This window comes from Lissotriton helveticus, chromosome 2_2 (assembly GCF_964261635.1).
Source record: "Lissotriton helveticus chromosome 2_2, aLisHel1.1, whole genome shotgun sequence".
Lineage (NCBI taxonomy): Eukaryota > Metazoa > Chordata > Amphibia > Caudata > Salamandridae > Lissotriton > Lissotriton helveticus.
Genome location: NC_136060.1, coordinates 448,012,420 through 448,084,508, shown reverse-complemented (window position 1 = coordinate 448,084,508; position 72,089 = coordinate 448,012,420).

The window sequence follows — 72,089 nt, the reverse complement described above, 5'->3', positions numbered from 1 at the left end:
CAAACCTACCCCTGAACCCTAAAAATACCCCTATACCCCAAAACCCAAACCTAGCCCTGAACCCTAAAAATAACTCTCTACTCCAAAACCCATACCTATCCCTAAACCCTAAAACTACCCTTGTACCCCATAACCCAAAACTATATCTGAACCCTTAAAATACCCAAACACCCCAAAACATATACCTCAGTACCCCAAAACATATACCCCTATACCCATACTTACCTTATCCAAACATTTTAAAAAAACATGCTTTTACCATTCATGCATTTACAACGAATTTCGTTGTAAATGTATGCGTGGTAAAAGCATATAAAATGTAATGCCATGCATTATAATGGCATTGCGGAGTCATGGTACTTTCGTAATGAAAGTATGCGGAGTGATGGTATGCGGTAAGAAAGTTGTGGAATAATGGGTGTTTACCGGTAAGTACATTGGTGGCACGGCGGCCAACATCTCCAGCAACATACTCATATTTTTTCACCACCGATTTGAAAAATGCACAGGTAACTCTCATTGATGGCCAGTACCGACATACACTTTTAGACACACCTCCCGCCACAAGTTCTAGAATTGCGAACTTTAGAGCTGGGGAGCTACGTTCGAATCTCTGCATCAGCTCAACATCCTGTGATTCCAGGCAAATAGCTTTGTCTCCCCGTGCCTACCACAAATGAATGTGTTCTTCTGTAATGTAAATTGTGCTCATGCCATATTGTCGAGTTTGCACTATATAATATTGCAAGGAAAGATAAAGTAGGGAAACTCGAGGTCAAACACTACTGAACGCGCACTCTTAAGTGCATCAGCAGTGCACTGTGAATCGGAGCATTTTACAGGCCTGTCACAGATAAGAAATGCTATCAAAACGAAATCCTACAAAACAATATACTACTGGCCGGGAGCAATTCATACCCGGACAACGTCGGGACGGGCTGCTAGTTCTGTTATATGTGACTTACCCAGTTGAAACCCTCTCTAAACTTCGGCTCTTTGAAGATTGTGGTCGTCACGCGGGGTATAAGATTAACTGGAATAAATCCACCTTGTACCCACTGGCAGCGGTGGCGACACCTCAATCTTTTCTGAGCTGTCTGAAGGTGTCTCCCGATGGGTTCCAATACCTGGGATTGTATATTACTATTCTACGTATCCTTTCCAACTTTCAAGAAATTAAATGAAATTTTTTTATAAAACACGATGGCTACCCTGGGGCGTCTCAACGCTACAGAGGTTGGGCTAAAGCGGAGTAGCTGGATTTAGACGGAGTATTCAAGATGGTTACTTAAAGGAGGGTTTATTAAAAAGCCAGGTTTTAAGGAGTTTGCGGAAGGTAAGTAGTTTAGGCTCAGATCTAATTGAGAGGGGGCGAGTATTCCAGATCTTGGCTAGGTTGTGGGAGAGAGCGACCAGCCTCCACTTAAGAAGACGTTAAGAGGTGGAGGAGACTTCCTCTTACAATCATGGGACGGGCAGCAATGTACAAAATGACCACTCTCCCGCAATTGTTATATATTTTACAGAATATGTATTGCAAAATACCAGACACCATCTTTGCATCCCTTGATGAGGAACTCTGTACCCTCCTATGGGATGGGGCCCACCCGCGTATTGTGTTACAAACGCTGCAACGGAATCCATACAAAGGGGGGCCTGGCCCTACCAGATATTAGGGCCTACTATAGGGCAGCACATCTTATTATAATTAGAATCAACCGCAATGGATCGCACATCACTAACCCCTCCTCCGGATCGCCCCTAAGGATTCTGGTATGTATAGTTCATGAGTGGTTCACCTCAGTAGGTGCAAGTGAGTACTTGTTGTCGTGAAGATCTCTAGACCCGAGACATGGCCCGGGTTTCGGGATATCTTCCCTCATCAGTAGAGAACGTATTTGGGGTGGAAAAGAAGGCCGCCAAGCAACCGTCACAGGCCTATATGCCTAACCGGCACGCAGGTGCGTCATCCAGAAGCTCGTCAGCTTAAAGGCTCAAAGGAGCCCATTTGTAGAATCAACCGCAATGGATCGCACACCGCTAGCCCCTCCTCCGGATCGCCCCTAAGGATTCTGGTACGTATAGTTCATGAGTGGTTCACCTCAGTAGGTGCAAGTGAGTACTTGTTGTTGTGAAGATCTCTAGACCCGAGACATGGCCCGGGTTTCGGGATATCTTCCCTCATCAGTAGAGACCGTATTTGGGGTGGAAAAGAAGGCCGCCAAGCAACCGTCACAGGCCTTGATGCCTTACCGGCAACTGACGAGCTATAGGCGAAGCACCTCCGTGCCCGAGAGGCAATGAAGCCTGGATTGTTTGGCAGCTTCTTAGCCACCCCAAACTGATCTCTACTGATGAAGGATACTATCCAGAACCACGAGCCATGTCTCGTGTCTAGAGACACCTTTTACTAAGCACCTGCTTGCACCAACCTTGGTGTAATACTTACGAACCTTGTCCTGAATCATGTGAACTGCATGTACCAGAATGCGAAGGGGCGACCCGGCTGAGAGGTCAGGAGTGTGCTCCCTCCCTGTTTCCTGTTTGGGGCTCCGGTGAGCCTCTGTAGCTGACGAGCTATAGGCAAAGCACCTCCGCGCCCGAGAGGCAACGAAGCCTGGATTGTTTGGCAGCCTCTTAGCCACCCCAAACTGATCTCTACTGATGAAGGATACTATCCAGAAACACGAGCCATGTCTCGTGTCTAGAGACACCTTTTACTAAGCACCTGCTTGCACCAACCTTGGTGTAATACTTACGAACTTTGTCCTGAATCATGTGAACTGCATGTACCAGAATGCGAAGGGGCGACCCGGCTGAGAGGTCAGGAGTGTGCTCCCTCCCTGTTTCCTGTTTGGGGCTCCCGTGAGCCTCCGTAGCTGACGAGCTATAAGCAAAGCACCTCCGCGCCCGAGAGGCAACGAAGCCTGGATTGTTTGGCAGCCTCTTAGCCACCCCAAACTGATCTCTACTGATGAAGGATGCTATCCAGAAACACGAGCCATGTCTCGTGTCTAGAGACACCTTTTACTAAGCACCTGCTTGCACCAACCTTGGTGTAATACTTACGAACTTTGTCCTGAATCGTGTGAACTGCATGTACCAGAATGCGAAGGGGTGACCCGGCTGAGAGGTCAGGAGTGTGCTCCCTCCCTGTTTCCTGTTTGGGGCTCCCGTGAGCCTCCGTAGCTGACGAGCTATGGGTGAAGCACCTCCACGCCCGAGAGGCAACGAAACCTGGATTGTTTGGCAGCCTCTTAGCCACCCCAAACTGATCTCTACTGATGAAGGATACTATCCAGAAACACGAGCCATGTCTTGTGTCTAGAGACACCTCTTACTAAGCACCTGCTGGCACCAACCTTGGTGTAATACTTACGAACTTTGTCCTGAATCGTGTGAACTGCATGTACCAGAATGCGAAGGGGCAACCCGGCTGAGAGGTCAGGAGTGTGTTCCCTCCCTGTTTCCTGTTTGGGGCTCCCGTGAGCCTCCGTAGCTGATGAGCTATAGGCGAAGCACCTCCGCGCCCGAGAGGCAATGAAGCCTGGATTGTTTGCCAGCCTCTTAGCCACCCCAAACTGATCTCTACTGATGAAGGATACTATCCAGAAACACGAGCCGTGTCTCGTGTCTAGAGACACCTTTTACTAAGCACCTGTTTGCACCAACCTTGGTGTAATACTTACGAACTTTGTCCTGAATCCTGTGAACTGCATGTACCAGAATGCGAAGGGGCAACCCGGCTGAGAGGTCAGGAGTGTGCACCCTCCCTGTTTCCTGTTTGGGGCTCCCGTGAGCCTCCGTAGCTGATGAACTATAGGCGAAGCACCTCCGCGCCCGAGAGGCAACGAAGCCTGGATTGTTTGGCAGCCTCTTAGCCACCCCAAACTGATCTCTACTGATGAAGGATACTATCCAGAAACACGAGCCATGTCTCGTGTCTAGAGACACCTTTTACTAAGCACCTGCTTGCACCAACCTTGGTGTAATACTTACGAACTTTGTCCTGAATCATGTGAACTGCATGTACCAGAATGCGAAGGGGCGACCCGGCTGAGAGGTCAGGAGTGTGCTCCCTCCCTGTTTCCTGTTTGGGGCTCCCGTGAGCCTCCGTAGCTGACGAGCTATAGGCGAAGCACCTCCGTGCCCGAGAGGCAACGTAGCCTGGATTGTTTGGCAGCCTCTTAGCCACCCCAAACTGATGTCTACTGATGAAGGATACTATCCAGAAACACGAGCCATGTCTCGTGTCTTGAGACACCTTTTACTAAGCACCTGCTTGCACCAACCTTGGTGTAATACTTACGAACTTTGTCCTGAATTGTGTGAACTGCATGTACCAGAATGCGAAGAGGTCAGGAGTGTGCCCCCTCCCTATTTCTTATCTTATTATAATTAATGAATGGGGCCACGCTCTGGGTGATCATCCCGCTTACTAGTTGGAGCGGCTACAATTCCAAGAGCATACATATTTGCATTACCTATATGGTGGACCGGGAACTGCCCGCCACCTTACGGCCACACAACGGACGGTTGAGGCATGGAAACAAGTGGATAAACTGATGTAATGGGATAAGAAACCCACTAGGCAGACTCCATTATTGGAAGGAACCCGATTGAAGGAAATTGGGAAACTGAGAGGTTTTCATAGTTGGGACTTAATAGGAATCTCCAAAGTCGTGGTTGTCATGGACAAAGGCAAATGAGCGTCCTTTGCCACTTTGTAGGCCACTTACCAACTTCACCCAAACCAACACTATGCTTATCTTCGCTTTCACCATGCCTCGCCAGCCGAAGGGCTTGCGGAGATGACACTCCCGGAATATGCCCCTCTTGAAGAAAGACTCCTCCAAGAAGAGATTCCTTCCAAGGCTATCTCTTTAACCGATATGACACAAATGAATAATATTCCTGATAACTTAGGCCCACTCAGAGTTAGGTGGGAACGTACTACTGGCCGGCTAGAAGACCTGGACTGGGAGGCCGCCCTTATGCATTTGATATTTGATATTTTGATATTTATGGGATTTTGTAAAGCGCGACTATCGCTCCGGAAGGAGCATCTTGGCGCTGAGCGTGCAGAAAAAGAAACATAGTGATGAATGAATCAGATGGCTGCGAAAACTGAGGAGTCGGATTGCTGGAATACCCAGGTTTTCAAGAGTTTCCTGAAATGGCTCTCAGTAGCAGCTAGCCTAAGGTTAACGGGGAGGTTGTTCCAAGCTCTTGATGCTAGGAAGGAAAAGGTCTTCCCCCCTCGCGTTTTTAACTTAAATCTTGGGCTAACGACAAGGTGGGTTCCTGAGGATCTCAGGCAGCGCGTAGGATTGTAGTACATAAAGCGCTTGGTAAAGTACAAGGGACCAGTTTTTCTAGTGGCTTTAAATACAGTGAATAGGAGTTTAAACAAAATTCTTTTGTGAAGAGGTAACCAGTGGAGGGTGTTGAGGGCTGCTGAGGCTGAGGACCTTCTGGGGAGTTTAAGAACGAGTCTGGCAGCCGCATGTTGAACACTTTGCAGTTTCCTCAGGGTGGACTTCTTCACTCCTGCCATTAGTCCGTTGCAATAATCAAGTCGGGAGAGGACTAGAGCAACCATGACTGATTTTCTGGCTGAGATGGGGAGGAAGTCGAAGAATTTCTTCAGTGTTCTAATAAGACTAAAACAGCTCCCGGCAGTGATGCGAACATGGTCATCAAAGCTGAGGGATGCGTCGAATTGGATGCCAAGATTGCGTGCCAAGGAAACAGCACTCGGCGGGGCTTCTGAGTTTTTTGGCCACCAGTCTTTTGGGGAAAAGGACAAGTCTTTCCCTAGGGGTATGATCTCAGTCTTGGCACTGTTACATCTGAGGTGGTTACTATTCAACCATAGAAAGACCTCGGAGAGACAGTTCTTAAATCTAAAGACTGCATCCGTGCATTTTTTATCGATGGTGACGACAAGTTGAGTGTCATCAGCATACGATGTAACGAGGATTCCGTGGGATTCTATCAGTGCAAGGAGGGGGCTCATATAAATGTTAAAAAAAGGAGGGCTAAGTATGGACCCCTGGGGACTCCTGATGTAATTGGTCTTTCTCTGGAGAGGTAGGGACCTAGTGAAACCGTTTGGGATCTATTGGACAGGAACGATGTAATCCATGTCAGCACAGTATCTGTCACACCGATCTCGCACATTCTGTTGATAAGAATGACATGCGAGATGGTGTCAAACGCTGCTGTTAGGTCGAGCAGGATGAGTACAGCCTGTCTCCCCTCATCCTACAAGAACTTGATAGAATCAGATAATTCAATCAAGGCGGTTTCAGTGGAGTGGCCGGGACGGAATCCTGATTGTTGGGGGTGCAGAAGGTGATTGTTCTCTACAAAGGTTTTTAACTCGCCGTATACTAGCTGCTCCGTGATTTTGCCAAGCGCGGGTAGTAAAGAAATTGGGCGCATGTTAGTGAGGTCAGTGGGGGATTTGTTTTGCTTCTTCATTAAAGGCTTTACTATAGCCTTTTTCCAGTCATCGGGAACGATGCCTGATTCGAGGGATTCGTTGATAATAGCGTTAATCGTGGGATTTACAGCCTCGATGAGATGATGAAGAATGCTAGGGGGGCATGAGTCCGTGGGGGCTCCCGATTTGCAGGCCAAGATGCATCCCGTGAAGTGGCGATTAGGTTGCGACTGCACCTTGGACAGTACAAAATCCTTCACAGAGCTTATTTTGATAGGGCAAAGTTACACATGATTGGTTGGGTTAGGGAACACGGAGTGCCTTCATTGTCATGCAGAGCGGGGGACCTTCATACACACACTCTGGGAGTATACTAAGATACAAATGTATTGATCCACAGTGGTGAGGGAACTGAATAATGTATTGGGGTCTTACCTAAAGGTAGTACCTTGATCTATACTATTGGGAGTCAACACCGAAATGGATCTTCCATGATATCAGCTTCTCTTGGTCAATTTGGGATTGGTAGTTGCCAAAAGAGACATTGCTCGCTACTGGGGCGTTTCCCAAATCCATACAATACAGGAATGGAGGAACTGTTTACATTTGCATATGGTGGCGGAAAGAACAACGTATATAGCGAGGGGTTGTCCTTAAAAGTTCTGTAAAATATGGACTCCCTGGATACAGTATTATGGCTTGGAGATTGGATTGGGTATGGGGGGGATCGATTCAGATGGAGAACTGGGTACTGCGCCTTGACTGTTACACGGCCTGCATTGTCGACAGATATGTTGCCAGTTAATGAAGGATCTTCCAGCATATGCACCTGTGGAATTATACGTGGGGAAGCCCTGTCCTTCCTTGGAGAGGGTCACTCCACGATTGTCAATGTGTATTGATGCCTGGCTATTTCACACTCACGAGTTATGTATTTCTTGTTTAAATAAAAATAAAAATATTAATAAAAAAAAAAAATGTTTAACTGCACTGAAGAGATGAGCTCAGCACCTACTGTCCTGCACATTGCTCACCATGTCATGAACTTCCACATGAAAATTCCGGCCTATAAAGACAGCAAATCTGTGATGGGTCACCGGGCCGGATGAAAAACGTCTATACCCATCCCCCTTCTTAAACATTGCAAATTTTGCTATCCTATGGAATATGGGTTTCCTGTAATGTTCCTCCATCCAGGCTTCAAAAACAAACATTTTAGCCCATTAGTATTATTGAAGGAATCTTCAATATGTTCCTTTGAGTCCCTACCTCCCTCCTATTTCTACCCACAAACGTGAACACTAAAAGTACTTAAAGTGCTAAAATACACCATCAAGTGCATCAAATTGCTAAAGAGCGCCATGTGCTCTAGTAAAGTCTAAAACTCAAAAATCCCCATACCAACTTTGCTATTTCGTGTCCCCTTCCAAAAGTGCTTGAGCAAGCCTGGATGTTCTAGAAGGTGGCAGAAAGTGCTGTGGTGCCTCATGTACTTTACAAACAATCCCAGAACTTCCAAGAACCCCCCAAAGCCCTCAAATAATCTTCTACCTTAAAGTGCATAAAATTGCTCAAGTTGTTGTTGTATAAACTTTATTCGACAGAAAATGTCATAAAAGCTATAGATAAAAAATACATTTTTTACAAAGAGAAATACAAGCATACAACATTTTAAGCTTATATGAACAGACAATGCAACATGGTAATCAATTGGGCCCTTGGCATAATAATACATTCGTCATATTCAAGCGGTTAGAAAACAGTACAACAAAGACAAATACGCAATTAATATATCAAGTGCAAATCTACAGTAAAAACAGAATAAAAACAGTAAGCACTTCATCTCAATAACAAATTGTTAATATGCTGAATAGTTTTTAATTTTTCCTAACATGGCAGCAAAGGTTAACAGGTAAATTGCTTGTGCATGAAAATTGGTCTTGTATTTGTACAGATTTGGAATTGTGACAAGAATTTGTCACAACCTTGTTTAAATCAAAACTATGCCATTCTTGAAAGAGCTTTCCACCTAGTAAGCCACGCCTGTCCTAAAAACCTTGCTACGCAATATGCAAAAAGAGGCCTAGGATAAGACCTAAGGATACACAGTGCTGTGTGATGATCCTGTGTGCCCAGTTACTGGCAAATAAAAATCGTCTCGCGAACAGGGAGAGTTCCAAACCTAAAATGTATATATAACATCCTGTCCCTGTTGACCTGTATTATGTTGAGGGCTCAAGATATCTAGTTTGTTTATTAGAGTAAAATTCTGTTGTTGACTTGCCCACATTAGGTTTGCGGTTCTCTCTTTGGTCCACCCATTCCTAATATAATCATTTGAGCTTGTCTCTCCTTGGGGATTCCTGGCTATCCCATGAAGAGTGGAGTTCAATGGCTGTCAACGTTTTTTTTTACATTGGAAAGCCAACCTATTTTGCAGCCAGTGTCTAGGCAGATGATCTCAGTGAGAGCTTCAGCATAAGGAAGAAGCTCATGGGTCCGCGTAATGCGAGCCCAGAAAAGTAATGGGCGTAATCTAGCTACATCGCCGATTGACTGTCTGCTCAAGTCCAGCAATAGAGGGTTAAGGGGAACATATTTGGGTAACATTACCAGATCTCTTAAAAACTTATGTTTGGATAGACAGAGATCATCAAGCTTGTCAAATCCCCAGACCTCTGCTCCGTAGAGAGCAGAGCTGACTACTTTGGCGTCATACACTTGAAGGGCGGGGCTGCCGGCCTAGTATGTGAGAGGCCGTGTTCTTTTCCCATTGCTCCAGCCACTCGCTTGTGTCCCACAGCATATTTGCTAAGTGGGGCCTCCAAGACATTTTCTCCGAGAGTCTAACACCTAAGTAGTCAAAAGTATTTACCCTTTCCAGGAGTACCCCACCCAGCAGAGGGCTGTTCCTATATGACTTGTGGCAGTCGGAGGCCATAAATTTAGTTTTTGAGCTGTTTATGACCAATCCCTGATAGTCGCAAAGCAGTTGGAATCTGTCAAGGAGGCGATGCAACCCAGCTGGGGTCTTAGATATCAGCAGGGTATCGTCTGAAAACAACAAGGTTAGTACCTTGTTGCCCCCCAGGATAGCTGAGTCTACAGGGACCTTCTGAAGAAAACTAACCACCCCATTCACATACAGGGAAAACAGATGCGGGCCAGAACACAACCCTGACGAAATCCTCTGTTGACAGGGATGCGTTCTGTTATCTGCCCCTGCGCCCCCCGCCTGACCTCTGCGAAATTGCTCTTGTGGAGTCGGATCAGTAGTTTAAGGAAAAAGGAGGGGATGCCCATCTCGCCTAGCATCATCCACAGTTTGAATCTAGGGACCAGGTCAAAGGCAGTCTTCAAATCCATAAATGCGAGGTAAAGACTTCCCTTGCCTGACACCACTACCTTCCAATAAATAAGGTGGAGTCTAAACACCTGGTCCATTGTCCCAGTCCATGGTCTAAATCCGGCCTGGTACTGGGAAAGGATGACTTTATCCTCAGTCCATAACTGTATCCTGTGCAGATGCACTCGGCCGAAGACCTTCTGTATAGCATCAATCAGGCTGATTGGTCCATAATTAGAAGGATCATCTCTGGCACCCTTTTTGTAAATGGAGACCACTTCAGCACCCTCCATGACTCCGGAACCGGGGCTCCACTAGCTATTGTATTTACTAATAATAAGATGTAACATGCCTAGTTTGGGGGGTCGGATAAAAAAAGATCCTCTGGCAAGCCATCTGGACCCGTTGCTTTGGAACAGACATTTTTACTTATTGCAGCTTCAATCTCTGGTGGATTAAAACACTGAGCTTATGCAAGAGGTCCATTTAACCCATGTAGTTCCTCGGCTACAAGGGCCTCTGGTATTGAGTAAATCTTTTTTAAATGATCATGCCAAACCTGGCCAGTGATGTGATTTGGAGGTGAGCATGCACCTGATTTGCTCCCCCAGGTGACTAATTTCCTAAACAGATCAGTGGCATAGAATGAGCATGCTTCTTTAAGTTGCTGCTAGCAGAATTTATCCCATTCTATATTTGCCTCCAGCTGGGCTGCTTCATAGGATTTTCTAGCGGTTTTTATAAGCAGCTGGTTCTTCTCTTTGATACCTGCAGCCAATTGCTCAAGTGCATCATATACTTGAAGACAGTTACTCAAATAGCTGCATACAACACCACCTAAGACGCACCATCACAGCCTAGGTGGCTTCCCCTGTTAACAGGCCTATTCTGCTTTTTTGTACACAACATCCCCTCATGCCCTGAATGGAGCCCCTCCCTCTCTCCAACTCCTCTCATCCCTTTATTCCCTTGAAAAATATGGCACAGCATGTCGGAGTGCCAGACTCCCCCAACTCTTCCTCCAGCCCCCCCCTATCCACATGTGAAACCACAGCCAGAGCTTCCACATTACTGACATAATTTCTGAGAAGATTTGAAACACAGTTATCTGGAATCCTAAACAATTTCTCCTTAATTTCCCTGGCTAGTATCCCCCTCTTTAATTCTGTAGCCTGCAGAGGTCACCAATATAGTCAAGGACGCTAAGCTTGCCAGCAACCTCAACTGGGACTCTGTGAGCCTGCATGATTGTCAAGTCTTGATTACAATCTGGAAACATGAGAGTCTTAATTAAATTTTTTACCAAGGCTATACAACTGGAGGCATCTTCTTTGTGTTCTGAGACTCCAGTTATCTGTAGGTTGGTCCTCCTTGCACGGTTTTCCATGTGCTCCTGTTTATCCTTAAGCCATAATGCCTCAGTTTACAGATTTCCATTAGCTTCTTCAAGTCAGTAAATGTTATCCTCACATTCACACACTCTGTGCTCCATATCTTTTAGCCTGGTAGAGAGGTTCCCCAATTGTACACAAACCGAGCCTAGCCGCTCTTTTAATTCATCTGTCATTCTTGTCTGTATAGTTTTCATTTATATAAATAACAAGGGTATGCAGCTCCTAATTTCGGCGATAGGAAGAGGGGGTTGAGTTGCAGGTATCAAAGGAAGAAGGACAGATGGGGAGTTGCTCTTTTAGGAGCAAGGGCCATCACATGCTCCAAGGGGTGTCATGCTTCATCATCAGGCAGCTCCTCGTGGGGCCGGCACTGCAATGCCCAGCAGGCCCCGTGAGGGGGCTCTTTGCCATAAGTCTTTTCTTTTTGCCAATGTGAGAATAGATGGAGTGGATGGGTGTGTGCTTAGGAGTGGGATGAGTGGAGGTGATGAAAAAGGTGTGTGCAAGATAAAAATACCTACAGGAATCCCACAGAGTTCTTTATTGTCTGGGTTCCTTTGCTATAGTTAAAACAAAAGTCTAAAGAGTCGTAGCTAGAGAAGGATATTCTAGGCCTCTAAGCTCAAATTAGTGTGTGTGAAGTGAGAGGGGTCAACATGTTTCATGCCTTTTAAAGTACGAGGGATCCTGGCATTTCGTCTGACCAGGAGTTCCTTGTCTACTCAAATTAAATAAATAAATAAATGTAGGGAGGATGTAGGTGCATGTCTATGTGACACCGTAAACTAAGACATTGGACTTGTAGTGTTGTATAATTAATATAGACATACAGTGTACCTTCTGGATGAACTTGTAGGGGGAGACAAACAATGACACAATTAGGTAATCAAGGCATCTTGAATGTCAAGGCAGGGTGCATGATTATTTACTGGAGAATGTTGCAGATCACTATAAAAACTATAAATATTCATACGTGTGAAAAGAAAATGTACTAGAGGTTTGGAATCGATTTTTTTTTTAAAACAGGTATAAACCTACAGAAACAGGCATAAACCCACAAACAACCGGTCTGTTAATCACTCATGCAATTATTCTTATCAATATGGATAAGGTAATGACGGTGCCACTCAACGTGAGGCTCCAATACGAGGGCAGTGGTTGTGTACCTTTGCGGTTGTGGCCCAGTACATGCTCTCCTGAAATCATGCTGTATTGATTGCCAAAGAGTGGCTTGTGGACATAACAGTGATTTACCTAGAGGTGTGGGCTACCAGCCCCTGTTGTTATGGCTAGGATGCTTGCTTGACTGGGAGCCTGCAAGGTAAAGCACAATTATAGATGATAATCACAGATGGTCCTACATAATGACAATAGGCAAACCATGTGGAATCCATTAAAATGCCATTCTCATACCTATTGTCTGCAATAGCACTTGTATGGTGGCCAACAGAGTGGCCACGGAACCGGTAACTTTAAATTAAAGACCCGGTCTCGGTGCAGAAGTAGTAAGTCAAACGGGAGACACTGATGACGGCGGTGATCATGAAACCATGCAGTAATGGCCCTTGGGAGCTCAGGGAGAAAGGGAAGAGCTTGCCCACGTGTCAATGTGTAGTATCCTGCATATTATACTGTAAGGTGTTTTACCAGCCCTGCTCTGCCAGTGCCTGTTCTCTGACTCATTAGAATGTTGGAGTCTGATGATGCCTTGGAATGTTGGGACTGAGAGAGGCAGAGAGACAGTTGGTCATGGGCTGAGCAGCTGACACGCAGCTCCTGGTGGGGCTATAATCTACCACATATCTACATGATGTCCTGTACCTTACAGCCTGTTATCTTCATGTAATAAATCATCTTGAAATACTACCTTCCTGAGTGGACCTTCTTCACTACATAATATGGCGACGAGGATGGGATACGAACCCACGCGTGCAAAGCACAACAGGCCATTCACGGTTTTCACCCTCACAAAGGGCACAGTTACATACTGTCTTTACCCTCACACAGGGATGGGAATGGGTACTAGCCCCATTTGCCCACATATATGTGCCTGTTCACATTATTTTACCCTACACAGGGATGGGGATGGGTTTTAGCCCCATTTGACCATATAAATTTGCCTACATAGGTAACACACGACTTTTAGCCTTACAAGGGCACCGTAGATAGGGTCACAGTCCCATCTACTTTTTCACGAGTGTCCTCACATAGGGAACAGTGTTATGGGTTACAGTCCCATTTACATTATACATTTTTACCCTCACACAGGGCGTAGTATGGGTCACAGTCCCATTTACATTTTTCACCCTCACACAGAGTGTCTTATGGGTTACAGTCCCATTTACATTTTAACCCTCTCACTGGGTGTCTCATGGGTTACAGTCCCATTTACATATACATTTTTACCCTCACACAGGGCGTATTATGGGTCACAGTCCCATTTACATTTTTCACCCTCACACAGGGTATCTTATGGATTACATTCCAATTTACATTTACATGGTCACCCTACATAGGGCGTCACATGGGTTTCAGTCCCATTTACAGTGCTCCTCACACTCTTACATAGGAGTAGAGGACGGTCATGGGTTTTAGTTTTAGTTTTGAATAACGCAATGCTACATTTACATTGTATTTATTCTGTTATTGGAAACAGAGAGAAGTTGTAGTCATCCTGTATGTATCTACTTTGCCTCTTCTCTGTTTTCCTATTCATCCAGCTTTCCTCGTGGTGTCATTCTTTTTGTCATCCCTGGTTTCTGGATCTACATTTCTTGTTGTCTCTTCAGCCTTCTTTTATTCCTTCTTTGATTCTTTTCTTCCCTGTTCTGGAGGAAATCTGTTACCTCGCTTTCCTGTGTCTGTGTGGAGGCTGGTGTCCATTCTCCATTGTGCCTTGTTCTTTCTTCTCTTCTTGCCTGCCTGGCCAGTGGGTGCGTTGGGGGTCAGTCCTTGGTGCGTGTGAGTTCTTCTGCCCCATGATGTTTCCGTTTTCTGATTACTCTTCTCTGCCTCCTCCTCATATTCGTCCACCTGTCTCTTCTCGTTGCTTTGCTTGCACCTTTCCTTGTCGTTGTTTCTGTTCCTCTGCTATTCTTTCTTATTATCTCTTCCTTGGTTCTCTCTCGCTAGTTGTTATTCATGTAGTGGTTTAATGCTTCTGTTAGAACGAAAGGGGATATGTAGTATCCTGCATATTATACTGTAAGATGTTTTACCAGCCCTGCTCTGCCAGTGCTCTGACTCATTAGAATGTTGGAGTCTGATGATGCCTTGGAATGTTGGGACTGAGAGAGGCAGAGAGACAGTTGGTCATGGGCTGAGCAGCTGACACGCAGCTCCTGGTGGGGCTCTAATCTACCACATATCTACATGATGTCCTGTACCTTACCTTCATGTAATAAATCATCTTGAAATACTACCTTCCTGAGTGGACCTTCTTCACTACACAATGTCTGTCGGGGCTCGCTCGCCGGAATGGGAACGCTAACCTAGAGCTCCTGCGGGTTATTTGAAAAAAAGTAAGGCAATGTGGCGCTGCTTTTATCAAGCCATACCATATAGTCACAAATAAGTGTAACTTTATTTTAAAAATAATTACTTTATTTTGCAATAATTCTGCACAGAACATTTTGTCATTTTTAATGCAATACAAAAAATGTAAGTATTTAGTTTGAGTGATTTTTATTTTATTGAATTCGAAACAAATAATGTTATTTAATGTCAAACTTAAATTAATTAAATATGGAATTCAAAGCAAATTGAACGTAAACAATTACTATAAATATTGTATGTTAGATATTATTGTAAATTGGTTCATACATGTTTTTTAAATGTAGGACAACAAAACTAGTTCTACATCATTGTTGACCTGATATATCATGTATATTTAGAAAAGATTACATTAAAATAAAAAAAATTTTCTTAAGCATAAATAAAAAACTCCACATTCAAAGAAATATTTTATTATATGTTAAAAATTTGTAAAAGTCATGTATAAATTCAGTCTAAAGCAATTTCATTATATTTGAACAAAACACAATGTTACATTTTTTTATAAGTTAGAAAAGATTATTAAAGGATAACTAATAAATATGTTTTATTTCCAGATATTTTGTTAAACATGCATACAATTTATTTCTATGATATATTAATTTAATATATTTCCTAAGGGAATTTATTTAAAATTTCTACCTTCATTATTTTCCATGTATCTGTATTGCAGATTAGATATGTGTGGTGTTGGACTTACACCAGCTCTGATGTGGAGCACAATTACTACTGCTTTGGGTCCTTTTTAGGTCAAAACATCTTGTATATGTGTATGCACTTTGTTGGCTCTGGAGATCACCCTAGGACTTGTCTTCTTCTGCTTCGGAACTTTTTTTCTATTCAACTGCCTCTGTTTAACTTTCTTGATAGAAAACAACCAACAAAGGTCAGTAAAATTCCAGGATTGCTTTCTGCTGAGGGAATTTCTTTTTTTAAATGTTTCTGGCAACTGCCTCTATTTAACTTTCTTGATAGAAAACGACTAGCATAGGTCAGTAAATTACCAGAATCACTTTAGCATTCTCTAAATTCCAGTCCCAGAAATTGTCTTCAACGAGCACCCATAGACAATATTTTTTTCAAATCTTGTATTTTCAGTGATATGATCACCGAAGGCCCTGATTTTATATTAAAAACAGAGCTTTGGACTATACCATTTCCCACTGAAAGGCAATATTTCTCTCCATGCAGGCGAGCAAGACCACTGACTCATTGTCAGTGAAATTGCTCTCCCACCCTCGCAGCTCCACCATTAAGTGAGGTGCCCCTGCCCCTGCACTCTTGAGTGTTGGTGATCGAGGCCCTCCTCCACCCGAAGGTTTTCCTGCGCCTCATCCCTGGTGGTCCAGTGGACCTCTGTCTCCTTTCTTTCTTTCTGCTCCTTCACTCATTTTTTCCACTTTCTATCTTTCACCTTTCTGCACCTCTGCTCTTTTGCGCCTTATTTCTGCCCATTTCCCTTTCTCTCCCTCTGCTCCTTCACTCGTTTTCACTCGTTTTTTCCCCCTTTCTATCTTTCACCTTTCTGCACCTCTGCTCTTTTGTGCCTTATTTCTGCCCACTTTCCCTTTCTCTCCCTCTGCTCCTTCACTCGTTTTCACTCGTTTTTTTACCCTTTCTATCTTTCACCTTTCTGCTCTTTTCTGCATCTCTGCTCTTCTGTGCCTTCTTTCTGCTTATTTTCCCTTTTTTCTTTATCCCTTCTTTCCTCCCTTTACCGTTCCCCGCCGCTGCTGCCCCCGCGGCCCCTCCCCCCCCAGCACGACCGGCCCAATCCAGCTCCCCTCCCCGCTCCCGCCTCCCAGCTGTCCAGCCCTCCCCGACCCCTACTTAATGGCGGCCACTGCGGGGACAGGCGAGCAAGACCACTGACTCATTGTCAGTGAAATTGCTCTCCCACCCTCGCAGCTCCACCATTAAGTGAGGTGCCCCTGCCCCTGCACTCTTGAGTGTTGCGGGCGCGCCGCTGGTGCACCGAAGGCGCGTCAAAGGCAAGCACGTCTGCGCCCGTCTGCGACCCGTCCGCGACCAGCACCAGTAACCCTGGACCTCCGCCCCGCCAACGCTACGACCCAGCAGCACTCCACGCACTCAACCCAGGCTGCAACAACAACTGCAAGCTAGCATCACCAGCCGACACCCATGGACCCTTCAGCTGTCACCGCTGCCGGCACACCTGCAGCACCGCCAAGACCACGGATCCAGCACAACCCGCCCACAAGAACACAACCGAACCGAAGACCCTGTAATGCATCCTCCTCAACGTCCGATCCCTCCACGAACACGCCACAGAAATCTGGGACCTCCTCGACAGCACAACCCCAGACGTAGCATTCTTCACCGAAACCTGGACCAACACCACCTCGGGACCGGACATCGCCATCGCCATCCCCCAAGGATACAAGATCTCCAGGAAGGACCGCCCCATCCACCCAGGAGAAGGAATCGCCATCGTCCACAAATCCAGCCTCCGCCTGAGCACACTCCCTGACGAGTCCACAGAACTGATGGAACACCTTCACTTCAAGATACTGGCCAGCCCCACCGCAGCCCTCCGAGGAACCCTCATCTACCGACCCCCTGGACCCCGCGGACCCTTCGCCAACTCCATCACAGACATTATCTCCCCGCAGGCCATCGCATCCACCAACTACACCCTGCTGGGAGACCTCAACTTCCACCTCGACAATCAACTAGACCCCAACACCACATCCCTCCTGGACAACGTCCACAACATTGGACTCCGCCAGATCGTGACCGAACCCACGCACTCAGCAGAACACACCCTCGACCCCCTCTTCACTACAGGAAACTCCATCACCTTCAGCCACACCACCGAACTCCCATGGACCGACCATCGTTGCGTCCACTTCACCTTCAGAACACCCACCATCCACAGACACCAGCACCTGCTTCCACAAAGAAACTGGACCAAAATCACCGATGACCAGCTCACCTCCTCACTCAACAACTCCACCCCAACCATCGCGGAAAACGACGACCCCAACACCGCAGCCCGAACCCTACATAGATGGATCTTGGACAGCACCAACACCATAGCCCCCCTCAAGAAAAACAACAATACCCGTGCCAAGAAAGCCAGATGGTTTACCACCGAACTTCGAGAGTCCAGGCGCACATGCCGCCGCCTCGAAAAGGCCTGGAGAAACACCAAATCCACAGAAGCCCACAACAACTTCAGAGCCGCCACCAACGCCCACCATCAACTCATCAGAGAAACGAGGAAAAAAGCGATTGAAGACAGAATCTCCACCCACGCACACAACAGCAAGGAACTCTTCAGCATCATCAAGGAGTTCGCCCAACCCACCAGCGAGTCTACCGACATCCCTCCCTCACAAGACCTCTGCGACAAACTCAGCATCTTTTTCCACCACAAAATCAAGAGCATCTACGACAACTTCGACGAAGACAACCAACACACTGAACCCTCACCAACCACCCCCGACACCCGGAAACCAGCGATTGATGACTGGACAGCCCTCACCACCGAAGACACACTGAAGACAATGAAGTCAATCCACTCAGGGGCCCCCACGGACCCCTGCCCCCACCACATCTTCAACAGAGCCGCCAACACCATCGCACCCATGCTCCGCCAAACCATCAACCGCTCCCTGGCGACCGCCTCATTCCCCGACGACTGGAAACACGCCGAGGTCAACCCCCTCCTAAAGAAACCCTCAGCGGACCCCACCGACCTCAAAAACTACAGACCCATCTCCCTGCTCCCGTTCCCAGCGAAAGTCATCGAGAAAGCCATCAACAGCCAACTCGCCACATTCATTGAAGAACACAACATCCTCGACTCCTCCCAATCCGGCTTCAGAAAAAACCACAGTACGGAAACCGCCCTCCTCGCCGCAACAGACGACATCCGCACCTTACTGGACAAAGGAGAAACAGTAGCCCTCATCCTCCTCGACCTATCAGCGGCGTTCGACACAGTCTCCCACCGCACCCTAATACGCAGACTCTACGATGCAGGAATCCAGGACAAGGCCCTCGACTGGATCTGCTCCTTCCTCTCCAGCAGGACGCAGCGGGTCAGACTCCCCCCTTTCCTCTCGGACCCCACACCTATCACCTGCGGAGTCCCCCAGGGCTCCTCCCTCAGCCCGACGCTCTTCAACGTCTACATGGCTCCACTTGCCCCCATCGTCAGAACCTACGGACTCAACATCGTGTCATATGCAGACGACACTCAGCTCATCCTCTCCCTATCCAACGAGCCCAACACCGCCAGACGCAACTTTCGAGAAGGCATGGAAGCCGTCGCCAAATGGATGAAAAACAGCTGCCTACAACTAAACACCAACAAAACAGAAGTACTCATCATGGGCCCAAACCCTGACGCCTGGAGTGACACCTGGTGGCCCACCGCCCTCGGAAACCCGCCAACCCCCACAGACCACGCACGCAACCTGGGAATCATCCTGGACTCCGAGCTCAAAATGGACCGCCAGATCAACTCTGTCTCATCTTCCTGCTTCCACACCCTCCGCCTCCTTCGTAAGACCTTCAAATGGATCCCCCTCGAACACCGAAAGACAGTCACTCACGCCCTGGTCACCAGCAGACTCGACTACGGCAACGCACTCTACGCCGGAATAAACAAAAACCTCATCCGCAAGCTACAGAACATCCAGAATGCCGCCGCAAGACTGGTCCTCAACCTGCCAAAACACTGCCACATCTCCCAGCACCTGCGCATACTCCACTGGCTCCCCGTCGAGGCGAGAATCACCTTTAAGATGCTCACCCACGCACACAAGGCCCTCCACGGCACCGAACCAGCATACCTGAACAGCCGACTCAAATTCCACGCACCCCAAAGGACCCTACAATCAGCCCAGCTTTCCTACGCTGTGGTCCCCCGCACCAGAAAGACCAGATCGGGAGGCCGCTCCTTCTCCTTCCTCGCGGCCAAGGCATGGAACGCCCTTCCGCTCCACCTCAGACAGACAACATCGCTCCCCATCTTCGCAAGAAACCTCAAAACCTGGCTCTTCGACAGACCCCCTCCTTGATGGAATGGAACCTGCACCCCCCCAACTCCCCCCCACCCCTAGCGTCTTGAGACCCTTACGGGTGAGTAGTCGCGCTTTAACAAACTCCTGATTGATTGATTGATCCATGTGTTCCCATACCTGATGTGTCATGCAGTTTGGTGCTTGGTTTCCCTCCATGTTAAGAACAGTAGATGTTGCAGCACCCAGGCTAATGTGCTGCATAGCTAAATACATATAAGTTTCCAAAAGCGAGACAGATTGCATTGCAAATGCTTGTTGACTGTAGTAACTTCATTAGTGTCGTTTGTGAATAGCAAGGGCCAAACTCTTTTGTAGGTGGGTGCATTTTCTTCCGCAACCCGAAATCTCCCAAAGCGCTCTTTACTTCACTGTAAACTCCTCCCATTTATTAGTAAGTATTCCTATCCGCACGCTCGTCCTGATCCCCCCACACATTTACTACTAAATAGTAAACTTGCAAGTGTAAAGTTCTCCACATAGAAAAGATAGAAGAAGTGGAGAAGGAGATTTAAACTCGCATTTTGTATGAAATAAGGAGAACTAAGTAAGTGTTTCAAAACATTGTTTATAAACTATAGCCCAGTAAGTTTCCCTTCCACACACAGCGTTTTATTATTTCACTTTCAGCTGTGTCTCAGGGTTTCTCGGCCTTGAGGTAGACATTTTTCTGAATCACAGTGCATCCTTTTTCTCTGTTTTAATTAGGAATTATGATAAGTTTCACAATGTATTATGGGGATCGTAATTTTGAGGAGCAGTTGCAGTGTTTGTTTGCAGTTTAAGCACATATCATACTTATAAAGGTATAATTACTCAAACAGTAGTTAAGTAAAAACACAACACAAGAAAAGTCACAAACTGACAGAGAAACATTGAACAAACTTTAATGAATAAAATGACACCAAAACTCCAATAAGTAGAACAACTGTTTTGAATGCACGTATTTAAAGAAAAATAGAGCTCAGAAAGCTCAAAGTGCCAAATGTCTGATCGTCTGGTTGCGATGGACCAAAGTTTCAAATCAACCATGATGGAGCATGGTTGCTACAGGGACCAGGAACATCCAGGTGGTAAGCTTACTTCCTTACTTAGTCCAGTAAGCAGGGACATGTGGCTCAGTCAGAACTTCAAGTTGGTGGTGCTGTCGTCGTCTTTCTGAAGAGCTGGTCACTGGTGGGAAACATGGGGCAGTGGTTGGTGCTGCAAAGAGCACCGTGGGGGTGAAGCCAAGAGTTTGTAGCCGGGAAGATTGCTTCCTCTGTGAAGTCTGCCTGCATTCACAAGGAGACCGGGGATGGTTATTTTCTGATGTGAAGAGTTCAGAATCTCTGGACTTTCACCTGGAGTCTAATTCTTGCAGTTTGTAGGTTGGAGGAGTACACTTTGACACCGGACAATAGTCCAATAGCTGGTGCTGCAACTCTTGGGGGTCAGGACGCACTCGTGCAGTGGTTAGAAACAGTGTTTAGACAAGTCTAGTTGGAACTGCTAAGCTGGGTAGTTGAGGGGAAAATCTTCTGGAAGCTGGTTGTGTTCCAGTAGCTCAAACAGGAACTCAGTCAGCTGAATATGCAAGTAATATTCGGGCTCCTGGGTTCAAGGCAAGCAGGCCCAGGTTTCTTATGAGCTTCAGTAGGCATGGCAGTCCTTCATAACTCTTGGGGTCAGTACGCACTCAAGCAGAGGTTAGCAACATTGTTTAGACGAGACCAGTTGGAACTGTTCAGTTGGGCAGTTTGCGGGGAAGTCTTCTGGAAGCTTGTTGTGTTCTAGTAGCTCAAAGTTAGTCATATCTTATATCCTATTACGTTAGGAAGGGGCTGGGCACAGCCTTCAGGTTACCTTTGTTAAGATCAGGAAGGGCCGAGTACAAACCCACCCCCCAAGTCATCCCGCACAGGAAAGGAACAAGGGCCCTTTTGTCCCCTGTCTTGACATCACACCACAGGAGAGCCATTAACAGTCATGTGACCCTGGGCACATATGGTACCATAAACGAGGGGTTTATAAGTCAATTACATGTATTAATTAATAGTATGCTAATTTTACCATGTTTAGAAGGGATCGCACAAGCACTTTACCACTGATTACCAAGTGTAAAGCGCATAGAGTGTTAAAATCCAACAATAACGGGTTCGGCAAATGAAGACAAAAAAATCTGGAGTGACCCTGCACATAGGGCCAGCCTCAACATTCAAATTTTTCTCTTTTCTTTTTGTTTCTTTTCACCCACTTTTCTTATTTGCTGCCTACGTTTGTTTCTCCCTTTTTTTTGTAAATATATATTTATGTATTTAACCTCTACATTTTCCTTCTCCTTATCGCTGATCCTCACTCTTCTTCTTTTTCTGTATCTCTGCACTTTTATATCGAACAATCTTCTGTCTTTTTGATCATACACCGGCGTTTTGTTTTTATATTTCTTTCCTCTTCCACTGCGTTTGCCAATGCTCGTAAAGGCGAACTTTCTGAAAGGGTTAATACATTGCAGATAGAATAGCTCGCTTACTTCTTGTTCTCAATTATTGCTTCTAAAGAGCACTGGCTGTTTGCGCAAACGATTTCAATAAACAAGTGGAAGATAACATAATAAAACAAAGATAGCTGCACAGGCCAACAGATCACCACGGAAATTCATTTTAAATGCCATTTATATGTCAGTGACATTTTGCTCAAAGTCTTCTAGATAAAGCAATATTAATGGCTATTTAGTGGGTATCAGGAATTTTACTCTATAATCAGTTTAGAACCACCGACTGTGTTTATCGCTGCATTGTCTCTTTTAGTGCTGCAGGCTACACTCATCCTTGTTTAGTCCTTCCAGATTGGTTATCATGTTGTAAAGTATTTTCCGAAGCCTTCAAGCACAGCTGCTAAACGATTATTGAAATGACGCTTCATTCCCTCGTCTGCTGGAATCATCATTTGTCTTCATAGCAGTTCCCAGTGGCCTGGCTCTTTTAGCCTCCCCCCTGCTCTGATTAACAAGAGGAATCTTAAACAGGCGCATAACAAGAAGCTAAGGAAAACTTGCAGTGGTGCCGCCGACATGAAAATAAAAAAAAAGAACTTTCTTCTCATCCATGCAGATTCGACAATTCATTAGTTTTATTACAGAGGCAAAGCTGATTTTGTTTTCAGTCTGTGCATCGAATGAAAACACCTCTGAATTAAAATATTAAGCCTGCTTCCAGATGGTAGACAGAACTGGGTTAACATCATCACAGGCATATGTGTATGAGTCGATCTATGTATGTGCTGGGATTTAGAAACTGTGGGGCAGATTTACAAGTCCCGTGCGCCTCTTTTACGCCGCCGTTGCGTCACTTTTGTGATCCAGCGGCAGCGCAAATCAAGCGCCATGGTGCGGGGTACTTAGAACGTGATGCATCTGGGAGATGCGTCATGTTGTAAAGCCCTGCGCCACAAGAAGGCGTTCATGCGCAGGGGGGGGGAGGGGTTCCGGTGCAGGAAGGCCTCCTAAAAGTGGCCAAGTAAAATCTACAAGATTTTACTCAGTCATGTTTAGGGCCATGCTGCGTCAAAACCCTGCACCTGCATGAAGCAGGCGTAAGGATTGACGCAGCATTTTAGAGATAAGGCACCCCTGAGCCTTGCTGGAGCTGAGTCGCGCTTGCAATGCAACTCCAGCAATGCGCCGCATTTCCGCCGGGGATGCGTCACGCATCTGCCCATCCGAGCGCCGCAGTGCGCTGCATTGTAAATGCAGCGCGTCAGTGGTGGCGCACAGTTGGGCAGATGCGTCGGAAATCTGCCCATGCAAACTTAGCTACAATACAAGTGATCTGCAATGTGCAATGGAAGATTGAGCAACGGGGGGGTTGATGGACATTGTACAAGCATTATGGAGATTGAAGGTGGGGTTCATAATTTACGAGCTGACAAGTGGAAAAGGCAGTGCCTGAGAAGCATGGCCATCAGTTCTTATTTGAGGTGTAAGAGTGATGGAATCCATCATCTATGGGTGGGCGAGAGGTAGTGCTGATAGTACAGCAGGAAGGCAGCCTGGTGTGATGGCTTCTCGATTCAGCCTTTTCTGCTGCTGTGAGTTGTCCATTGAAGAACTGTGCTTTTGACAAGCAAAACAAGCACTGGCAATGCCAATAGGTCTCGCCTTTGGGGCCTTATAAGTGTTTAGCCAGAGCTATTGGCTTCTCCAATCTTTTAAGCTATGTTGTAGAGCATTGTGGCTGCTGTGCAGCATATTGAAAGGTTATTATAAATAAGTGTTAAGCGTTGTTGTTACTATATATATAACCATGAAGAAATGATGTAAAACTGAACACCCTAATTAAAAAAGAATATTAAACATAACAAATGTCTTGTAGTTCAACTGCCTCATCTTTACATTTATTTAATGTGTTATATTTTATTTTGCCTGTAAATTAATATTTATAGCCTTTTGCACCTTAGTGCTAGCCTTGTAATAGGGAAAAGATCCCATGGAAATTGTAACTTGCTCAGGATCAAACACTGCAGTTATCTTGGGCAGGTGAAGCTGGGATTAAAGTGCAAGTGTGTTGGAGCCACAATTGACCTATGCAGCACCTCTTCTGCGGGTTTCCACTGTGAGTGAGCTATGCTTATACAGATCTATACTGAAATAAGTTGAGAGAGAATCATCTTGTTTCTGTGAACTTCTGACACAGTAACATTACTCAAATATGTAAGAGTGAATTTACACATGCAGATTTACTCACTTGCCTTTGTGAACAGCTCCCTTAGTTTGGTTGTTCTACAACTCATGCATTTTGGATATTGAACCCTTCTTCACGAGTCAGAACATTACAATTATCCTCAAACTCCTGATAATAATTGATATGGACCTAACTTGAAGATGCTTAAAGAAGGCTTAAACATTTTGACTCCCAAAGATGCCAATATCCACATAACAGGGAAAACAGGCATGGTTTCACTTCCCCTGAGTAGCAGAAACCTACCAACCTCATGTATCTTTATTCACTTTGAGGAGAAACCATGAGAAGTTTTGGGCAGACTATAAAGATCATCCACCACCCCAAAGAGGGGTGCAGCAGAAAGATGGTACCATCCTGTAGCATCATCAAGGACAATGTAATCATTTACACTGTTCCAGCATACTACCTGCAGACTAGTGCATAGTGCAAGCTGCAGGAGCACGAGTAGCCAAAGAAGGGGCAAAGTCACAGGGTAATGCAACCTAAGCATTCAATATGAATAGAAATATCAGAGGAACAAAGACCAAGCACGCCAGCTCAATGATAAACATACAAAAATGATGGCAGTGGAGCACTTACCATATCAATTTGTTGACCAATTTGGTTTCTAGAATCACAGATCCCTGCTGAGAAAGTCCTAATCAAAGCAAGGCTGTACTGGAGCCAACTTATTGGGTAGTTATCTTGGGGATGAAAACGAGCTAAGTCAGAGGCAAACAAAGGGGGTTAAAACAGCTACAATATGACCATACCAATACTTTGGATTATGCTGCCTTCCACTGCCATTTACTGGGTGTTAACTTACTTGCAGGACCCTGACTTGCTCCACTGTGCTCTTTCATTAAGTATGACTTACTATGCATTAGATTACATACAAAATGCATCATCTATAGCGCAAGCAGTAACTTGCTGATTTAGCGCATGCTGGGGACGCAGTGCAGCAGTGAAACTAAAGGAAGTGTTTCAAACTGCTGCTCTATTTTACTTAAGACAAAGTCCATTGACCACTTGGAGGGGGTTAGGAACTCTGTCACAGAAAACTGCATCCCTTTTAGATTAGTGTGCAACAATTTTTATTGTGTGGGTAGTTTGTCTCTTGAGCCATCAAGCATTGATACCAATGTTGGAAGAGGACGAGCAGAAACTTTAGGTTGGGCATTATCATAATCACAGAAACTGACACAGGAGGATCTACAGTGATTTAGAGCTTAGATGCCCCTAACTCTAGGCAGAATTTCCGGACAACTATTTGTCGAACAGGGAAATTTGAAAGTCAAAGCATTGAAGTCTGAGGAGGTTGGCGCAGTTGTGTTTGAAGTCGAGAAAAAAATATATTCTTGGAAGCGATTGTGTAGGATACCTTTGCAGGAAGCAGGGCAGAACTGTGGAAAGTCATAACCTAGAACCTGTGCCATTTAGAGAAGAGATGATGTTGCTGGGGCAAAGCAGCTGCAGTCCACAAGTGCACTGAGATGAAATTAACTGCACTGATGCAGAACATGAGACAAAGTCAATCTATGGTACATAGAGGCGACTACATTCGAATGAAGTCAATGGGCCCGATTCTGATGCGGGTTGGAAAGCATTCCCACCCAGGGCCTGATTCTGATGCGGTTCGGAAGGCCTCCTAATGGCATTTGCTCCTTCCAAATAGGATCGGGAGCGACCCAGTGCTCAATTATGATGCGGTTAGGAACATGTATTCCCATTGAAGTCAATGGGAGTCCAACCAAATCGTATCTGGAAGCATCCGGATGCATCGTACTTGGTCGGTCGGACTCTCCCGATCCGAGTGGGTTGGAAACCATTTTCAACCCGATTCGGTCGGGAAGCATTTCCAACCCGCATCAGAATCAGCCCCTATGACTCAGACAAAGGCGTCTGCTTAAACCTAGATCCATGGCTAATGTCTCATCTTCAATGTTGAGTAACTATGTAGTTGTATGACAGCAAGCAAGTTACAGTTGTAACCATAATATGTCTGATAAGTCGTTACCGACCATGATAACAAATAAAATAATGATGCCCCTGTATTGTTTGCTGCTTTCCAGTCAGGCCAAGTCCAACAACCTGTCACACTTGTGCTCTAACGGAAAGGAAACTTAATATATAGATTTGGTGGAATGTTACAAAGCCAGTTAACTTTGCTGTTTCCTCTTACAAGTGTAAGTGATACAATACACAATAAAAACTCATATTAAAATTGATATGTTACATTTGCACAGACAAAGAGAAGATGATGCGATCAATGTACCCCCACACCAGATTGGCTCAAATATTACAATTGAAAAATATAATTCACAGTAAAGGTCAAATAGTACAGTGCTAATGCTGAATCTTGAACCAGAAGTGGCCTTTCCAATTTTGACAAAAAACAGCATTTACAAAGGAGTCAGTTAGGGATGCTGTGAGGACCAGAATCTACATTTTAAATACTAATAAACCTCCCTAAAACGGTCCATTAACATTGAATAGTCCCTGAAACAGAAAAAAGTGCATATGCATATATTTAAACGTATCAAGCACTATATACACACTATGGAACAATAGATCCAAGGACATTAAACTAATGACCAAATAAACATAAAATAACTGTGGTTTGAAACAAATACAAGGAACTCAGCTGCCACTCCACCCATAGCCTCAAATATCTCCGCACCTGTCACAATTGTGTCCTCTCCTTTAGTTTGGAGATTTTTTCGGTGTCCCCTTTTAATTATTACTTCTCACTGCCTACATTTCTGTTTAAAGAATGTTAATAGTAATTTCCGCTGGTTGTCCGTCTATGTGTTCATGACAGCTTGCAGGCAGAAGGTGGAACAATTATACTCGTGTGTCCATTACAAAACAACACAATATTTCTTGAATATTAAATATATTCAGAGAAAATGAATGGTCCACATACCAGGGTTACTAGTGAGGCGCTTCATGTTCAAGTCTTTTGCGCCTGCGCACATCTGATCACTAAACTGTGCCAGTTTCTCAGCCGTTCCCTTGTTTTTTGCATTACCTTCCTGGGAAACATGCATGCTACTCCTATCCATGTCTACATAAAGAACAGGGGTTCTGCCCAAATTACCCTCCCATACCTGGGCAAGGAGCATCACAAAGATGAGGAAGTAGACAAAAAGGTACTGAGGGACAAATAAAGCAAAAGCTATTTCAAAACAGGAAACAATTTATTAACCTGTTTTCTTCAATATTTTTATCAGCAATAAATGAATAATTTTTGAGAAGGACAATATGATGAATCACAGAAAAGGCGGTGACCAGACTATATACAGTAATCAAAATTGGTAATTACAATATATACAAAATATATACACACAGCTATGTACCCTAAACAAAAAGAAAAACAAGGGATAGAACGAATACAATCAATTATCTGTCGACGCAGTCGCAGTCGCGTTTCCGCCAATGGTATCTTATGGCTTCATCAGGACGCGGGTACTGGGGAAATATATACACAAAATACATTTCAAACAATTCTTAAAGACAAATTTAGCCGCAAAAATATTAATCTCGCCCATTTGTGCCGATGCAGTGAACACCCGAATTTTAAAGAAATGTGAAACCAAAAAAGTCAATCCAACTCCCAAATAGTCATTCTGTCACTTAAAGAAGGGGAAAAAAGGGAAAAGCCAAAGAACCAGATCATCCAAAAGGTGATGGAAAAATACACTAATGATAAAGACCCAATCACCAAGAACACATTCTTCTATCCGCCCTATGTCTTGAATCAAGTATCTGTGGGGGCATGCAATCAGGAGTTAATAACCCCAATCGGACTACAAAAATGCAGCCACCAAGTGGTCTGATTACCTAAAGGATGGAGTACAGGCGCCCCCCCCCCACGAGGGAAGTGGGGGGACACTACCCAGAGGGATGCGAACAATCTCCTCCTGAGGGCCAGACAGTTCAAACTCTCCTAGAAAATATATGGAGATAGAGCAAATATGAAAACTACATACATATAAATTGCAACACTCAGCACGTGTATATACTAGTCCATTACTAGAACTATCCTCCTAAAACACTCGTTAGTGAAATCACGCCACAAACAAAGCTCTTGCCTACCTTAAAAAATATATTAAATTTCAGGTTTTGCAGCGCAGATTATTTCACAGGTGTGTATTTAAACAAACACCTAGGCGTGTCTCACGACCTCAGTCGGGTCAACAGGAAATACCTGTAGTCAGGGAAAAGAAAGAAGAAACAAGACGTGGTCCGTGTTACTTCCCCAATGTCTATTAAAAGACTGCTCCGGACTATAAACTCATCCCACCAACGGGGCACGAGTCAAATGTGCCTACCTCTAAGACTACAGCTCCCCGGGTCACCAACGGGTTAGACAAGCACTCGGCGTTCGACTTGCCGATCCGCCGTCCGAGAGTCAAAAAACAATCTCTCGGCGAAGACGTGCTGCGTCATTAAAAGGGCGCATGAATGAACGTACAGTCTGCGTGTGGGAGTCACAGACATAAAAACAGGACTGAGAACCGTCATGCTCGAAAAAACGGAGGATGGAAGGAAAGCGTCATATCTGTATATCTCTCTTCTAAATGACATGGGTGAACACACAACCGCTAAAGAATGTGCCAAACCACGAAGAAGAAATAACAAAAATAGATTGAAACAAAAATAAAAAAATATCAAAAGATAGAACAAACATCATCACCAAAAAAGTGTGCATAGATTAAAGCACGGGGCATTGCATCAACACATCTGGGTTAACAATCTCCACATATGCACTGAAATCACGATACATAAAGAAGAAATCATCCAGGTGCAAATGACAACGCGATCTCACAGGAAAAGCACGCAATCTAGATTTACAATGTACCTGGTGGGGGTGATATCTACATTGCCTACAGGACTTTTACATTACATAGGCATACCTTACTCCATTCTACAGCTACTCCTCATGGACTGGACCCTAAGAGAGTACTCCCGACAACGGGGGATCATCAGGGGCACTCATCTATGGATCCAATCACAGTCAATCAAGGATTTTAAATTAATGCCCATAATTCATCACGGTCATTAAGACCCCTAGTTGTGGTGTGGTATCTCTCAATTAGTCTAGCTTCTGTACAATTTAGCTTCCGTTCTAGCTCTCCTCTGTTTTTAGCTGTCACTACTACGAGTACGGCCCAGGTAAGGTCCTCTTCGTTGTGTCCACAATCTATGTAATGTTGCACTAGTGGAGCCCCACTAGTCTTACATCTAATTCTCGATTTGTGTTGACCTATTCCTATTTTAATGGCTTGTGTGGTCTGTCCTATGTAAGGTAAATTACAAGGACAAAATACCACATACACAACATTTTTTGTGTTACAATTGGAGAACGAACGCATGGTGTGGTTCTGGCCATTCACCTCAATGTTTTTAAGGTCTTTCGAATTGGAGCACACAGCACAATTCATACAACGAAAATGCCCTATTACGGCCGGCAGGCCTAACAGGGTCCTGGTGTCTTTTTTAATCATGGGTTCTCTACTGGCTCTGACCAGATGTTGTCTAATGTTCTTTCCTTTACGGAAGGAGAACAATGGTGGAGGGATCTTGAGATGGTCAATAATTCTCCAGTTTCTTACGATGATTTGTTTAATTTTGTTAGCCTTAGCATTGAATGTTAGGACACAGGTCATGACAGTTTTCTCACTTTTTCCTTCTTTGGGAGTCAATAAACTCTCCCGAGGCGTATACCACGCCCTTTTCAGGGCGGCTTTTACTAATTTCCTTGGGTACCCTCTGGAGCATAGTTTATTCACAAGTGTTTCCGCATTATGAAAGTAGTCAATCTTGTTGGAGCAATTGCGCCTAATACGCAGAAATTGCCCGTATGGTAAATTCTCTTTGACGCTCCTTGGGTATCCACTGGAAAAGTCAAGTAAGGTATTTCTATCAGTGGGCTTAGTAAACAAGCTAACTTCTAGTACACCACCATTGTTGAAAATCCATACATCCAGAAAATTGATTTTCTGATTACTACAGTTAATTGTAAATTTAAGATCTGGAGTGCAAGCGTTCAACCATCCATGGAATCGGTCAAGATCTTCTTTATTCCCATTCCATATCAGAAAAATGTCGTCGATAAAGTGAACCTACCTCGACAGGCAATGCAGAAATGGGTTCGCCTCACCAAGGACATATCTGCTCTCAAATTGGTCCATCACAAGGTTGGCTATTTCGGGGGCAAAGCAGCACCCCATAGCTACTCCTTTTAGTTGCAGGTAGAGGACCCCTTTGAAGGAGAAAAAGCTATTTTTTAAACAGATTTTAGCCAGTTCAATGATGAAATTGGTTGGCACCTGATGAGGTCTAATCCTTTTCTCCAATACCAATTCCATCACAAGTAATGCCTCATCCTGAGGGATGTTAGTGTAGAGGCTCTCGATGTCGAAGGAGACCAACAATTGTTGGTCTCCATCGAACACCGGGCCCTCCACCTTGTGAATGAAATCCATGGTATCCCTGATATAGGCCTGTGTTTTACAAACGAAAGGTTTAAGAAACGTGTCAATATATTTGGCTAGGGGCTCAAGCATTGATCCGCATGCCGCAATAATCGGCCGACCTGGGGGGTTGACAACATCTTTATGTATTTTTGGTAATACATACAAATTAGGAGTTTTCAGCATGGAGGTGTTCAGATATTCATATTCCTTTTTGCTCAGAAAACCAGCGTCTAAAGCTTGTGTGGTGAGGTGTAAAATCCTGGCCCTTAGGTTGCCAGCTGGGCTGTCTACTATTTGGCGATAATGTGCACCGTTACCAAGTTGTCTTAATACTTCTTTATCGTATTCATTACAGTCCCACACAACAATCCCCCCACCTTTATCAGCTGGTTTTATTACTGTGAGGGGATTATTGGCTAGATTGTCTAGTGCTAACCTTTCTTCTCTGCTGAAATTCGGTTTGAAGGAAATTTTCTTGGCATTCAAATTATCTATTTCCTTTAAGACCTGATTCTCAAACAACACAATTTCGTCAGGCATACTTGCGCTATCTGGGCAGAAGGTCGATTTAACTTTCAAACCACTTACATTGTACTCAACATTCTCCTCTTGTTCTGAAAAAAATACTTTCAATCTGATCTTTCTTAAGAACTGTAATACTTCAGTCTTTGTATCAACGGGGTCTTGAACAACTAGTGGAACAAAGGATAAACCTTTCTGAAGAACTTTCAGCTCTATAGGAGATAGGGATTCTTTAGAGAGGTTATAGATGGGGATAATCTCTGTATCATTCGTTGTAGGGGGCATCAGTAGCTCGTTCCCTAGGATATCTGTTCTTACTACCGCATGTAAACCTGTTGTCTTGTTCGAAACAGGTTCTGGTCTTGTGTCGGTGGAGGTTGTGGGAAAGGCCGAAATTGTTGGAACTGGGGTGGCCCCCATCTTCTTCTGAACCCCCTGCCTCCACGTCCCCCTCTGCCTATCCATGTCGGCACCAATTGCTGGCATTGGCTGTGCAGCCTGTGTATAGAGGTGAGCGAACAGAAGGATATGGGACTGCACTGCCAAAATGTTTGGAGAACAGCATTTTGAAAGAACAAGCACAGTGCAAAGTGGCTGCTGGTGACATTTGAAAGTGGTGAGGCAGAAAACAAGTGTCGTACTTCAGTGTGACTAGTGAGCGTGGCGGGAGTGCATGAACCACTTTTGGGGGGGGAGACAGTGCGGGGTTCTCCCCCGAGAACATTTTGAAAAAAGAGTGGGCAAATGGTGCATTTTCAAGCAAACCAGAAGGTGCTAGAGGAGGGAAGGAGGCCACCGACTGAGGCAGAAGCAGGGGAGCAGGTAAAGTTGGGGGCCAGCAGTGGTGAAATGCAGGACAGGGATACTTGTGATAAAGGGTTCTGCATCAAACATCAGCTGAAATCCAAAATGGAGAGCCTTGCTAGCCCTGACTGCCATCAGACACTCAGAAGGGAAACTCCTGGGGCTTCCTGGCTTTTCAGCCACTCTGGTCAGGGCTAGCACAGGATCAATCACATTAGAGATGGTGAAAACAAGGAAGGGGAGAGGAAGAGGAAAACAGGAAAGGAATATTACTCAAATGATGACTAGTCTGGGCAGTATGACTAATAGACTGTGACAGGAGGAGAGGTGGGCTTTCGAATGGAGGGTGGAAGGTAAAAACCGTGGACCTGATGCTACACTCTCATGGAAAAGGTCACTGAAAGGTGGACGAACAGACTCACCTACCCTCGGTAGGAAAGTTTGGGAGGGGATGGGGAAACGGCTCTGCCAGAAATCAAGGTTACGTTCTAGAGATGAGGAGGCATATTATCAAGGACAGGCAATACATTATCGCCGCTTTTATCAGCAGGAAACTGCAGATAAAGCGGCGATAATGGGCTTGATAATATGCTCTATGAATTCCAATCGAAGCCCATGTTAGAAGTGAACACATCTAACATGGGCTTCGATTGGAATTCATAGAGCATATTATCAAGCCCATTATCGCCGCTTTAGCGGCAGTTTCCTGCCGATAAAAGCGGTGATAATGTATCGCCTGTCCTTGATAATATGCCCCGAGATTCAGTACCCCTCCCCCGAAATGGAGATTTCAAACTTGCCAGCCTGACCGCATATGTTACAGAAATGGATGAAACAGTATCTGGTGACACAAATATGAGTGCTCTGGGAGGCGCAGGACAAGATTGTCAGTCGACTACCCAGTGCATAGGGCATGCTGAGAATAACACAGAAGTAAAAAACGGGTGTACTACTGGAAATAGTGATAATCGTTTTATGGCAAAGGGGGCACAATTCTATGTCAATAAGATTACACTTATAAGAGGAAACGGGAAAACGGTGCAAGGCGTGGGTATAGACAGGAGAGTGTCAAACCTCACGAAATAGAAGATTTAATGGAGCTATCAAATGTGCTGGGGGTGAGACTGAAAATGAGATTGAGACTGGTGCCCCTGAGATTTTTGGATCACTTAATTGCATGACTGAAGGCTTGATTGTGCTATCCAATCCATCTCAGGCAATTGCCACAGGTGGGGTAGCCTTCTGCCCTAGTATTAGCTTCAGTAACAGATGGGACATTACAGCAACTTTAGGCTTGTTGCATCATTGAACTCTTTCTCGGCTCCCCCTGAGAAGCACAATCGGCTTTGAACCTCTCTTGAGTGCCGGGAAGTGGGTTCCCTCCTTAGGGCCAAGGCCAGGGAAAATGTCCGAAGAGATACAAAAGGCTAAAGATGTACTGCTGGGGGCGGAGAAGCAAAACCGAAATGGGAGATACCTGCAGAGACAAATGTACAAAAGAAACACCCTCCCTTGACTTGGGGGTGAAAATCCAGTCCTAGAGAAAGAACTGAGAGACAAACTGCAGCACAGGCCATGGAACTGCAGGCTTTGTACGTCAGGCACTAGGGAGACACGAAAGTGCGGCAGGCACAGCCCGAAGCATCTGTAACCAACTCCTTATCAGAGTCTGATCTTGCAGCACACCTCAACTCTGTAAATTCAAGCACCTCTCCCTCTTTACCTACATTTACATATGAAAACCGTAACATAGAGATGTGTAGCAAGACAAACATTTTGAAAATGTAAGGAATGTTAGTAATACGCATGCGTTTTACATGGATATGTGAAAATAATATTTCTCAAAGGCAACACTCGCAGCAGCCAATCTGCACTTAAGGGCATAGACAGCACAGGGTTTAATAAATGACTTAATTTGTTTGACACAGTTCTTCTGCCATTTCTCTTGGGGAGTGTGAACTCAGAAATCTGAATGTATTTCCATGAAAATACACAAAATGACTTAAATTGCACAAAATGTGGTCTGCTGTATCTCGAGTGAAATTTTCACATGAAGGCACACCTAAACTAAAAAAAAACACACAAGACATACCGACAGGAGATTAGGAGACTGGTTTGAGCGGAATATAATTCTGTGCTAGAAATTTTCTGTTCGAAGCTATCTTCCACGACCAAAAAAATGACACAAAATGTAACAAATTTCAAAAGTTAATAAAAAATACGCAAGCCAAATTTCAACCTTGCATGGTCTTTAAACTGCTGCCATCAAAATTGAGCAGGAATATAATTAATCATTTTCAGTTCTTCAATGCTCATGACAATTATTATTTGGCTACGTGAAAATGACCTCTGCCTCCTGATATTCAATGCTGAATGTTGCTCACCATGAAAGCACAGAGAGAGATCAAAAACTGAATGGAAACCCCATCCATCCTATGACGCCACAAACAGCACTTGCTCTGCCGCACACACCGACATGAGCGATTCCTACATCCCAGAATGAAATCAAAGTACCGGCAGATTCCCAGCTGAGAAACCTATTTGCAACCTTCAATCCTGCTAACCTTACAAGGAACTGAATCGCTCACCATGTTGTAATTTGGCAGCGATTGGGGTTAGCATCTAGCTGAAGCCATCTTGGATTGTGCAGCCATTTTGTATGCCATGTGCTACCACGTGCTCACCATGTGCTCTGTCCTACTTTTCTAACGTCTGCTCTTGTACTCTGCCTAGTAACAAGACATATTGTCCCTCCTCTGCTTTGCACATACTCAGTTGAGCTTGCAGCTGTCTATGCAGCTGCCATAGTCTTAAACTGTCAGGATGTGTTTACTAGAATTAGCAACTGTTAGCTCCTCCCACTTGTTGATTGTACATTTTCTGTTTGACCTTATATGTACCTAAAACCTTCTTTTTGTACTTGTACCGCCTTCTTTTGAGCCCCTGTGTGTGCGTATAAAAGGTCCATGCACCTTCTGTTCGGGGTGCTACCTCATACATTACCGAAGGGTGTTGTGTGAATGTAGTTTCACCTCATGAGGTTTAATAAATATTGTATTTTGTATTTCAGTTTCCGTGCCAACTTCTTCCTATTAGTCTAAGAACTTTGTGCAGAGAAGGGTGAACCCCTAGCACTGGTAGGCCTAGCTGAGGCTCACCACGACAACCAGCCATCACATTCCACATATCACGTGTGCACTGTTTACTTGCTAGTTCCTTGAATTATATCAGTACAAGCGAGCTACAGGATACTTTCCCTGCGAGATAGAGAATTCTTTCTTGCGCCACACTGAATACAAAGCAGCCTTTATCAGTCCATGTTTCGTTGAGATAGATACTATTGTCAACTTTAGCGACAGTAGCAACTCACACAGGAGGATCGTCCACTGGAGTGTGCACTGCCACACACATTCGGCGCCACGATTTATCAAGGGTGGCACCGCAATACCCTCGCACAGCAGCAAAGTATGCTGGAGGAGCGCACACCTACCGAGGCAGGTTGTAAATTTCATAAAAGCAATGAGGCCTTTGCAGCGGCTGGAGGCAATGGAGGTGCGAAGGGGTGTTCATGGAATGAAAGACGTGAACTGGAGAGGTGATTGAGAAAGGAAGACAGTAGATGCATGTTCATGGAGCTGATGGTGGCTGAAGTTCGGGTGCCGCCTCGGTAGATAGAGATATCACAAGGTGCTGCTGGTCTGGGCTTGCTGTGTGTGGGTACAAGGCGAGTCCCGGCTCGCAATACTCGCGGGGGTGTGGGGGGAGTTTTAAAATAACATTTTAAAAAACTTACCGGGTCCGCGCTTTCATTATTTATTTGGTGTGCCTCTCAAAACAAGATGCTGCGCACACACCTTATCGCAGAGGCGCACAAGTGCTCAGCCGCGCAGAGAAAGAAAAGCCGAAACTTTGAAGAGGGCATGACTCGTGAGTGATGCATTACAAGGAAATTACGGTGAACATTGTAAGTTAGTCATGATGATACTTTCTGCCACAGAGCTCTAAATGGGCAAGTACTCGCTTTTACTGCAGTGCCTGCAGTTATTTAATTAGTAAGTAATAGTACCAGCACACTTCTTGGATGGGTTGAAATACTCTTAATGAGAGCATGCCACCACTTTTCCGTATCACACAGTAACCTGGGTAAAGTGAGTAGAGTACCAACAGTTCTTCAATTAGGAAGGAATAGTACCTACACTTCTGTGGATGGGTGGGGAGAGTGTTTAAATACTTTTAATGAGAGAGTGGCAGTACCGGCTCGCAATAGTCGCAAGGAGGGGGTCGTGCTGGGAGGTGGTCGCCCGGTGATGGGGCGCCAGGGGGAGTTTGAAAATAAAATAAAAACTTACCAGGTTCGGGCCGTCTCTGCTCCATGGTCCCATTGGCGCCTACAGGTACAGCCACGTCTGCATCACTGCTGGCAACCCCTCACAGCCAATCCTGGCACTGCTCCAGCAGCGCCAGGATTGCCTTAGGGCACGGTTACTCTCCACCACCAGCCCATTAGGAGACCGAGGTTTGAGCCTTTGCTCAACCCTCGCTCTACTAATGGGCATGCGCCAGCCTGAGAAGACAATAGTGTGCATGACTGTGCACGGTGGAAAAATTAGTCAACCTTGCGCACTTGTGCTGCTGCCTGCCCCTGGTCTGACAATGCCTATCAGTCAACATGATGCCAGACCGCCCACCCCCTTCAGACTCTGAAGGGGGTGGCGGTCCGACGTCATGCTGACTGAAATGATTGTCAGTTCTCCCTCGGCATCTCTGAACTTAAGTAAACTGAAAGTAAACTTAAGTTCAGAGACGCAGAAGGAGCTGAATGCGTGGGCGGCTTGTGGGGCAACGCCCTAGCGCCCTAATGGATGCACCACCACTGACAGTGCACCGTTCAACCTGAACAACTTCTAAAATGCAACTCCTGTTGTGTCCCGCCTGGAAGCACAGATCAGCGCAAGCAGGGAGCAGATCTCTAGGGTGCATGGGTAGGAAGAAAGTGATTGAACTGTGATTCTGGGAAAATCGCTTAATCTCCCCATGCCTGTTAAATAATGACTGTGTCCTTAACTAATGACATTTAGGTCTGGTTCGCGCTTTATAAAACTACAACAAAACAACATCTGACCTGCAGTAACCAGTTGGGAGGAGGGAAGAGAGGCCATCACAGACTGTACTGTGTGACGGCCGACCAAAATGCTCTCTGAGTGAAATCGCCTGAAAGAGAGCTAAACACACAACAGACATGAACCAATAGGACACAAGCATTGTGCAGCAAACAGCCAATAACAATGGGTGGGTTTGCCAAAGCCACACAGAGCATACAACAGGTCATCACTGATGCTCAACATAAAAAGGGAGGGATGGCTCAATATTTGACAGGCAATTGAACCTCAGAGTGCAGAATCCTTTACCTAACACTGCTCTATTTAGATTTTTAAAAGACAAGTAGAGGTCTGTTCAAAGAATGGAATACTTAATAGGTTTGTTTATTTATTTCACCTTCTATGAAGTAATCAAATATATCTGTATTTGGATAGTACATATGGATATGGACTTTCGGTAAATTAATTGGCCCATCCATATGCAAGTGTAGAAAGTCAACATGTGTTTCATTACAATTGAATTAGATTGTGGCTTCTTCAGGACATAACGTATTTAGAATTCAAAGTTGTGTCGTTGTGTGTTGTAAGTGCAAGCCACTGGCCTATTTTAGCCCTTGAAGCTCAACATAGACCAATTTTTGCAGACTGCTATCAATGTGCAAGTAGGGCTGATAACCCATGGAGACAAGTTAGTATGGAAAGCGATGTACAGCTCTTAGGTAGACAGACAACAGCAGCAGAAAATGCTGGATCAAAAAGCCATACATCGAGCTTCTGCTTGCTGTTTTTCTTGAGCTCCCTTGGAAACCACAATATATTCATGCATATATATATTTCTCACAATGCATCCTGCATTTGAAAACGCACTACAGAGCAGACCAAATTAAAGGCAAACCGGCATTCCTTCTTCAATTTAATTAACCCGTTTGCTACGGCTGCGATTTTGCGGCAGTGCGGCACTTCCGCAAAACGGGCGGGTCCGCGTTGGCCATTTGACGTGCGCAGCACTACGAAGGTAATGCTCGCGACGTCCAACGGTCGACGGCAGCACTTAAGGGGTTAAGGGAGCTTTACGGGTTTCAGATTGAAAACTCCTTGTTCACAAGCATCATCTTCGGCCGATGTGCAGAAAGTCAAAAGGACACTTCCCCTGCATGCAATTTATTGTAATTGCCCTCCAGTGGGTAGGTGAGTCACAAGTATGTTGCATGTTGGGAAGTGTAGTGCAATCTTTTCCTTCTTTCAATAGATTTTGCAGTGCCTTTTTACCTTTTCACATATTGTTCCCCTCGTGGGTTCTGCCCTTGCCAGAGACAGTTAATTTCGATGGACATGGCCCTGCAGTGGGCCTCAGAAGAAGGAAGTTCAGTGATTGTGCCTGTCTGTTCTCCCACTTACAGACTTGAGGCAGTTCCATGTCGGTGTGGCCCCATTATAATCGCAGGGTGGTGCAGCCCCCACGGTTGGGCTGCCATCATACTTCATTTCTCACAATGCATCCTGCATTCGAAGACGCACTACAGAGCAGACCAAATTAAACGCAAACCGGCATTCCTTCTTCAATTTACACGTTTTGGAGTGAAAACTCCTTGGGCCTCATTTATGAGAAATGACGCATCGCTGCGTGAAAGCAGCGATGCGTCACTTTTCACTGCGCCCTCCTTGCGACATTCCTGATGCGTCATATTTAATGTGTGACGCATCATGTCGCAAGGAGTTACAGATACGTCAGTATTTCTGACGTATCTGTAAGCGCAAAAGTGACGCATTGCTGGAGTGTGTCACAAAAGTGACGCAACTCCAGCAATGCGTCCTTTCACATGGGGCAAGTCCCATGTGAAAGGGCCTGCATCAGTCTTACGCCTGCTGTGAGACAGGGGCAAGATTTTGACGCAACGCCGTCCTAAAAGTGACGCAGTGAAATCTCATAGATTTCACTGTGTCACTTCTACGACCCTTCCTTGCGTCAATACGCCCCCTTTGCATAAATTATACCTGGCGCAGGTATAATGTGGCGCAGGGGTTTACAAAGTGACGCATCTACTTAGATGCGTCACTTTGGAAATATGGCGCAACAAGGTGCATTTTGTACGCCACTGGTGCGTCACAAAAAGTGACGCACCGGCGGCGTAAAAGTGACGCACAGCCTCATAAATGAGGCCCCTTGTTCACAGGCATCTTCTGAGGTTGTGCAGAAAGTCAAAAGGAAACTTCCCCTGCATGCAATTTATTGAAATTGCACACAAGTGGGCCTTGCAGGTGAGTCATAGGGGAAGTGTCCTGAAGGAATGCCTGTTTGCCTTTAATTTGGTCTGCTCTGGAGTGCATCTTCGAATGCAAGATGCAATGTGACAAATACATATATATGTATATATATTGATTGAAAAAAACAAAGGTTAAAGGGATATTATCATTAGTGAAAATGCCAGTTAAAACATACCCTTTTACACAAACAAAACCACTGAAATTCAGCAGTTATAGTTATCTCCAATTCCTATAACTCTTGCCCTAAGGTAACTAAAAACTCACGCGCCACCATGCACAGTTTTCTCATCAATACTTTTTTGCACATGTTGCAGTGATATTATCCATGATGTCATAGAAGATGTCATTGCTGATGTAATTTCTGATGTAATATGTGCAGTAATTAGCAGTGCATGATGAGGATAAGAGTTATAGTTACCTTAGAGGAAGAGTTATAGTTTCATGAGATAAGTATAACTATAACAGCTGAATTTCCATGGTTTGGTGAGTTTAAAATCTGGACCTAACTACAACGCCCCTCATCCTTTGGTTATTTTAGTGATTGTCTAAGATTTTCTAAATTCTATTTACTAACTATAACGTCCCCTTAACCTTTGCTTTTTCAGTGAATTTTTAGTTTTTTTTAACGGAAAGTAATATTTAATTACCATACTTTATTCCTACTGCTAACACACGTGGCATATTTTGTGGGATGAGTGACACGTGTCTGCCTCCCTGGGCAGATATTGGCCCACGGTACCCCATCCCCTTTGGGCCCACCATTATACTTATGCGGGAGGAATTTACATAGCCCCCCTCCCAGGACAATTTTGGACCTCTAGACCCCATTGCCCGGACCCCTCCCATATTAAAATATAGGCGGGGGCTCGCAGACTCACTCCCAGGCTTATTCCAGCCTCAGGGACCTTATTCCCTGGTACTTGGCCATTAGCTAAAGGGGGAGGGGGCCACACTATAGCTGACAAGGGGGAGGGGGCATGCAGACCCCTCCTCAGGTCAAAGGTCCTGTGGAGCCAGGCTATTTTTGTGGTGGGACACATGTCACCCTCCTTGGGCCAATTAGGCCCCAGGGACTTATTCTCCTTGGGCTAGTGCATTTTTTTTTACAGAGGATTACATGGCCACCCTTCCCAAGCCTTACGGTTGAAGGATTTGAATTCACACATATCATTCAGAAATGGACTCACAAAGATTTTTCTAACTGCAAAACATAAAACGTTGTGTACACCATCATATGCCCTTGTCCAAAAATTGACATTGGAAAGACCAACCAGCAAGTTAATCAACGCATTGTGCAGCACCGCTCTAGGATTAAAACAAAGGTGATGTTGGCACTAAAGGTGACACACAAACACAGCGAGAAAGAAGTAAAATGGACTGTCCTTTCCGTAACTAAGCCAAATCCACGAGGGGGGACATGGAGGAATCCCTGTTACAGAAGGAGGCTTATTTAATATTGAAATTCAATAGTGCTAACAACAGCCTGAATAAGATGTTAGAAGTATCCAGGGCAAAACTCCCCTCTTGGACTCAATCACTACAACTCCCAGAATGCATTAAAATTAATACTGTAACTGGGAACTTCTAAATGCCCGCCAACGTTGGATGTTACTGCAAGCGCTACATGTTTGAAGGCATACTGAGATGCAATAGTGTTAACAACCACTTGAATGAAATGTCAGGAGTATCCTTGTCTGGATACAATCACTACATCACCCAGAATGCTATTCTAATTTCATCATAACTGGGAATAGTTAAAGGTCCGCTAAAATCGTAAGTAACTGCGAGAGCTGCAGTTTGGAAGAACGAGCATTGAATGCTCGTTTTTCTCTGGCTACTAAGTAGGATAACTGCCTCTTACTTCCCCGTAATCCAAAGTGGTTTCTCCAAAATGTGGCATTAATTTAATGTCTGCTCTTTGGCCATAGGAAGAAATAGACCTGTTAATCAAGAGCAGTTCCTCATGTAGCCTCAAGGCTTTTCCAATTGAGACAAGACGTCAGTGGTGACACTGGTCCAACCAAAGTAAGATGTTCTCATACTTTCTGTGAGTGCTTTCCCACATATAGGGGCCGATTATGATGGCGGACGGACCTGAGTCCGTCCGCCACCATAGAGTAGGGGGGAACATCCGCATGGGCAGCGGCGTTCCCCCCGTGAAGATTAGGATGTGACCGCCAGGGTGGCGGTCACCTCCTCAATCCTTAACATTGCGGCGGGTGCAGCATCAAGCTGCACCCGCCGCAATGTTAAAAATGCATACTTTGCATTTGTATGCAGAAAGCGGCAGGCACCCCCCAGCCCCCCTTCACCTAGGGGGCCCGCAACGGGCCCCCGCAGTGAAGTTCCACATGCTTTTCCACGGCGGAAAATCCGCCGTGAAAAAGCATGTTTTTAAGCATTTCCTAATATGGTGGACGGTGTCTGAGAGACACCGCCACCATATTAGAGCTTTTCCGCCGCGGGACCGCGGCGTAAAAGCTGCGTACGGACTTCCCGACCCCCCTGCCATCCTAATCTGGCGGGGGGTCTTGTGAATCACCGCAGCGGTGAATCCGCATCCTCGGGGCCGGCGGTGGCTTCCGCCGGCCCCGAGGATGCGGATTCACCGCAATCATAATAGGCCCCTAAGCTTGGTAATAAGATTCTTAAAGGTACCTCCTTGGCTTTCAGACATCTGACTGGACGGGCCATGAATACAATCTTATCTCAAATTAATCACAAAGAAGAGCGCTTCATCTATAAGTAAAAGAATAGATGCAAGAGAAAAAACCAGGTACCATGCAGCATCTTTGAGAATTTACACAGCTGACACTGAGAAAGGGAGGAATTATTTACAATAGAGTATTATTTGTTTACTTTTTAGATCACACCAAGTCATAGCCCTGAAGAGAGCCCATGAGTAATATTGGGACTTGAAACACGTCTGCATCTTCAACCATTGAGGAAACATTAATATAGGAGTAGGAGCAGCTCTAAGGGAAATATTGTAAATCCTAAAACCTAGTTGCATCCAAGTTTGTTACCAATGGGCAGCATCCCCTAAAAAAAGGACTATTTAAATCATTCATATACATTCATAGTGAGGATGCTGCATTTATGAAATGATTGACTGGTGTAACATTTGATGGATGTATTGTTCATTTATTGGTGTTTATCACGTGTTATATGTATGATTGTTTTGTGCACATCTTGAAACAAAAAGTGTTTTCTCTGTTTCTAACACATATGATAACAGAAAAAATGAAAAATAAGGAATAATGGTTTAATAAATAACCAGGACCAATGAAATCAGGTATTGGTTCTAGTCTACTTAGTAGATAACAGCAAAGGAAGTCGCAGCCAGGTATTTTGTTGTGCAACTTTCTAAAAGTGGCATCTTCAGAATTGCAATTTAAAATCTGACTTGTCCATAAGTTAGGATTTTAAATTAGGATTCAAAGGATACCAAATATGAACCAGTTATCCCTAACCATTTTGAAATCACACTTATAAATTGTAATAAATTAATCCTAATGGTATCCTATAAGATGCCTTGCAGGACATGTAGAACGTAAAAATATGTCCAACCTTTCAAATACATTGCGCCCTGCTCTGGTGACTTATGTATTGAAACAGAAGGTTTAGACCTGCCAAGTTTATTTTGCCAGGTCGACGTGGCAGGTTAAACTGCACACACATGCTCTACAATGGCAGGCTCGAGATGCACACACAGCCTCTACAATGGCAGGCTCGAGACATGTTTAAAGGTCCATTTAAGTGGGTGGAAGGTGCCCTTTCCTGCACAGAAACTATCCTGTTTACAATGCAGGCACCCTTGTACCATGGTGCAAGGGTGTCTGGGTTGATGCTAGGCACCCTAAAGGGTGCCAGGACAAGGAAAGGACAGGAATGCATTGTATTATGTTGAATACAGCACCTTACTACCCTTTGTGTAGTGCTGCAAGATGACTTGCTGTGTGAAAGATACATAAATAGGCCTCTGTATTTTGTTCTGGAAGGTTACCCTTCCAGTACAAAACCTATATCAGACTCGCGCAGACACCCTTGTACTCTGGTGCAAAGGTGCGTGTCTGGTGACCGGCTGCCCTTATTGTGCGCTAAGGAGAGGGGGGAGAGTGTCATAGTTCTGTAAATATGGTTCTGTACTGCTCTCACCTTCTTATGCAGCACTGCATTCTTGGCTGCTGTGGTTTGCAGCATGAGAATTTGATAAATATTACCCCGTAGTGTAACTCCTGAGTTTGACAGCCCAGTCCACAGTACAGTCCACATCTTAGATTTCCTCTAAGCTGCTGTGTTGGACTCAGTAGCTGAAGCATGCTTACATACGCTGTATAAGATGTGCCACTTCTTGACCTTGGCTTTTAATAGAAGTATGCCTATGCAACTTCTTAATGGTGGGTCTTTCTTCCCTCCGCGAAGCATCCTGGTTCCAGAGGCACTGCAGAGAGAAGGCAAACAGAATGAACTGCAACGCATTTGATTCAAATGCATGCAATTGTAATTGTGCTCAAATGCGTGTTCGCAAGATATTTCCCCCCAAGCACGCAAGCAGCGATTGCAAACAGTGAAAAAGCATCACGAGCAAGCAATTCCACGTGTTTGCAGAATTTCTGCGTGTTCACCGAGATTTTTTACTATTTTGCAGAGATTTGCGTAATGCGATTACGCAAATTCCGCCCACCCCTATTTACTAGCTGTACACCAGGCGCATCACCATGCATGCTCTGGGAAATTCCTGTTTAAATAAACAAGCTGGCGGGCTGCCTCGTTTGCTCCCCTATGAGACCCTCCACTGAGGCCAAAGGCACATAAATCCTCTGAAAACGCGAGCCATAGAAACAGATGAACTGCTGTTCCAGTGCCTATAGTTTTCAATGAAAAACAAGCGTGCCTTAGATGCCACCCCCTATGCTGCAGGGCATAGATTGCACAGGTAATGGTACACTTTAGCCCTATATAAAGTGAATTAGTGCACTTTATTTAAATCGAAGTAGTACCTGTGCCATTTTGTAAGGGCGTGCTCAGATGTATGTAAAATGGGACTATTGTACTTTTCAGGAGGTGCAAATATAGTGCAACACTGCACCATTTAAATATTTGCAGTTTTATTTGTCCATCGATTTATACAGCGCCTCTGGTACACAGCCTTTAGCATTCCAGGAAAAAATATTGATTAAGAAATAGGACCATTGGGAGGATAACGAGTGTGTTTTCAGAGAAATTAATTGCGACCATCAAGATATTCAACAGCTTTGTTTTACTTTTAAATGAGACAATTAATGATTTCATGTCTACAACAGAGTGAAAAGCTCACTGATAAATCATCTACACTAAACCTCAGTGTGTCAGGCTTCGCCTGTTTTAAAATAACAGATGAAACAAAAACAGTGCCCTTAAGGTGGTGGACAATTTAATGCAGTATTTGAACCAACCAGCGATTAAAAAGCCATTACCCAAATAGAAGACAGGACCTCGTGTATCCTCGTGTTAATTGACATGGATTTTAAAAACTGGGGGGCATATTACCAACAAGTAGCGATATTTATCGCGAAATAGGCTTAGCGACTATTTTTTTATCGCTACCTATCGCTGGATATGTTAGCGGAGAAAACATGCTATTAGCAAAGTTTTTCTCCATTGTGCTAAAATATCCAGTGACAGCGGCAAAATGCGTGAATATCGCTGAGAATACAGCGATATTCACGCATTAGCGACGAAATGCTCTTAGCCATGTTATCCACCTCCCATTGGATAACATGGCTAAGAACTGGTCTGGGCAGGTGTTAGTATTTGGAGATATTCGCGCTCAGCGCGAATATGTCCAACGCTACGCCTACCTTGCTAATAGGCGATAGCGACGTTAGCGACTGCTTTTAGTCGCTAACTGGTTGGGTACGCCCACTTTGCCTGTCATTAGCGTTAAACATCGCTGACATGCAAAGCGGGCCCCAAACCGCTCGCTATCGCCTAAAAGCTGTCGCTAACATCAGTTAGCGACAGCTTGCTAATAGGGTGCTAAATCGGCGATAATTGCCTATTGCCCCCCTTGGTAATATGCCCCTGTCCTTCAATGAGATGGCATTAGACTTTTTAGCTTAAATGCATGGTTTACGAGCCAGCACTGGCAGTCCATATCAGATCGCTACAGGCATTATGGATTTAATAATTGATTTTATATAAGGGCTAAAGTCCTCTCTACTGTACATTATAAGTATATTGCAAGACACTGAGGAGTTCCATAACCATACATCCTTTATAAAGTTATTGAACTCTGAGGTGAGTTGCAATATGCTAATCATGTATGCCAGGGTGTACTTTATCCCACGTAATACATGGTCATACCATCACCCGTCCCTCAAACCATTTAAAACCTTGGTGCACAGCTCTTTCTTCTGAAAGAGTGAGCGTGGTTGCGAAGACAAAGTATAGAAATAAAACCTCTGCTTCAAAATTAAACACATAAAAAACCTGTTAGATATAGGTTGCAAACAGATATTAGAAATAGTTCAATGCAAGTCAGTTTAAAAAAAAAAAGGCTACAGTAGCCCGGATTGTGCAGAAAGATGCAGAACGATTCTAGCTTTTCTTTAGCTAAGGAATGCAAAAAATAAACAGATTTTTTCTACTTGTCACTGTAAGCTATTAAAATTGACTTCCATTATCTTTGCTTTAAACAGCTGCTTTAATTATGCTGTGTGGCCTGACCTGCCTTTCACTTCAGCTGCTGGCTCTGGCAGCAAGCATTGTGACGTCAGAACTCGACTAACATATAATAGTCGAGTTCTGACGTATTTTCTTTATAATAGGTGACTGGGCGCAGCACAAGTCAACGATTATAAAGAAATTGGGGGCATATTATCGAGCACGGAGTTAAAATTATCGCCGCTTTAGCGACAGGAAACTGCCATTAAAGCTGCGATAATGGGCTTGATAATATGCCGTAGAGAATTCCAATAGCAGCCCATGTTCACACCAGAACATGGGCTTCTATGGGAATTCATTGCTGGGACAGATAATCTCTAACACGTTTCTAGGTCTACCCCAAGTTCATTACCTCTGATGATTAACCAGAGGTTAAATCTACATTCAAAACATGACTCCAGGAGGGGTTGTTCTCAGATTACCTCATGGGAAACTAACCAAAAATTTAATTACCCATACATGTGTATCCAAATTAGAGCCACACCTGAATGAGATCAGGCCTGTGTTGGCTTGTTTAAAGTTTAAAGTTAGCATTTTACCATTTAAATGTTTTACTAAGTACTAGGATGGTCCACATGATGAAACGAAATAGTTTTTTGATAACTTGAAATGGGTCGAAGATGAGACACACTTCTTGTACCTCTGCCTGATGTATGCTTGTTATCCTGAGAGGAATAACAGCACCTGCAATTGCTGTGAGGCTTGGGAATTCACAACTTGAGGTAGGCACAGGACCAAGTAAAAGAAGACTCGTACCTTCAGACCTGAGGTGTTTGCAGTTTCATGGTATTTACATGCTGCCTAGACACTTAGAAATTGTTTTATTATTATTAACTAAGATGTTTTACATTTATTGTATGTACTTGTTATTTTGTAGGGCATATACATTAATTCGGTGCAACAGATTTTCTGACATACTTGGACATCAGTCACAGTGTTGTGTATAACATCCATTGCTAGGCAGAGCTGCAGAAGAGTCCGTTTTTGGAACCTCCTCTGTTTTGCAGTCTGAAAATGGTTGTTACCTTCTCAAACAAAAACGTAATTACATTGCTGGCTATCTGTTCTTTGTAGCAAGATTCTGCCCTGTGCCATAATAGAAAGTGCCCATAAAAGAAGTAAAGGCAGAGTCTGATTTTTGATGAGATGGTTTTTCTTGGCACATATTACATGACTACAAGGGTTGACACCTAACATAATGCCTAGCAGCTAATGTGAGTGATCACATATTGTTAATGCAGTCATGGGGCCACTCGCCGTGGAGTGAATGGCATCAAAAGAATGTGAAAGCTGGAAAGAGCACTGATGAGCAACACCAGTATTGATTACAAAAAGGGGGTGGTGATGGACAGAGTATCTGAGTTAATCAGAACACTCCTACCCAGTCAACAGATCAGGGCTTGATCCATCACCGTTTTTTAGCTCACTGCACCATCCCAGTTCAGAACCTGGCTATATGCAAATTAGTCTGTCCCTGGCCCAGTGCATCATGGGAACAGGGCAGACCAAACTACCAAGCCAATTCTTCACTGGAAAGGAAACAAGCTTCCGGGGGCCGGTTTCTGGCATTACAGCCGTCTTCGGCCCGGCTTGCTTGAATCCTGATGGTGCAATGAGCAAGGGACTCATGACTGAGCATACCCTTCCACACTCATGGTGGCCAAAATAATTACAAAAAGGGGGTGGTGATGAACAGAGTATCTGAGTTAATCAGAACACTCCTACCCAGTCAACAGATCAGGGCTTGATCCATCACCGTTTTTTAGCTCACTGTCCCATCCCAGTTCAGAACCTGGCTATATGCAAATTAGTCTGTCCCTGGCCCAGTGCATCATGGGAACAGGGCAGACCAAACTACCAAGCCAATTCTTCACTGGAAAGGAAACAAGCTTCCGGGGACCGGTTTCTGGCATTACAGCCGTCTTCGGCCCGGCTTGCTTGAATCCTGATGGTGCAATGAGCAAGGGACTCATGACTGAGCATACCCTTCCACACTCATGGTGGCCAAAATAATTACAAAAAGGGGGTGGTGATGGACAGAGTATCTGAGTTAATCAGAACACTCCTACCCAGTCAACAGATCAGGGCTTGATCCATCACCGTTTTTTAGCTCACTGCACCATCCCAGTTCAGAACCTGGCTATATGCAAATTAGTCTGTCCCTGGCCCAGTGCATCATGGGAACAGGGCAGACCAAACTACCAAGCCAATTCTTCACTGGAAAGGAAACAAGTTTCCGGGGACCGGTTTCTGGCATTACACCAGTATTGAACCATGAGAATAAGCCTGGCCAAGATCCAAGATAAAGGCTCATGGTGTTGGGGAGAAGGGACCCAATAATAAAGGTCACTGGAGGGAGGACAGGACCAAGGGAAAAATTGGTACAACTGTTAACTGTCGGGCCCACCACTCGCAAACAAAGTTTTACCTGTGGGCAGCACTAGACAATATGGGTCTCTGGATTGAGGCTTTGCCAGTTTTGCTTGATGGTAGGAGTATCCATATTAACTTGAGCAGTCTTCTTTGAAAATCCCTTAATGGACTGTTGAGACAGTAGATTTAGTATGATAGTGTAAGACATTGGGTTATTAATTGAGGGTGATGCGTACCCACCTCAAGTGATAATTACAGTTCTTGTCAGGGTGAGCCCTCAAAGTCCCTAATCCTGGGTTTATACCCCTGGTAGTAAAGACAATGACACCAAAATGACGAATATCTAAAAAGGGTAAACCCGAGATAGGAATTTGTAAAATGTTAAGTGAAACTAGTGCCAAGAAGAACAAAGTGCTAATAATAGTCAATGGTTGCAATAGAACAGAACCTATGTGCAATTTGACGCTGACTGCATTGTAGCGTGGGTAGCACACACTGCCCAGGTTCGTCCTGGTCAATGATTTTACCTTCTCATTTTCAGTACTTTAAGGTCCAATCCACCACAGGGATACACTTCTAAAACCTCCAAGGACCTCGGTTAGCCACTTAGGGACTCAGAGTCCATTTCAGGTCCAGTTTCCTCTGAGCAACATTGCAGTTGCAGGAAATGCCTCTCAGAGTCTGTTGCAACCCTGTACTGTAAACAGGAGGTCAGCCCCATGACCCTTATAGTGTACTTTTTTGTCCTGAGTGGGAGAACAGGTTTAGTCTTCTAGGCTGTTCGAAGGTCTCAGGCATCAGGTCCAGTCCTCTTCTGAGTGTCCAGCGATCCAGGCATCTTCTAAATGGCTGCTGGATGTGCCTCTTTAATTCCTGGCATGAGAAAATGGCAGAGATTGACCCCTGTGGACACCCAAGTTCTAGCGGGACTGGACACTTTAATGTAAAAAAGGATACTTCTGCCCCCCATTGCTTATTCTGTCATGTTCAGAAGGCCCATCACTACTCATGCAGGTCAGCCTATTGCTTAGATCCAGGGAGGAATTTCACTCCTCATTCATGTCTATTTAAAAGCTACTTACTGATTGACTGAAGTGGAGAACAAAATGCAGATTTAGCTTCCAGAAATTTCAGCCAGGGCAAAGGTAGCTTTTAAAAAGTTACATTTCCAAATTATTTAGAACAAATCCAACTTCAACATTACATTCGATTTTTACCAACTCTATAGTTGTTGGATTGATTTTCTAGCTAGTTTTTTTCTCGAGATGCAGGATTAGTATTTAATATTGCATCCCAATGCTTTCCTATGGAACAGCCAAACCTGCTACAGCGAAAATTGCTTGGAGGGCATTTTCATGAAAGGAAATATTTATTAATAAACTTCTGCATGTCCTACTTTTACGTACCAGGCACTCTGCCTTGGGTAGGGGTGAGTCATAATATTAAGGTTTAGGCATTTCAAAAGGGGTTATTTTGACAGGTCATATTTGCAGTTAAAATCTGCACAGCCAAGCTACTGGTGGCAAGCACCCAGTCATATTTATATTGTCAGTGTACTAGATGGCACAATGTGTGCTGTAGTCCACTTGTGACGTTTAACTGGGTACACCTTGGAATCATATACTTGGGACTTATAGCTAAGTTAAATATGGCAAGCAGGAGTATACTGGTTTTAACATGTTGAATGGAGGAGCGCAATCACTTTACCACTGGTTAGCAACTGTAAAATGCATAGAGTTCTATATTCAGCAAAAACAGGGTTCAGCAAAATAGCCAACAAATTCGAGGGGACCCTACAGAAAGAGGAATTTTCTAGGAGACACATTTCTTTACCATTTAAATTAAAAATAAACAACCTCAGGTGCTCTATACCCATTATCATAGCACTGCTTGTGCCTGCACAGAGCACCTTACGCAAATACCTTGCATAATCAGGAACAGAGCATGTTCGTCTCTTCAGGAGTGGAGGGACAGACTCTTATTTGTCGAGTGAGAAAATTGTATTAAAACATTTACAATTTAAAGAAGCTTGAATAATGTGCTGGTTGGTGCAAATCTCTGTGAAGGGGACTATGATCCCTTAACTGAACCATGCATATTTGTTGTGAAGTTTGAGAATGTTTACTGTTGCTCTGACTTTTAAATACTAAAGCGTTAAAATAAAGATCAGATATTTTTTACCACAGCCTAAAACTCACATTAAAACACATCCACGGACACAAGCACCGTTTAAATTAAGAATATCTGACATCAGGATCCAGAGTGGATTTTATAAAAAGGTGTGAGAGTGTGTATTATTCGTTGGGATGGCTAAGTGTCCTCAAGTATTAAGGTCACTATTCTTGTTAGGTATCTTAAAGCTTTCAGTGATTTAAAGCTGAGCTTGAACCTTGCAGCTATGGCACAATGCAGACAGGCTTAACATGGGAAAATGGGTAAAGAATTTAGAAGCAGGAAAACATTTCAAAATATGTTGAGAACACAACACAATAAAAAATCCAGACCAATTTAGAAAATTTGACAGTAATGTAATGAACAAATCAACAAAAACCAAATAAAGAGAATCAAGGATATGACTTTTTATATTTTTAATCAAAAATAGTGCCAAATAGCATTAAGCGCCAACCAAGGTCACCTAGATGTGCTTGACTGGGACCTAAGTGCAATATAAAGGTGACTGTGATGGAGTGTGGCTCTTCTACTGAAACCAGGTTCCACCCGTTTGGAAATGTTACCTTCTGACTTAGTCTCAGAAATTGACGTCTGGAGGTGTGTGGATCCAAAAAGAGTACACTTTGACATAGCCAAGAGTCCAATGGACTCAGGAGCAGCACTAGGGGGTCAAGATGCACTTCAGCAGCAGACTGTAGAACAGGTCCAATTGGACTGTTCAGCTAAGCTCTTCAGGAAAAAGGCTTGTTGTGTTCCTGTAGCTTAACTGAGGCAGCTTATTGAAGCTCAGAGTCCACTTCTTTGTCTTGGGTACACTTTTGATCAGTTCCATCACTTTAGCTCCACTCACATGTCTCAACCACAGGCACAGTCCTTAATCTGTATTTTATTCTGAAAAGGGTGCCAAGGGGTGCCATAGTTATGTCTGGTACTAGCTTGTGGGCAGATGAGACTTCTGGCCCCAAGTGGGAAATAAATCCCACTGATATCCGTACCCAATCTTGCAGATTTGTTTGTGTACCCTATGGCAAACAATCCCTTCATGCCCATGTTTATCTAAATCCATGGTAGTGAACACAGAGCATGTGTGCCTATCCCAGAAGTGTGGCTAGGGCAATGAGCAACTCTTTCTTTGTCGTCACATCAAACCAGTCTGCCTGACTTGGGCAACAAAGAAGAACCCTACTCATGTATCAGCTAACCTCGGTCACAGGGTGGGCCTCTTTGAAGATTTCCTGGGCACAGCGCAGATAGTTATCCTACCAGAGGAACATAAACAAATCCCCGTACTCAAGGCCTTCAACCTGCTCTGGCAACAATTTTTATAAATCATCAAGGGGGCTAATCAGCTGCCAGGTAAAATTTGGAACTCATGAAAATGGGCCTTCTGAGACTTGAGACAGGGAAAAGGTATTTTTCTAAAAGGATATTTCCCTTCATAGTTATCACAAATATGATTTTACATTTGAATTGGATTTTAAAATACTATTGAAATTTGTAGTGCGTGCCTAGCTGTCTCTTGTCACAATTTGCATTATTGAATGTAACAATGTAATCCAGGGATTTCCAATAGAACAGCCAATGGAACAGCCAGCCTAATCATAGTGAACATCATTTTTTGGGGCTTTTTCACTATAAAGACATGTGCTGCTTATAAATACCATACATACTGCCTGAGGGCTTGATTTAGATCTTGGGGGATCTAGTCCTACTATTAATTTTCTCATGATTTCACTGCCCGCCTACAAGGTGGTCTACTCACTGCATTTAGATGCTGTCGGATCTATGTACGATAGACCCTAGTGTTGCCTTCTCCACCAGACTTTTCCACCCACGTCGACGGCATCATAGGCAAACGTGGCTGTCAGAGGGAGTCCAGCCAAGATTGCGGCCGGGCCAATCGCTAATGTACTTTTCCATTGCGGAAACTCTGATGGGGACACCTCCAAGCTTGAGTTGGTAGAAACAAAGAAAATGTGGTGGGAACTTACCTTTTTTGCTGTTTTCACCTTACCTTTCAGTCTTTAACCCCATTGTCAAGGTCCTACCTTTGCTGTTACTACTTGACTGCGACGGTAATCAACTCCATTGTTGCCAGGATCAAAGGTAACCTTCTTTTTACTTGTCTTGCTATGAATTTTGTGTTAACATGCTTTGGCCTTGTGTATGTTTACATGGCTTTTACATGCAATTTCTTTTTTTATACATAATGCAGTAGTGTTCATTTTACAGCTTATTAAGGTGACATGAGAAAACCTGTATTGGTTGTTAAAAAATATGTAATGGTTGTGGTAGTTGTGGGTGCTGTGCTTGTGGTTTCTGTGGGTACATACAATAGTCTGTGTATGCTCTTTGTGTGCAATGCTATATGTACAAAAAAATGGGGATAAACACTACTTGCATATATTTTTGTAGGAAACACAACATATATGTGTAGTTTCCCATTAATTAGTAGTACTTACTAGTCTCCACTCTGGGGAAATAGGCTTGCTACAAACCCGCCGGCCTGATGGTGACGGACTACTGTTAGTCGGCAGAGGAGTCTGCAGTGCTGACGAAGGTGCATCGCTTATGCAATGGAAGACAGTCTGTTGATGTGAAGGAAACAGCTAGACATACAATTCAAATTTCTATAGTTACTTCAACTCAGTCAGCCCACATCTATATATGGCAGACGGGACTCCACCACTGAGTACTTGTAACGGCCACCATGGAGGGATAACAGGAGTCTCACCAAGATCTGAATCACCTACATGGGGTGACTGATTAATATTCAGACAAGGCTTTGATCTGTCATAAGGGTTTATTTTGACAGGTCTAATTTCAGTTTGAATAGGTGCTGGGGTTCTCTAGTGAAATATAGCTTACAGGCCCTGTAGCACTTTATACCATAACTCTGTGACTTATAGGTAAGGTAAGTAGGCCAATTAGAACAATAACCAATTTCAACATGTTTAGAGGTCAAAACACATGCACCGGAACCTTGTTAGCAGACTAAAACATCAGCAGCATCATTCAACTAAAAATGGTGGTGATCATGCTAAAAGACAAATTTTCCTACACAAACCCGTTTTGATTAAATGTGAGGAGTAGCTCAGCTAGTCCCTTGGCAGGTCTCATCATTCAAGTGGAAGAACATGGAAAGTCCATCTGCATTGTCACAGTCAGGATTTAGTGTATTGATGCCAGGTTGGTGTGATTGCCAGTGCCACCCAGTCTGCATGAGAGGCACATCTGGTGCCTCTTTGCATAGTACAGTTCAAACCTGCTCGGGGAGCTGTTGGCTCTTGCTCTGGCGCAAAACTGGACAAAGGACATGGGAGTATCCTTCCCCTGTCCAAACCCACCTCTGGGAGGGTCCCATGAATCGTCCCTACCCTTTCCATAGGGTACTTAAGTGCTTACCTGGGTGTAGGTACCTAGATTCGGCGTGGGACATGATTACATTTAGCCACCACTTCAACTTCAACCATCTGGACACTCTGGACTTCACTGGAATTAGTTTGGGCTCAACTTCATCTCTCTTCCAGTCTGCTGCATTGTCTTTGCCTGTACACCATACAGGAACCTTCCAAAGCCTGTGGGCTTCCAAGAGACCTGAAGGACTCTCCTTTGGAGTGAAGGAGTCACTTCCCTGCATCTGCAGGCACTGCAACTAAGCTACTTGTGTTGCCTCTGTGTATTTTTGCTATTGATTGTTATATTGTGTGGTCTATAAGCAGCGGACCATGGAGGTGGGCAACAGCATGTAGATAATATTTTCTGTATACTTGAGTGACTAATTGGGCTGTGCATCCTTGAATCCCTTGGCTGCTTGTTGAGAATATAGTACCGCAACTAAGCTGACCGGTCTGCTGATCCTCAGCTCCCACAGACTGTGAAAGGCTTAGTAACACAGGTAGCAGTTCTTCATGTCTCTCATGGCCTGCCCTGCCCTCTTACAAAGTTGGAGGCCAGTATCTATCGAAGGAGCCGCAGAAACCAATTCCCGGTGCGCTGCATTGACTTGCCATTCCAAAGGCTTGGTAACTTCCTTCTACAAAGATCTTCAGGCTCCACGTAGCCCCAACCTCAAGCCTCTCCAGTGACCAGAATATTCATCCACACTGCATCGTCTGCCCTGTGGTCTGCATCTTTGTGTGAACTGCTGTTGGTCCTCTTGAGACTCCAGTGCCTCCGGTCTGTGGGGCCTGTTGAGGGTCATCTTTGCCTCTTTGGGGCTCCCCTGACTGCTCAGGACCTGCCTCGACTCCCCTGCTTGCACCTTCTTCGACATCCACGTTTACAGTTGCCATGGTATGTTGGTGCTCAGATGGACACCGACCCCTCAACCCTCGCCATCTGATGTGGGACAGCTCATGCACGGCTCCTGGTCTTCCACAATGTTGCCTGGTCCTCACAGCTGCAGAGTCAAGGTCACCGCCAACTCTCCTGCAACTCCCGACATCGGTGGGCTTTCGTCTTCCAGGTCTCCTGTTCATTCCTGAGTAACATAGACTATGTCCCCTCTGTTTGCAGGTACCCTTCAACTTGAATCCACCTTCAGATTCCACTGTACACTTTCTCCTTCTCCAGCAGCAGCATTTTCCTGAAGTCATCCATTGGGTTCGACAGCGGTTTCCGACAATTCACACCTATGCACCCAGCTGCCCTGGTGTAGGTAACTTGGGTACTAGGGTATCCACGGGTGGGTGGCTCCCCAACCTACTGTCTTCCACAGGGTTTCTTCAGGTTCCATTGGGAAGGGTCCTTAATTTTTAAAACATTGATTTGTACGGAGAACGTGGCCGTGTTCCCACACTGCACAAAATCTCTGTGGGGTTCCTAGTCACTCACCTTGGGTGGTTCCTTGGATCCCTCTTGGCATTGTCCTGATATGAGTTGTGGTTCATATACCAATTTCTTAGTATATGGTTTGGTTCCCCCCCCCGGGTCCACTATGTATTCTGTGCCACTTATGTGATTTCTATGCAAAGTATTTTGTGAATTGTGCATATCTCCGGGTAGGAGATATCTGTATGTGTTACTGAGTATATTATAATAAATACATATTTTTTATAAATACATTGTGTGGTTCTTTTTCACTTAAACTGTACCTATAAGATTTCTTTGCACTCCTTCTGGACTAAGCCTGAAGGCTGCTCTCCACAGCTACCACTTAGAGGGCTTTGTAAGGTTGTCTAAGACCTCCTAAATCACTTAAGGGTTGTCTGGACTGGTGCAGGGTGTCCACTTGCATAAATGTACATTATTTACCAGGAAAGTCTCTCACAGTAAGAAACCTTGGAGTTACCATGGACTTCAAATAACCAAAGAATGCTCAAATGGGCAAGTTAGCAAGATTGAGCTTCACTACCATGAACACTCTGCAACCCCATCTCCCCACATTTAGGATTTCTGCTCCAGGTCCCAGCTGCTATCACTCTTGTACTGTCTAACCCTGATTATGACATTGGTCTCTATCATGGATCGTCTTTATCAACTATGAAAAAACTACAATGAATTCAGAACTCTGCTGCCATACTTTTCATACATGCAAGTCCAAATCATCTCTGCTTTGAGGGCTCTACATTGGTTACCGGTTGCCAGAAAATCCACATTCAAGCTGCTTTGCATCACCCACAAAGCAATATGGAACAGGGACACTTTTTCTCAGGAATAAAATCACCAGATACATACAACAAAGGAACCTCCTCTCATGATTGGTAACATGCCTCAAAACCCCAGCATACATAAAGGTAACCATGGGAGGTACATTTTTCTCTGTTCAAGCAGCCAAACGATGGAATTCATTACCCCCAAACATAAGAGCCACGGATAACTACTATCTTATCTTCAGAGACGCACTCAAGAGCTGGCTCTTACCTACATGGCCACCTCACCTAAACACAAATGTACAGGATATACCTGTGCATGCAAATATGTATAATTTGGTTATATGTTTGTATTTAGATATGTGGATTTCTTAGTACAAACTACATACTACTTATGATTTAAAAATATATAGTTATTCTTTATACCTGCGTATCAAATGTATATATTATATATGATATATATATATATATATATATATATATATATTACCTACTGGCGGTCGCCAGTAGGTATATATAGTTAGGATTGATTTTCATAGGGAAATTGCAACATTCTATTTGGAATAACTTTGGCGCCAGTTGAGGAATCAGCCTGAATTTTTCAGCAACTTTGCTTCGCGGCTCTCCGCTCCTTCCCTAAAAGTTTGGGGGGATTCGTCAAGCGGGGGCCGAGATAAAAGGGGGGTCCAAAACGTGTTTTAGCATGTTAATTTCCATAGGGCGGTCGGTCGCACTTTTAGCTTGAACGGCTGAATGGATTTTCACCAAACTTGACAAAATTGTAGGGACTGGTAGCCCGATGTGCCTTTGCTATGTCTCAAGATATGTGCTCCAGTGTATTTTGAGTAATTTAGGTTTAAAAAAATGTATATATCTGTAAGCGCGCCCCAGTACGCGCACCGGGGAGCGCTCCGGGCGCGCCGCGCGACTTGCGCACGGCAAGCTGATTGGTTCTCGAGTGTCTGTAAACATTCGAAACAGTCCGCAGCAGCCGCGATCTTGTGTCTCGGTAGGATCGAGACACAAGAGGTGGTAAAAACAAAAGGGAAAATAATGAGAAGGGGCAGGGTAGACCCCCCCTGGCCCCCTAGGTTTGATGTGGGGGCCATAAAAGGGTCCCTCGGGTAAAAAAAAAAAAATCGATTTTCGCGTGGGGAGCGCCCGGTACGCGCCCCGGGGAGCGTACCGGGGAGCGTACTTTGGTGAAAAATAGTGAAAATAATAGTGTAAAATAATCATTTTGAGTGAATACAGGTAGGGTAGCTCTGAATAGAGTTGTTGTGTTGTGTGGGTGATTTAAGTACCAACATGTAGGTACCAATGAAGAGTCTTAAATTCAATGTACACCGTTTACTCTGTAGATAATTTGCATGTTGTTATAGAAGTTATTGTGGTATATGGAATGCATACCATAGTCTGTCAGGAAAACATAAAGAACATGGAGGCAGGAGATGAAAAAGAGATGTCAAATACACTTTGGAGATAATATAGTGGGAGAAAGGAAGTATCTATGAGCAAAATTACTATGTAAAACAAAAAAGTTGCACAGTATACTGTCTCACATTATATTATATTCATTTTGGTACTATTTCATTGATTACATATAAAAAAGAATAATGTCTGGAACAATTTTTAATTATTAAATATAAATTTATTGCTCTAATTTTTCAGAATTTAATAAGACTTCCAACATTATGTCGTCGGGAATGTCCTCATTTGGATTACATGATTCCATTTCTTCCACATATTTCAGAAACTCTTCATCAAGAGACTGATTGAAAAAATCTGAATTGTTAATCTCTTCCTCTGGGTTGTCCTGAAGATCAAGTTCGAATGAAATATTACATTTATTTTGATCTCCTTCCATTATGTTGCTGTAAATTGCATAAAAAATAAATATATCAGTAGAGATAGGGCACTGTTGGGTTTAAGTTCAGACAGGTAGTTTTAATTTTTTAACAGTGAAGTTATCTTTGGGCAGTGTATGGTATCAGGCTGGAAGTAGAAATATAAAAAAGTGTATGTGATGAAACCTAAGTAAATTCATAATTATACAAGACAAGCCTAAATCCATCCATAACTATAACAGAGAAGTCTATCTAAATCTATAACTATTACAGAGGGATAGTATATAACTATCAGAAAAAGTTTTCCATATTAACTTAAAGTGCACAATATACTTCAGTTTTCAAAATAACAACTTAAAGTAGTAGTCAAAATGGCTGTGTTTCCCTCTCTTTCTTTATATATATTCAGGTACATAACCAATCAAATGTCAGGTAAAAAAAGTAGAAAATGAAAGTAACATTTTAATTGATTGTCAATTCTAACACTTCAGATGTGTTTTTGTGAAGTAATTTACCTCAGGATATTTAGACAGTGCTACAGCTCAAATGGCTCAATGGAATTCCATTGAATTTGGGAAAAGGGTAGGGATTGCTATGTAGTATGAGCTATTCTATATTTGGTGAAAGTGTCTCCAGTGGCTTTTATGTAAATTAATTTTTAACATTTTTTGGGAGCGCTTACCGGTGAGCGCCCCGGTACGCGTACCGGTAAGCGCAACGGGAGTCCTCCATTTTGTGTTTCGGTAGATTTGAGTCAGAAAATGGCGGACAAACAACGTTGGGAATGGGTATAAGGGGGCACGGTAGGTACTCCCTGACACCCTAGGTTTTCTGAGGGGGTCTTAGGAGACCCATATAAGTAAAAAAAAATATTTTTTTTCTTTTTTCGCTGGGGTAGTGCCCGGTACGCACACCGGGAAGCGTACCGGGGATCGTACTTTGGTGAAAAATAGTGAAAAAAGTTAGAAAAAGATAATCATTTGGAGTGATCAGAGATAGGGTAGCCCTGAAAAGGGCTTTTGGATTCTGTGGCTGATTTAGGTACCTACAAGTAGGTACCAATGCACAGTCTTAAATTCAGGAGGAATATTCTATTCCCCTCATCAGAAAAGTGCACACCATCTCCCCTGTAGATATCTTGCATGTTGTAACGCAAGTTATTATTGTATATTGAACCCATTCCATAGTCTCTCATGTAAGCAGAAACAGATTTATTCACATGTTTCTGTGCTTTCTCAAATTGTGGACAACATTGATTGGACCACTTCCATTTCTGCCTTTGGCATATATTGGAATATACCAAGGCAGTTTGAGGAAAAAGTGCCATCAATTGATCAAAGGTGTCCTTTATAAGCATTTCCAGACCTACCCCAGTCAAAGTGCCCAAGTCATTTCCTCCACAGTGCACAATTAACAGGTCAGGGTGTGGCAAATTCAAAAAGGTTTTCACCAATGGTATCAATTGGTGACATTTCAATCCTCTGTGGCCAATCCATTTAATCTTCACATTTGGTAAGTCAAGGTTGTGGAAATTTCTGGTAGCTGCATACCTTTGAGCCCAGTGGATATAGCTATGTCCAATAATCCAGACAGAATACATGGTGAGAGGAGATTCTGATGCAGTCAGATGAAGTGTGGAAAAGAAATGGCAGTTGGAACAATAGGAGTTTGCAAAAAAAAAACCTGTGGAGTTTCAGTGCTATTGAATCACAAGCAATGATTGGTAGAATGAGATAGTTGAAAACTGAAAGTTAGGGTGCATGGTTGTGTTCTGTGTTCATTAGAAACCATCATCAATAAAAACAGTTTTGTGTGTCTATAACAGCCTTAACAAATTACGATAATACAGTGGTAAGGTGTAAGTAAAAACTGTGATTAAAGGATGCTGAAGCTAAAACTTTTAAAATACAGGCAGGATGCAAGATTGGCCTAGACACTGGCTCACTCCTATCATACCATTGAAAAACTTTGCATGGTTGGGCTAACTTACATTCCCATTCAAATTCAGTTAATTAATGCAATCCATAATCTGCCTGGTTAATAAGAAGTTATCCTCCACGTAAGCTTGTGCTTTGTAGCAATAAAACTCAGTGGACACCAGAATGCCAGCTGAGCCCTCGTTGCCATCTGATTATTTTGGCGCTAAGGGTATAAGTGTTGTGCTGGATTCCGTCACTGTCCTTCCTGCTTTTTCGCTAATGTGAGTGGCGTGCCTTGTTCATGCAGGTTGTGGCGCTGGCTTCTGCTCTACAGCCAAACCAATTTGGCTTTTTCTGTTTATTCTTTCACTTTGTTAAGGTGGGCATCTACGACTTCAAGGTATTTTACCAGTCGGTAGCTCAGTTGGACTACATCACCGGAGAAGAATGCCAGGACTAGTGGTCTGAAAAGTTTCCGGCGATCTTGTAGTAGATCCTTACAGATGGTGATAAGGTGTATGATGTTTTCTTTGCCGTTGCCACAAAGGCGACACTTTGCTGGCATTAAGGGATGCAGCCAAGGGGCCAAGTGGTTTACAGAGGGCAACAGTCCTAGGCGAAATTTCCAAAACTTCTCTTTTGTCTTTTTGGTGAAGCTGGTATAAAGATATGTTTGGGGCCTGAGTTTGGTGTAACATTGTATCGTTAGCCAGCCATGTGTTCGCTCCGCCAGTAAGGCTTTGCCCTGGAACAGATATTATTTTTTGACAATGTTGTTTACTGCTTGTTTGAAGCCCACCAAGGGCCCTTGGAGGTCCCATAGTTGACGCAACCCCAGGTGTTTTATTGCATACTAACACCTTGGGTCTAAGGCACGCACTATAGGGGCCTATAGTAGGCAAAAAAGGGGTGTGATCTATGTCCAAACTCTCTCACTGAACATTATTTATAATATAGCCTAAAGCAATTAAGGTAGAGGAACTTATCCTAGTCCTACTGGGAGCACAACTTCTTCACTGTGGGGAAGGAGCTCAGAGATGTTTTCATTAGTATAGAACTATGGGGATAGGATGCTAAAATCCCATAGGTGTGGCTTATGGTGTAGTGAGGGTGCAGCGCAAAAAAGAGTGATGTGATGAGAAATATAGTGTATATTAAAACTGCCTAGATTGATGCGCAAAACTGATTTTATTCACGTGCTCTCCCTGGCAGGATTAAAAAGCAGTGCCATAAGTAGTATGGATTTAGAACTACTATTGATAAAAGGATCGACATGTTTCGGCCAAATGATCAGAATTCTGTATCGGTGGCTTTCTTCAGGACCAAGAATAGAATGTTGCATTTGCTGCTGCTACTATATGACGTGTTTAAGAAAGAAAAAGATACAAAACCAGTATTCCTGTGACGTAGTATCAGGTAATACTTGGAATATCTGAAAAGTAAATGAGAGATAAAAGAACAAACACACAAGTCATTTAATGTGCTCGGCTAAAGACATAGTCATTGTCATTAATATTGTCAATAGCCATGGATATCTACATTAGATAGTGCTTCACTTACCCTCAATAGTAGGATACTCTGCCTCACCTCTACCTGGCAGGCAGCTCAGGGAAAGAGGCCCCGCTCTGTGGAAAATAAAACTGAAGGTCACACCTAATCTATATTTGTCAGGATGACATTGCTACTTAAGCTCCATGGTTACTACAAAAACACAGTGCCATACTGACCGCACTTCAAGAACAACATCACTTGTGGGCATATAATTAACTCAAGGCTCCAGCAGGTTCATACGAATCATACTCTTACTTGGTGTAAACGATTATTTTCTGTTCTCAAAAGATCATATTTTGATAGACAGTATCAAAAAATCTCTAAAGCTGTGGGCAAATGTTGGGGTAGTCAACCCTAGGTATTACAAAACTCCATTCCACATGATGTAGTAAGATGGATTGGAAAAGGGGGAGGAGAGCTAATATTTTCTAACATGTTGCAGTTTTCATGTTGCAAACTAAGGAATGCTTTGACCAACTAAATATATATACAAGGCAGTTTGAAAAGGATATTTCAAATGTTACTTAAAACTTAAAACTATCTTCTTCAAACAATCGAGAATCTAGCCCCTTACCTGTCTGTGGGTACTTCGGGGCGAAAGCAGGCTGTCTCAGGGAGCTTGTTTTAAATAGTGTCTCCGTAACCAAACACACCGCTTCCTGACAAGCCCCGAGGTGGCTGAAACAATGCCTGATGCGTGGGGTAGTACACATGCATGCGTCTTGCTGAGGGCCAGTGTTCCTTGTGCGTATTATTAGAACGCATGTGCGGGAGAGTAGTTCCCCGTGTATGCATGCTGCATTTCAATTTCATCCCAAAAGTAAGACCGCGCGTGAGCGGTACTTCGAATTAAAATGCCTCACTTATTGCTGTGGAAATATCACTTTCCTACTCATGCGTTTTCTAAAGTATGAAGGTGGGAAAAAAATAATATGGTATTAGTGCCCATATCTTCATACCTACACTTAAGTAAAAACAATAGAGGTAATGATCTTATTCTGTAGAGATAAATTTGTCTAGGCATTATGTCACATGATTATATATTCTATGTCTTGTTACTCCGTATGCAGAATGTCTAGTTTGCATTATGCACCTTAGTGTGCACATAAATGTGACGATAGTTGTACCTGTCATACTCGAGTGATGTGTATCAGTAGTTTGCAGTCACCACCTGTGATAAAGACTCAGAGACAACCCTATTTGTACTTCTATTGTATTTAAGGTGGTGGCATATACTTATGACATTCCACTAAAGCGCTGTCAAAAGGGCATGAGCTCCATGAACTTTGTCTAATAGGGAAAGGAAATCTCTACAAACTAAAGGTAGATTTAAGTATATCAAAAAGGGGACCTCATGTTTGTACATTAGTGTTACACATACATGCCAATAAACCCGATTCAGACGGGAGACTACCGATTTTTCAAGTAAAAAATGGCTTTATTTCAGCTGCCTCCCGCCTGAGATTGCATTTTCTACAATAGAAGTCAATGGGGAATTTTCATTCACCCGATTTTTTACTTTAAATCTCCCACCTACCCGGCCTAAAATATTGGCATGTACGGTGTTACATACTGGCTGCAAATTTCACAGAAAAAGTGTATTACTGTTAGGATCTTACAGAGCTAGCCACGGTATCTCATCGTTCAGGCCATTAACGTCGGTTTTAAGTTTAAACACCCAACGTTGTTCACGTCGCAATAGGAATTTTCAGACGTCTGTAATATGTGACGGAATCCAGGGTTGTTCCAAAACAACCCAGCGCATGTCTGTTTCTGCGTGGTGTTTGTCCAGGAAATGATTAGTGAGCTTGGTAGATCTCTTGTTGCACTGAATTGTGCTCTTATGTTCTTGAATTCTGGTTTTAACATTTTTCGTTGTCATTCCGACATATCGGAAGTTTGCAGGGACACCAAATTCGATATATCAATTTATCACTGTTGCAATTGGTGTGCTTCATGATTCTCCATGGTCTCTCTGTTCCTATGTCGATTTGTGTCATTTTCTCTGTTTGTGGACACGCAGCACACATTCCACAAGGAAAATGGCCCATCACAGGCGGAAGGTTCCATAGCAGTGTTTGTGCTTCCTTCGTCTTGTATTCTTTCGGTCGGGTATGGACCAACTTGTCCCTAGTGTTAGCACTTCTCACTAAAGCGCTGTCAAAAGGGCATGAGCTCCATGAACTTTTTTTAATAGGGAACGGAAATCTCTACAAACTAAAGGTAGATTTAAGTATACCAAAAAAGGGACCTTATGTTTGTACATTAGTGTGACATACCGGCTGCAAAATTCACAGAAAAAGTGTATTACTGTTAGGATCTTACAGAGCTAGCCACGGTATCTCATCATTCAGGCCAATAATGTCAGTTTTAAGTTTAAACAATCAACGTTGTCCACGTCGCAATAGAAATTTTGAGACATCTGTAATATGTGACGGAATCCAGGGTTGTTCCAAAACAACCCAGCGCATGTCTGTTTCTGTGTGGTGTTTGTCCAGGAAATGATTAGTGAGCTTGGTAGTTCTCTTGTTGCACCGAATTGTACTCTTATGTTCTTGAATTCTGGTTTTAACATTTTTCGTTGTCATTTTGACATATCGGGAGTTTTCAGGGACACCAAATTAGATATATCAATTTATCACTGTTGCAATTGGTGTGCTTCATTATTCTCCATGGTCTCTCTGTTCCTATGTCGATTTGTGTCATTTTCTCTGTTTGTGGACACGCAGCACACATTCCACAAGGAAAATGGCCCATCACAGGCGGAAGGTTCCATAGCAGTGTTTGTGCTTCCTTCGTCTTGTATTCTTTCGGTCGCGTATGGACCAAGTTGTCCCTAGTGTTAGCACTTCTTTTGTAGGCAAAATTCGGTACTGGAGTATGTTGTTTCCTGTGTTGAGTATTTTCCAATGATGGATAATACTTCTTTTTATTCGATTTGAGAAGCCCGAGAAGGTGTTAAAGGTAAGTCTGGAATTCTTCTCTTTTACTGGTGGAATCTCCAAGAGCGCCTCTCTGTTGTTGTTGACCGCTCTTTTACGTGACCTGCGTATTATGGGTGCTGGGTAGTTCTTCACCTTCAAATCTTTGGCCAAAGCATCCGCATGTTCATTATACTTTTCAATAGTAGAACAATTGTGCCTAGTCCTGAGAAATTGTCCGAAGGGCAAGTTCTCACGAAGAGCTTTCGGGTGGTAACTATGATATGGAGAGGGGTTGGCCTAACGGCTAAGGCGCTCGACCTCGAACCTGGGGATCTGGGTTTGAGTCTCGGTAACGACGCCAAAAACCTCCTGTGATTCTGGGCAAATCACTTAATCTCCCCGTGCCTAAAATGAAAGTGTGTTCTTATGTAACGTAACTGGTGCTATGTAAAGCGCTCTGATACCTGATTCGGTTCGGGTCTAGTTTGCGCTATATAAAACTCTGCAAAAAAAATAAAAAGAGTTACACGCCATTGGTTTCTTATATAGCACTGTGGCCAAATCGTCATCTTTAGGAAAGATCTCAACATCCAGAAAGGACAGACTTTCTTTTGAATACTCCAGGGTGAATCTAAAAAATGTGTTTCTCTCATTCAGCCAAGCATGAAAAGCCTTCATTTTTTCCTGGTCTCCTCTCCATATGACAAACATATCATCAATATATCTTTTCCAGACATGGATGTGTCTGAAAAAGGGGTTGCTCGCTTGCATGACCAGGGTCTGCTGAAATCCATGGACGTGTAGGTTCGCCAAACTGGAGGTGCAAACACTACCCATTGACGTACCTGATATTTGTAGGTTCAAGGTTTCTTAAAATTTGAAGAAGTTCTCTTTCAGGACCCTGCGGCCACAGGACATAATAAATTGTACAGGCGTTATAGTCTCTGAGAGTCTTGCTTCCAGCATATGTTCTATGGTCACCAAAGTTTCTTCCTGTGGAATGCACTTATATAGAGACTCAACGTCGAACAAGTCCAAGTAATCTTGGTCTTTATCAAACTGAGTCTCTATTAGATGTCGCAGAAGATCTTTCGTATCCAACAAAAAGGTTGGCATATCAGATACCATCGGTCTAAGAAAGAAATCAACAAATGTTGATAGCGGTTCAAGTATTAAGCCGATTCCCGAAATGATGGGTCTTCCCGGTGGAGGGCATTTCTCTTTATGTATTTTGGGTAATACATAAAAGTACGGGATAGTGGGACATGCTGTTTCCAAATACGATGCTGCATGCTCTGTAATTCAGTTGTTTTCTTTTGCCTCTTCCACCATTTTCTTAATCTCATCTGAGAGGCATTTTGATGGATCCATTTTGAGAATCCTGTATGATTTTCTGTCATCAAGTTGTCGCTACACCGAAATTTGCCCACAGGTTTAGAGATTTTTTGGTACTGAAGTTTGTCTTAAGGCTGTCTTAAGTCTGTCTTAAGTCAAGCTTAAGACAAAATCCTAACTTTACTACTACTAAATTCCTTCTGTGAATACCAAAAGTAGTAGGACAGACTTAAGACAGACTTAAGACAGACTTAAGACAAACTTAGGACAGACTTAAGACAGACTTAAGACAGACTTAAAACAAACTTAAGAGAGACTTAAGACAGACTTAAGACAAACTTAAGACAAACTTAGGACAGATTTAAGACAAAATACTAACTTTACTACTCCTAAATGCCTTCTGTGAATACCAAAAGTAGTAAGTTTAGGATTTTGTCTTTAGTTAGTTCTGTGAATCGGGCCCAGTGTTTTTCTCAGTTTAGGAGTCCTGCAGTTAGGAGTCCTAATTTACTACTCCTAAACTGAGAAAAATCCTAACTTTAAGACTTTCGGCATTCACAGAAGGCATTTAGGAATCCTAAAACTAGGACTCCTAACTTCTGTGAATACCGAAATGAGTAAGTGCCTTCTGTGAATACCGAAATAAGTAAGTGTCTTTTGTGAATACCAAAATGGTAGTAAGTTTAGGATTTTTACTTAAGTTAGTTCTGTGAATCAGGCCCTAGGAACCCAATCATACTGGGAGGAGTTACTGACATATTGCAGCATCATAACAAAAGCTGCTTCTTATTGCTTTTAGGCGTTGGTGCTTAGCAGATCTAGAGGAAAACCCTGATATCTGGACTCAAACAGACAATTAAATTAAAGGTGTCAGTATGAACTTAATAAAGACAGAATGTCTTTCAACATGTAAAAAGGGTCTTCAAATAAACATTTTAAACAAAATAATGTCACAGTAAACTTCCATGCCTTAGCATTTTGTAAAGTATTTATCAAGCTATTTTTCTAAGACATTGTATTTTCCTAATTGAAAATATGTTACAGCATTTAATTTGTTCCGAAATAGTGTGAGTTCCCCACGAGAACTGAGATTGAGTGCGTCAATTTAAAAAAAGGTTAGTACATAATTAAAAGATGTTATTTTCAGATCACTGTTCTACCTCGGGATGAAGTTAATTACAGAACAATACATCATATCATGTGGATTGGTGTAACAAAATAGAAGTATGATTTATTGCTTTAAACATCCTTGCAGATAAGTTCCACTCAATATTTTAGGTACTTAAACCTTTCAAATGGAAAAGATAATGCTTTTGTTAGATATATCAAACTAGACCTAAAATTATGACAGGTCTTTAGGCTGTCAATTCGGCACACATTATATAGGAGTCTAATCTTGTCATTAGATTTTGCACCATTGTTTGAATGGACTGAGCAATGCAAAAACTGAGAGGGCAGATTTACAAGCCCCTTGCGTCATTTTTGCGCCACTGTTGCGTCACTTTTTGTGACGCAGCAGCAGCATAAAAATGCAGCCCATTTGCAACGTGCGCATCTAGGGAGATGCGTCACTTTGTAAAGCCCTCCGCCACATTATACCTGCCTCAGGTATAATGTATGTAGGGTGGGCGTTCCAACGCAAAAAGGCTTCGTAGAAGTGATGCAGTGAAATCTACAAGATTTCACTGCGCCACTTCTAGGATGCCACTGCGTCAAATTCTTACGCCTGCTTAAAGCAGGCGTAAGAAGTGACGCAGCACAATGAGGATAGGCCTCTCCCTGCATTGCTCGAGTTGCGTCGTGCTTGCGACACGACTCCAGCAATGCGTGACTTTTGCGTCAACAGATGCGTCAGAATTTCTGATGCATCTATCAATCCTTGCGCCATGGTGTGCCGTATTGTAAATACGGCGCATCCATAGTGGCGCAAGGGTTTCTAAAGGTGGCACAGGGAAAGTGACGCATCTTTACAGATGGGGCACTTTCTTGTAAATATGCCCTTGAATTTTCTTCTGCACACCAGTGCAAAATATTGTTTTTGCTGGTTGATACAAATGCCATTTTGCAGCAGCCAGTTGTTACAAATGTTTAGTACCAGTGAAAAATTGTCCAACATGGATTTTATTTTATGGATCCAAGGTACTAAAATGGCTAATGGGAGTAAATGCTTTCCCAGCCAATCTTTAATTTTTGGTACCGCAGTAGTGTCCAACTGTCCAGATAGCTTTTCTGAGAGTTACCTTTTTCATACCCTGTTCAAGCCCATTTTTAAATGCTAATTCCTCAAAAATGGCAGAACAGATTTATACCAAATTGCAAACAGCTTGTTACTGAGTACATATCTAGCTTCGTGCCACATTTGGTGTACTTACTTCAGGCATGCATTGTTGACATTAATGTGTTTCAGATGCGATTGATGTTATCAATGACGTCATATAAAATGCCATGAGTTGTGTATTATGTGAGTTAATAAGCAGTTCGTTTTTGATGGCACACGTTATAGTTACCTTAGTTAATAATAACTGTTGAATTCTGTGTGTTTCTTTTAGAGTTAAAAGGTAATGTTTTAACAGACATGTTCACATAACTATAATATGACTTTAAGCTTTGTGTTTATTTGAATTTCTCAGTTTTTTTAATTAAAAATAAGATATTAACCATATCTAAATATAACATCAGTTTAACTCTTGATTTGTTTTAATGAATTGCTAGGTATTTTTTAATCGAAAGTAATATTTATTACCATACCGATTACACCTGACATCCTTGTGGCCGTCTTTCACCAAAACCTTTTCCTGAATCCCTCATGTCTTCTAGATTGAGTTTGTTGGCATTAGGACTCTGTGCCCTTTACCACTGCTAACCTGTGCCAGAGTGTTTGTTCTCTCTCTGTAAAACATGGTAACATTGGCATACACCTGATTGGCATATATAAAGTATTGAATATTAAATGCTACTAGTGGGCCTAAGGCACTCATTGTGCCAACCACTGAAGTAGCCCTAAAAAGAATTGGCCCGGGCCTGCCACTGTATCCTGTAGTGCCATTTTAGATGGTAATGTCGACTTGGAAAAATAAACCTTCTGCTAAACCTAAACCGCCCTTTTAAAACATGCAAGTCACCCTATGATAGGCACTAAAAACCGCTATGGTAAGATGCATTGTATTTAAAAAGTAGGACATAGGTTCTTACGTTTTGCATGTCCTGGTAGGGAAAAACTTATACATTCGATTTTCACTACTGTAAGGACTATCACTGCCATTTGATAACATAGGGTTAACTCATTACATGTATTAGGTGTTAACTTTGAAGAGGGAGCAGATAGGGACTGTTGGACTTGGCCCTTTTGGCAGTTTCACCACGAAATTTCTTTCATTATCCCAGCCTTTTCTCTGCGTAGTTTTGGTGGTTTTAGGCCTCTGGGCACTTTAGCACTGGGGTCCAGTGTAAAGTGTGTGCGCTCTCTGTGTTACATTGGTGAGATAGGCCTGCCCTCCCTTAGGAATGCGTGGGGGATTCCCTGATTAAGTGTGCCAGTGGTAATTCCTGTAATGGGAGGAGCAGCGTGGTCGAGTTTAGCATGTATGAAAATGTGAGAATAAATGCTGCGCAATGGTGTGCACAGATTTATTATGACTATGGGAGAAATGCCACTTTTAGAAGTTGGCATTTCTGTGTGCTATGTGTCTGCCTGATGTGAATTGCGTGGTCTGGCTTGTGAGTGACAGGGGCTGGGAGGTGTGTGTGGCTCCAGGAGGAGCAGGGTGAGTTTGCGCTGGGCTGAATAGGACATCGGTGCTGGGAGTAGTGGGAGGAGTAATTCCCTGACTCTGAATAGGAGTGTGCCTGCCGTGTACAATGCTGGCTCCGTCCCCTGTGGTGCGTCTGATCACCTAGCCCTCACCTGACAAAGGGGAAGAGGAGCTTGCAAAACAAAGTGCTCCAAATCCCCCTGAACCAGTTGCATCTGGTTCCCTCATGTCCTGCACTACAGACAAAGGAGATGTTGGTATAAGTAGAGGGGCTGTGACCCCATGAATTTGTTCAGTTCTTGTGCTGTTCCTGAATCCTGCTGGGGCATGCTGCTGCTGGGGCCCAGGGGGACCTGCCATGAGGGCTTGCCTCCCTGAGCCCTGCCCTGCCCCCTTGATCTCTGAGGACCTAAGAGACATTTTGCTAAGAAGCTGCAGCTCCTTGCGCCATTTGAGCACTTTTATTTTATTCTACTGGCCCCTAAATGGAGGGGAGAGCGTGAGGGATTTCCCCGTGATTCCTGAATTGCTGGTGCCCACCCCGCTTATGCTGCATTTTTCTCAGGCGCTTCCCCCCCATTTTGCCACATTCGGCTGGTGCCCACCCTTCTTTATATTTTAAATTAAGGGGAAGCCTACCCCTCATTTGCTGCCAAGAGAAGGAGAAACAAAATCACCGCTGCTGCCCCGATCGCAACACAGGAAGTCAGGAAATCTTGCCTGGGACATGGGCGTGGCCTCGCCCGTAAGAGCTGGAAGTAAAGGGGAGGCCTCCCAGCCCGAGCGGGGCTCCCGTGAGCTGTTGGGAGCCCCGGTGCCGAGAGAAGGGAGCCTTGCGGGCTCCATTTCCGCCCCCCTCCTCGCCTTGGAGGAAGGGAGGTGGGTTAGCCTGTCCGGAGCCTCGCAGGCTCCACGTTGAAGTCCCGGTCCCAGAAGAGGGGCTGGGTGAAGAGGAGTGCAAGCGGAGAAAGCCCTGAGGAGTGGAAGATATCCCTATGTACAACGCATGCTGCCCTGGTGAAGTCCCGGTCCCAGAAGGGGGGGACAGGGAGAAGAGGAGATCAGAGGAGGCAGAGAGTGGCACCAGTGTGTCCCGGTGAGTGGGGGCTCGAGAGGTGCAGTTTGCTGGTGCCAGTGAAGGCACAGTGCCTGTTTTCCATGAGCACACCCGCAGTTGCTGGCCGCTCCAACGAGGGGCATGATTATTGTCTAAAGGGGCCAGAATGGCCTGTGCTTTCTCCAGTGTTGGCCATTTTTCACAGTTGCCCCGCTTGACAGTGAGCAACTGCAACGATGGGGGCATGTTATTTTAGAGAGCCTCAGTGAAGCACAGAGGGCACAGTTGTGCCAGGGCCTATTTGCGTATTCACAGCTGCCCCACCAGACAGAGGGCAGTTGCAACGTTTTGCATATTTGTTCCAAGTGCACAGTGAGTCTCTAGGCCTTTACTTCATTCACAGCTGCACAGCAATTAGCGTCAGCTGCTACGTTTAGGCCCACAGTTCCTTAGGGGGCATTTTTGTGAGAGATAGGAGTGAGTTGCACTCCTCTGCCACACCGCAATTGCGCTTGTGGATTCTGCTGCAGTGGCAGCCGTCCTGACTCTGTTGGACATAGGGCATTTGAGCCCTTGAGAAGGCCAGTTGGCCAGGGAGACTGTTGGGTTTGTAGAGCGCCAGACCCTAATGTGATTTATGCGATGCTAGGAAATGTGATTCATGTACTATGATTTACGCACCCTGTTTTATGGCTCTAACTGTGGTTTATGTATGAGGTTATTTGCATACTGTGGTTTATGCTAGTGAGATTATTCTCTACCACGAGTTATGCCCTAATCTAAGAGTTTTGTTTGGGTGCTACTGCATAATGTAGTTATGCTGTTGAGGGTGTTGTCTAATGAGTTTAGACTTATGAGATGATTGCAAAATGTTTTTATGCTGGTGAGGTTGGCGCAGAATGTAATTCCCACCTAAATGTGATACTGATGGTTTATGTTACAGGATGATGCTGAGTACAGTGCTTGCCAGTGATTACTGGTTGTACATTTATGATATGTCCTACATTTACTAAGTTCACTTGGTGATGGTTCTGACAGTGGTCCAGATGGCCTTGTCAGGTGTATATAATCCCTTGTAGATGTTACCTAGTGCCAGGTGGCACAATGTATATTATGTGATTACTACTCTAATGTGTTATGAGAATACAAAGGCTATTTTTGATATAACCTTGTGTAGAGTTTCTTTTGTGGTGT